Source organism: Scomber scombrus, chromosome 1 (genome assembly GCF_963691925.1).
Source record: "Scomber scombrus chromosome 1, fScoSco1.1, whole genome shotgun sequence".
Taxonomy (NCBI): Eukaryota; Metazoa; Chordata; class Actinopteri; order Scombriformes; family Scombridae; genus Scomber; species Scomber scombrus.
This window is the reverse complement of record NC_084970.1, coordinates 30,083,358-30,155,446: the sequence shown is the minus strand read 5'-3', so window position 1 is coordinate 30,155,446 and position 72,089 is coordinate 30,083,358. Positions and strand designations below refer to the sequence as shown.

The 72,089-nt window shown below is 38.2% G+C and overlaps 2 protein-coding genes across 2 annotated transcripts in view; one reads left to right on the top strand and one right to left on the bottom strand.

The window, feature by feature from the left end:
• Nucleotides 1-14,392, bottom strand: part of cfap70 (cilia and flagella associated protein 70) — a 16,661-nt gene extending 2,269 nt beyond the window's left edge. Inside the window, exons 1-22 of the mRNA XM_062433346.1 lie at nucleotides 14,321-14,392; nucleotides 13,331-13,517; nucleotides 12,096-12,191; nucleotides 11,873-11,958; nucleotides 9,183-9,374; nucleotides 8,594-8,776; nucleotides 8,194-8,288; nucleotides 7,628-7,700; nucleotides 7,170-7,307; nucleotides 6,652-6,810; nucleotides 6,297-6,386; nucleotides 5,996-6,087; nucleotides 5,653-5,713; nucleotides 5,345-5,527; nucleotides 5,109-5,240; nucleotides 4,831-4,962; nucleotides 4,465-4,598; nucleotides 3,098-3,213; nucleotides 2,571-2,768; nucleotides 732-871; nucleotides 267-419; nucleotides 1-4 (exon numbers count right to left, since the gene is read on the bottom strand). The exon at nucleotides 1-4 is cut by the window's left edge and continues 158 nt beyond it. Of these exons, the coding sequence (XP_062289330.1) occupies nucleotides 1-4; nucleotides 267-419; nucleotides 732-871; nucleotides 2,571-2,768; nucleotides 3,098-3,213; nucleotides 4,465-4,598; nucleotides 4,831-4,962; nucleotides 5,109-5,240; nucleotides 5,345-5,527; nucleotides 5,653-5,713; nucleotides 5,996-6,087; nucleotides 6,297-6,386; nucleotides 6,652-6,810; nucleotides 7,170-7,307; nucleotides 7,628-7,700; nucleotides 8,194-8,288; nucleotides 8,594-8,776; nucleotides 9,183-9,374; nucleotides 11,873-11,958; nucleotides 12,096-12,191; nucleotides 13,331-13,517; nucleotides 14,321-14,392 (2,716 nt within the window). The remainder of the gene's footprint in view (nucleotides 5-266; nucleotides 420-731; nucleotides 872-2,570; nucleotides 2,769-3,097; nucleotides 3,214-4,464; nucleotides 4,599-4,830; nucleotides 4,963-5,108; nucleotides 5,241-5,344; nucleotides 5,528-5,652; nucleotides 5,714-5,995; nucleotides 6,088-6,296; nucleotides 6,387-6,651; nucleotides 6,811-7,169; nucleotides 7,308-7,627; nucleotides 7,701-8,193; nucleotides 8,289-8,593; nucleotides 8,777-9,182; nucleotides 9,375-11,872; nucleotides 11,959-12,095; nucleotides 12,192-13,330; nucleotides 13,518-14,320) is intronic.
• Nucleotides 14,393-20,212: 5,820 nt separating this feature from the next.
• Nucleotides 20,213-71,170, top strand: ddb1 (damage-specific DNA binding protein 1). The gene is made up of 27 exons (XM_062422113.1): nucleotides 20,213-20,371; nucleotides 22,458-22,606; nucleotides 23,219-23,335; nucleotides 24,887-25,108; nucleotides 25,609-25,723; nucleotides 27,972-28,069; nucleotides 32,542-32,700; nucleotides 35,500-35,583; nucleotides 36,046-36,162; nucleotides 40,028-40,130; nucleotides 41,589-41,664; nucleotides 41,753-41,861; nucleotides 44,262-44,440; nucleotides 46,944-47,107; nucleotides 48,623-48,730; nucleotides 52,089-52,296; nucleotides 52,536-52,631; nucleotides 53,029-53,140; nucleotides 54,522-54,645; nucleotides 56,325-56,489; nucleotides 57,015-57,109; nucleotides 60,283-60,453; nucleotides 62,267-62,376; nucleotides 63,085-63,254; nucleotides 66,030-66,132; nucleotides 67,653-67,776; nucleotides 70,402-71,170. The coding sequence occupies exons 1-27, from the start codon at nucleotides 20,311-20,313 to the stop codon at nucleotides 70,483-70,485; spliced, it is 3,423 nt and encodes a 1,140-aa protein (XP_062278097.1). The 5' UTR covers nucleotides 20,213-20,310; the 3' UTR covers nucleotides 70,486-71,170.
• Nucleotides 71,171-72,089: the final 919 nt, after the last annotated feature.

Below are 72,089 nucleotides of genomic sequence, written 5' to 3'. Positions count from 1 at the left end.
CATCCTGCTCACAGGGTTGGAAACACTTCAGGTCAGGCTTCAGATCAGATGGAGGTTTCATCAGGTTAATTTGTGCTCATTTTGCTACTGCTGTGTGGTCGCATCACATAACAGTAACAATGGTAAAAACAGCCAAATTAAAAAGATTGTTCAATTATTTCCCTTATTACCCTATCCATACAAGAGAATGATTCAACCCTTCAGGACAGTGTTAATGAGATAAACCTGTGCCTCAGTCCTTACTCATGTTGTCAGGATGTGCTTACCTGGTCTCTGTACAATAGTGCCTCCTTGAGGCTGGCGATGGCACTGCAATAATCAGCTCTGAGCAATTGCAAACGGGCCAGATGAAGGAGGTAGGAGAAACTGCGACCACCGTCTGAACACAGCAGTTCCTGGGACAGAGCGTGTTCTGCCATCTGAAAACAGGAAAACAGTGTTAGCTCTGTTACCATAAAGCACACATTATTTTATTTTATCCTGTCCTAATTTAGTTTTAGAGATCAAAGATTTCCAGAATGCATGTATTTTCTACAGCCATCTTTTTTTTCAGATGTTGGAGCATCAACAATGGTTATAGATCACTTTTGCTCCTTAACTCACTTGGAGCCAAAAAATTACACTCCAGCAGTACTGTAGAATTTAGTTTGTTTTAATTCATACTGTATTTGACCATGACTCTGGCTGGCTGGTCTGCTTGGTAAACCACCGGCCACAATGTATGTTTTTACCTGCACGGCATTGTTTTGCAGCAGGAACTGGACCGTCTCCGTGTAGATTGTTGAGAATGTAGCTGGAGCTGATCTGGAACTGACATGTTTTGCTGGAGGCTCTCTGTGCACCACTGAGTCCTGGTCTCCACACTCTGAGTCTGGGAGAATGTGACAGTAATAGTGATAGGTTACACTGGCAACTCACAGGAATTATAGTCAATGCCACAGCCCTTCAGCTTGAAAGGAACTGAGAGCTTCAATGAGTGCAAGAAAGACAGGAGAGATAAGACAAGTCTTATTTTCAGGTGCTTCTTTCCAACCGTATGCTGTATATTTTAACAATGTTCAGATTGGTCAAATTATCATTTGAATTCAGGTGAGAATAACATAATTATTTCTTTGTAAATCAACATTTGTATTATTTTTTTTTTTTAACATTTTAGGTTTTCTCTTCTAAAAGAAAACACAAGAAAAAAGGAAATTAAACAATGATTACAATCCACAAATGCACATTTTCTGTTTATGAAAATGTATAGCAAATATTACAAGCAGAAACCTCACTCAGTTTCAACATTGCAGATCCCTAACAACAAAGGGAAACTGGGGCCAGAAACACTACAGAGACAAAAATAACTACAGTTGCCATGAGGGTCAAAACACAAACACATTTCACAGTAGGTTTTGCTCTGAGTGTTCAATCAGTTCTCAAATAGAATAATTTCTCATAATTTCTTTAGTCTCATCACTCATTGGCACTGACCAATGGTAAATCTAATGGTTTTATGTGATTTATAATTGTGACAAAGACCAAACCATTAAGCTCATTTACACTGACATATTTCTAACTGTGGATGTAATTTGTTGTTGAGCCAACATAAAATCCTTATCAAGGGTTTCTTTGTGTTTAGTGTTATGTTTTGTTATAGTTACATCACATTAAATTATTTTTTTTGCTTAAATCAAATCAGTCAAGTATTGTTACCATACTCACCATGCTTCATCAAGATTCAAAGGAGGTGGCAACCAAACACTTCCTGGTTTTATGCTCATCAGTGATGCAAAGTATGGGCGGTGGGGGGAGAGCGATATGGTTCTGACTAAACTGATGATGCAACAGATTGTAGGACCTATTTAACGGAGCTGTTGTTGGTCATTTGGGAGAGGTATTCATGTCTGTGTACATATGTTCACATGAATATACTGCAAGTTTTGTGGGTGAAGTTTTCCTCAGGTAAGCAAAGTTTATTTTAGTTTGTTTTTCTTTTCATCTTGTGGGGATGACATGTATTTTTGGTTGCACCATGTAGATAAATAATCTTATTTTAGTCTGAGTCTGCCTCCTACCACCTTACTTTACACTTCCACACAGTAATACTTTAAGATTCATATCATCCATTGTCATCACAAGGTGATTTTTAATGAATTCAACTCTTCAGGAGAAGACATATGTGTCCTTTACCCATCAAGATGTGAGACATTCAGATGGGACGGATTTTGAATTGAATCAAACGTGATTTGGTTAAGGTTTTAGATTTGCAAAGAAAGCATGATGGCATGGTGGCAACTCAAAAACAAGAATGAAACCCATTACAGCTTTTCTTTATCGTTTACACACTAGAAATGGGCATATTAACTAAACATCCCAAACCATGACACCATCTTCCAGAAGAACACTAGCACCACTGGCACAGATGTAACGCCAAAGTCTCTTCTAACATTTCTGCTTTTCTCTCCAAGAATAAGATTTATATCTGGTTTCCCTCCATGTGACCACAGAAAACTAACACATCATTACATTCAGATGAAGAGACAGCATACTTTTCTTTTCTGGGTGCTTTTCCTCTCACTGTGTCTCACCTTGCTTATTGTCACTAGAATTACATGCAGCTGCAGCAGTCTCCTCTTGCTCATGCTGGTCTTTCTTCTTCTTCTCAGTTTTCTTCTCCTCCCCCTTCTGTGTTTGTCTCCTTGCTACCTCTGCCTTCAGCTGATTTTTGGCCTCCATGAAAGCCCTCTCAGCCAGGGTGGGTTTGTTCTGGGTCTCCTGAACAAAACCTGAAAAGCAGATGCAGAAATGGGAAATGAGACTTTACATTTTCCAGTATGCATTATAAAATACTGCCTTTGATTTCCTTTTTTTAATTTTGAAAGCCTCTGAAACAACTTAATACTAATAACTCTGTGCTGAAACCAAACAAATTAATTTAGATTAATCAGCTCAAGACTTGTTTATTCACATACCTGAGGCAAGGAAATTCTGGGACATATTACTCTTTTTGAATTAAGAACAAACGAAGCACCTTGAGTGGCTGTAACCTCACAGGAGCCCTTAGTGTCAGCAGTAGTTTTCAGTCAGTAAGGGTTACAGGTTAAACAGCTCTCACCCAGCAGTGTCCAGGCCACCACGCTGGGCGGCTCTATGCTGGTGGCTCGCTCCAGGAAGACCTCAGCCTCCTCGAAACGTTCAAACATCACTGCTAGGACCCCACACATCATCAGGCTGGAGAAACAGGAAAACACAAATACACAGGTCTTGACTCCCAGATCACAATTTTTGCCTGTCTGTGTAAACGTAACATTGCATCTTCTTCAAATGACAAGTCAGGGTGGGCTGCCTCTGCTTCTACCTGTTCCTTTGGTATTGAGGATGAATTAATACTTTCACACATTACACACAAATTACAACTGATTTGATAGTTATAGACTATAAGGAATGATGAGTGCAGTTGAAGATCAGCAAAGTCAGACAGTTTAAAAAAGTTTGACTATTAAGGTTGCTGTTGCTGTGAAGAGAACAATGTCTTTTGTCTGTCTGTTTTGTGGATACCTGCACTGTAACTGATCACCTGATCTCTCCGGGGTCCACCAGCGAGCCGCTTGGAGCTGGCTCTGTAGCTGTGGAAAAGGAAGTAATTAGGAGCCAAGTCGATGTCTCTAACAAAAGGCTGCCAGAGTTTCCAGTGCAAGAGAGTTACAGAGCGAGCGAGGCTGAAGCTCCACTGCTCCTGGGAAAAATTCATATTAGTGTTGGTGGCTGAGAATCCTGTCTGTCCACTGTCTCAAGTTTCTGCCGGTTCACCCCGTCCTGGGACACGCTTTCATTGTGACTACATATTTTATGTACTTTGTTGTTGTTTTTTTTGTATTTTAAAAGTGAAAATTTCAGCATGGTCTAGTTGTTCCTCACTTTGTGATGTCTATATAGCATTCTTAATCAAAAGCCGGGCTAAAGAGGCAGGTATTAAGTTTAGGATTACAGATTTTAGCATTTTTAGACAGACTGTTTCAGGGGCTCAGTGCAAAAACGAAAGGCTTCCTTACTAAAGTTTTCAGTCCTGCGCTTTGGAACAATTAAAAGACTAATGCCAGGGGACTTGAGTGGCCCTACTATAAAGTCTAAGCATCTGAGATATAAAGGCTGGTACAAGACCATGAAGTTCTTTAAAAACAAGTAAAATAATATTAAAATCAATGTGGAACCTGACAAGCAACTGATGTAAGGACTTTGAAACATATTCTGGTCCTTATCAGCACTGGGGCGCAGAGTTCTGAATCAGCTGTAGCTGATTTATAACTTCTTTTTGGGTAGAACAGATAGGAGAGCATTACAATTTTCCAGTATAGGAGCATGAAATCATCATGATGTGCAGATATACACGGGATTTAGTAATCAATTGCTGCTCTTCTTTTGGAAATCAATAACTTTGATGTTCCTTAATATGTTATGTACTGTGTCTGGATCCTTTCTGACCTGGGCTGGTGGGCCTGCTGGATGGACACAGCATCATGGAAACACTCTTTAGCTTTCATGTAGTCTCCAGTCATCATGTAAAGGCTTCCCCACTCAAACTTGTGGGAAGGTTCACATGGATGCCTCACCACCAGCTGCAGGACAACAAATACAAACTGTATTGTCATTAAGTGCACAGAGATTGATAACCAATCACATGTCTGTGATTGGTTATCAATCCTTTGTTTTCTTTATACAAAAGACAAACTATTCACTAATGAGTATAGTTATAACTAACTAAAAAGAAAAATTAAAAGCTTTTAAGTAATTAATATTCTTCCTTTCTTTTGAATGAAGCGCCTAAGTATTAGAAAGGTGTTATTGTACCTCCTGGTAGTACTGAGCAGCCTGCTGATAATCCCCAGTAAGCTGAGCCTCTTTAGCAAAATGTCTGAGCTGAGAAGTACTCAAATGGATCTCATCTGGGGAGTCGTCATCATCAACGTCATCTGAATAAATCTGATGAGGAACAGAGGAGACAAAGGACACTTCAACATGCTGGCAGAAGGAGCTGAGGATTTAACTGCTGACCCTGTGATTAATGGACAACCCACCCTCCTGAACCTAAGCCGCCCCACTGTGTGTGAATATGTGTGTGTTCCCACCTTATTCATAGCTAAGTGCATCTCATCCACCAGGTAGACGTAGAGTTTGCTGACAAAAGCCTGCAGATCCTGAGGCTCAGTGAATGGCTCTGTCTGCTGCATCTTGTCACGCACAATCCTCACCACTGCATGCTACACAACAGAAACAAACACACGTTCATCTGGTGAAATACTCACTGAACAGTCACCACTGCAGGAATACAACCTTTATGGCAACTAGTTTCAGGGTTCCTGACCTTCATCTGTTCCTTGAAGGCAAAATATCTCCCAGAGACATTAAGTGCTCCCATCAGCTGAGCCTTCATTTGCTCCTGGCTGCAGTCATCAGGTGACTTGCATTTTGCTCCAAACAATTCCTCATACTGGTCTGAAATATGGGCCACCACGTTGCCTACCTGCTTGTGGAAGCCCTGCACTGCCTGCAAGAACACACACCAGCCGAGAGATTTCAGCATGTAACACTGATGTATGGTTCATTTTGAGTGTCTGTATGTAAATACTGTACATGTGTATGTATGTAGATATAATTATGTCTGCGTTTTACTCTTTCTGCTTTACTAGGACCCGCTGGAAGTGGAGGTCTGGGAGGGATCATGGATTTTACCCTGCAGGAAATGGGGACAGATATCAGCACATTCTCAGTCATATTGACTCAAGGCAAAAACCCTGGCTTTCTGGTCTATAGCCAAGGGAGGTGAATCTGACACTATTAAAACTGGATAATTTGAAGTTAATACCTAATTGACTTCATAAGTGATTTATTTTTTCATAACTCACAGGTTCTGATAGCTCATGGCCACAATCCAGCATGACACAGTAACTAAAAGACCCTGGTCAAAGTTTGAAAGTGACCACAGGACACTCAGAAAATTTGTAAATCACATTACCATCTGGCCAGCTCCTCTGGAGATGTTTTGGGCACTAACGGTTTCTCCAAGGCAATTTCAATAATAATGTAAGTCCTGGCCTCCACGTACATCTGCCATAAAAAAGGGGAATTATGAGTCTCAGGGTTTTTCAAAATATAGTTTATCAAGAAGCACATAAGGTGGATATATCTGCTACAATATTGAGGATGCTTAGTAGTCATATCCTGCAGCACAGATTTGCACTAAACCATAACTGCACAGCTTAAAATACAATGTGTTTATGACTGACATAAATACTTTACAGGGTCTCGATGCTTACATTTCCCTCTATATTGACGTGTTGTTCAGTTTCTGTCACACTGTCGGCCACACTGTCAGCTGGAGCCGTCCTGCTCTGATTGCCAGGTTGCTGACACAATGGAAACAGGTAACGTTAGAGTCCAAGATTCCCAAACACAACACGTACATCTAACTTAAGGACTTCCAAGGTCACAATTTGGTGAATTTAAATATCTAAAAACGAAGAAGCTGCCTTTACTACTTTTGAAATCTTGGTGAAATAATGTATATTCATATTAAGTAAAACAAAAACAAACACTCCTCTCTGCTCTACTTGGAAAGCTCAAAAGCTTTCCAGGACTTGTTTTATGTCTGTCCATCAGGACCTTACTGACCTTTTTGGCTGGCTCCTTGGGATCCTTGGCTCCCTTGGTTCCATCCATGGCCTTCCCTGCCCTCCCTTTGCAAGAGCCTGCAGCCGAGCCTGCTCGAGCTTTGATCTGGCTGGCAGCAGCCTTGGCCTGCTCCTTCAACACACTGATGCTTCGCTTTGCCTTTGAGTACGAGATCAATAACACAGACACTTTTATAGAGACAGTACACACACACCATAAGACCAGAATTAGACTGTTTGGTAGACTATCTTAAGTCTTAATTTATGTATCACACAACACAGTGCAGTGTAGTAAACATCTTAAGACTCTGTATTGGTCACACAGATATGACCTCATTAGACTTTTAGACAGCCAATAAGCACATTTTCAAAACGTATTCCTTTAAAATCAATTTGTTGCTAGGTTATTCCTGGCAGACCTTAAAATACTTGATCAATTAAGACCCAGAGCATTAATGAATGAACAACAACAACAAAAAAACAGAATGACAAAGGTTTTAATATGTGTATTTGTTTGACCTTGTTCAGCAACTCAGTTTCGGAGAAGGGCTGAATGCTGTACGCTCCTCGGATGCGGGTAACTCCAGGATACAGCAACATCCCCACGTCCACAAACACCACACCATGGAAGGGGATCTGTGGGTCCTCCTCAGGTGGCTGCACACACACAAATACACCCATGTCATTTTGGTTGACAAATATTGACTTTCAATAAACATTAATAGTGTCTGCCACTGACTGGATGAACTTGCTTGATCTTTGCTTTCAAACCACAAAATGTGGTACGTGTTATGAAAATGTTTAATTTGAACTATCCACTGGAGACTCCACTGAAGCATCACATTAGCTTCAGCTAAAATAAAAGTGTAATTTCGCCTAAAATGACTGTGGATGTTCTCCTGTTTCCGACTTGAAAATAATTCTGAACATATCCTGTGATAACAAAGGCGTCTCACCAGCTTGGTTGTTTCTGCTGCCTTTCCCAGGGGAGCCAATGACCTCATGATCTCCACCGGCCACAGTCTGCTCTCAGTGATCCTCTGACGCAGCCTGAAATCACAACATCGACTCACACAGTTTCATACGTGTATCTACCGACACAATGATGCAATTCACTCACACGCACTTTGGTGTTTTTCTTGTATCTTAATTTTTTTCCTCTTTTTATTTTTTTCTTTGCCATAACTGATTATGATTATGCAAAGCCACTATTTGTGGTTCTCTTGACAGGGCTTTGAAGTTTTATTTCAAGCACTGAACCTGTTATACAGATCACAGAGTCCCAAGTTAATTGCGTTGCCCTGAGGTAAAACCGGTAATACGATAAAAATGACTTGTCCATGACTTCCTGGTTTCCATTCCAGTTGTCAAGTACTCTCCGCTGAATCCTGAAATGTGGTTAATCCTGAATTTCCTCAAAGCTCAGGTTTAACCCTTATGGACTGATCCTGACTTTCCCTGTCTAGAAAAAAGTTAAAATTCAAAGTTAATAGGTAGCATCATTGTCAGATATGAGAAGGAGTGAGCTGTGTGTGAAGCCGACCTGACAGTTCCTCCTTCATCCAGAAAACAGCGCATCTCTGTGTCCCAGCTCACCCGACTCCTCATGATCTCTGCTTCACAACGAAACTCGCGGTCCTGCAGGAACATTGAAACCTTCAGCTGTGTAACTGTCCATGTAACTGAACTGGCTTTTATGCTGAGTTACTTTTTTGTCTTCTGCATTATTAATTCTACTGCTGAGGCCAATTTACTTTAAATTTGTAATGCACTTAAAACTTCTCATCTCATCAGTCACTGACTAATCTTGTGTCTAAAATTGCTTTATGCATTGGTAAATGAAAGTGGCCACACCTATCACATCCTTCATCTCAATGCAATTCCATACATTAATAGTTTGTGACAGCAACATGTCATATTGCAAAATCTGCAAATTCGGGTACCTCTAATTCAGTTAGCTCGCCATTCTCCTGCTCAGTCGTCTCTGCCTGGATAAAGGCTCCAGGCAAGAAGTGGTTCCCTGGGAGGAGCAGAGCTTGATGGGGCCTCTTCTTCTGTCGACCACTGTCTTCCCTATGTCCCCCTGCCTTGAGCTGCCCCTCACAGAACACCAGCATCTGATCTTTCTGAGAGTCAGAAGAACACTGTTAAGCTCCTTTCAGCCTGAAGCACTGACCCTAGAAAGATTTTAAGTTGTTCTGAATGAGGCAGAATGGAGTATATGCTAGTACCATTATGGAGCATGAGAAATTTAGGACATGAAAGGTTGAAATGTCCCTACAATCTGCATTATAGGAAGATTGTACATGCTGTGTTACTACTAAACTTACATTAGATCCGGGTTGAATGTCTGAAACAAAATGTAACATACTTCCTGTTTAATAACCTAGAGTGCATCAATGGGAACTCTGAATTTCACTTGTATTTTTTCTTGGACAGCTAAAATGGTTCAAATTATGTATGGATACAACTGGTTGCGTCCAGTAAAATTACTGAGAGAAGACACATCAAAAGTACAGCGTAACACTCAACCTGTGCAGTAAGAGGGACCTCCAGGGCAGCAGTGTACATGTATGGAGTGGGAGCGGGGCCAGACATCTGAGTCCATGACTCAGGGAGGGAGTAGGCTGTCTCCACAGTTACCCTCAGCAGGTTAGAGGCTGAGAGTTCAGACTCAGACAGCAATGGATTCGACACACTGACAAACACGTCCAGTGCCGGCTTCTATAAAGGGGTAAAGTATTCAGGTTTCTTTATAATCTGTTTGGTGATGTCTGCTGTATTATTATTCAGATAAAAATATTGGAGTTTTCTCACCGGAGGTACTGGATGCTTCTCCAAAACCTGTGCGGGGAAAATACTGAGTTATTTGGACATATGCTCTGAAAGTTGTTTTTTTATCAGCAGTGTAACAGTTCAGTTTCACATTTGACAGTGTTGAAACGGCTCACAGAAATCTATAAAATGGTGTTTCATTTAAAAAATAATTAGCTGTCTTGGCTTTTCTTTGTATCAGCTACTCGTATCACAAATCACTGCCAGACATAATTTCATAAAGAGTATAGCTTTCCTTTTACCAGTAGCCTTGTTGTGATTCAGAAGCCTTCAGGAAAATAAAAACTTACTACTTCTGGAAAACACAGGGTGAAAATTTTGTCTTGAAATAATGCTTTTCCTATACCTTTAACTTAGCCCATTTAGGACATTTTCTTTGCCAAATTGGATTATTCAAGTTCCATTTTATTATATGTCCACAAGGAATTATAGTCTGAAATATGTTTGATTATAATAATTCTTGTCTTGTGCTGCCATTTTCATTAAAGCGACACAACATCATGCGTATTTCCATACTCTGAGTTGGCATTGGCTAACTGGCACAACCCTTATCAGGAATGCTACACCTACACTCAAAATACAAAAAACACAATGACATTTAAATGTGAACACCTAGCTGTTATTAGTCACCTGTCCTGGTTTACTATCTTCAAACTAGAGGTCAATAAGTAAAAAAAAACAACAACAATGTTTCAAAACCCCATAAAACAACTAAACTAAAACTAAAACTCTATCATGGCCTTGTGTAATAAAGATTTAGGATGTTAACAGCTGAATAAAGTGTATTTTAGGGCTGTGACATTTCTTTTTCTCAACACAGTGACATAACAGTGCATCCCAGTGGTTAGACAGTTAACATGCACATTTTATTGATCTGGGTGATTAACATAGATTGAAACTGAGTGAAAGTAAGTGGTAAATTGTTTAAAAACACCCCAATGTTTTAGTTTTTTTACAATTATTTTCACAATGTGTAGCCATCATATGCCAAATGCTCAGACTGTTTGAATACATTCACTGTAGTCAGCTGTGAGCAACTGTGTCATTGAGCTTGGCGACATGTCGGATGTTTGATATTCACCGAAACTGGAACAATCCCAGCCCTGTGAGTTCAGATGTGATTACCTTGCTCCTCCACTTTAAAATGGCTTGGCTGGCCACCTGCTTCTGTCTGGCCCTAGCTGCTGTCTCCATACTCAGGCTGCTCTGTGACTGTAGAACATTCACTGATAGAGGAGGCTTGAGGTAACACGTCTCATTCACTAACTTTATCAACTTTACTAAGGGTGGTGGTACACAATGGATGAAATCATATATCATATTATGTTGCTATGGAAATATATTGCATATTGTGAGATTCTAATAATGCTACTCCATAAGGTATGAAAGAGAAAAAAGTCTAACAAGTGACAAATCTCTACCATCTTATACATATTGTCATATTGACCAATCTCAAATTAAACCACATTTCACCTCTTATAGCAGCAAAAAACTTTCTACATTATTCTTCAGCTAGGGATAGATAGATAAATAGATAGATAGATAGATAGATAGATAAATAGATAGATAGATAGATAGATAGATAGATAGATAGATAGATAGATAGATAGATAGATAGATAGATAGATAGATAGATAGATAGATAGATAGATAGATAGTTAGATAGATAGATAGTTAGATAGATAGATAGATAGAGATGGACGGACAGGGATGATGAGATGATTGAGAGATGATGGATGGATGGATAGATGGATAGATGGATAGATAAGTCTCTGTTCTGAGACAATTTTCTGGCCATTTATTCATCGCCTGCTTAAAATTTCTCTCTGCTTTGATGAGAACTGATGAAACTTGTAGTTTATTCCATTCAATTGCAGCCATGTATAAAAAGGTGTTTTACCCATTGAACTCTTCAATCTAAAAAAAATAAAATCTGTCGAGCTGCTCTTGTTACATGATTGTGATTCTCTCTGAAGTGACTGATTCGTATGAAAGGAGCAATCAGTCCTTGATATGTTGCTTGATATTATGCTGTGAATAGGTTTTTATTTCTGAATTTGAAAATTTTACAGTAGTTTTCCTTTTTTGATAGTAGAGGGTAAAGAGTGACAGAATATATAGGGATAGAGAAAAGGAAGAACTGTGAGGCAAAGGTCAATGGCACAAATGGGTATAGTTAAAATGCTTTTCGGTCAGAATACATACATACCAACGGCAAAATTAAAAGTCGGAGAAAGAAAATAAAATTCATTCGACACAGTACAGGTTTTACGAACAAGGTAAGAATTATATGACAGCTGGAAAAATCTAGTGCCAGCTCAAGCATGTACAAGGATCTTTAATCAATATCTATATAGCAGTGATATTATAGTCATTAGTCAACCAACCCTACTGCTGGAGTCCTGGGAGGACCCCTTAGCTGGGGAGTTGTTCACTAGACTCAGAGGGACTGTGGATGAGAAGCTGCACTGACCTAAAGATGAAAGACAAAAATGTCATTCACATAGTGGCTCATTTTTGTTATTACTATACTCCTGGTGTTAACCATCTGGTAAATCTGAATTGTTGGATGGAAAAAATGTTTAATTTCTAACAGGCACAGCTGTGTACCTTGCAGCAGTGGCAGTAGGTCGACCACAGCTTGGCCCATCAATGCGTTCCTCGCCTCCACTTTCTTCTCGTCAGGCAGGAACTCCGTCACCGTCACTGACCACAACAAAAACCACACAGTGACAGTGCTGTGAAAACTGAGGGATGGATTAATGATGACAGTTTTATTTAAGATGTAGTGTGCTAGGATGGATATGACTTTACATTTAGTACATTTAGAAATAATACATCTGCAATTTAACCCTTACATACTTTTCGGGTCACATTTGACCCGTTTTGACATTCGAAAGCTGTAAAATCACCCCAAATGTCATTTTATTTTATCCTGAAATTTCATGACTTCTCCTTAAGTGGCCCAAGATGCACAAAAATGAAAATATTTTAATATGTTTTACTTTTGTATAGGTGCTACAAAATTGTGTCAAAATACTTTGTTAAGTTAATAGGAAATGCTATTGTGTGATAGTAGGTGTTTCTTCAAAAACGAGTGGTGTAAAACGTAAAATATTCACTCTCTGAAACATTAATCAAGGTTTAATCACCCATCAGTCATATCAACTATTGACGCTTTCTAATCAGATCTGTGGTTCAAAATTTGAAATATGAACAGTATGTTAGGGTTAACAGTGAAACCAACCAAGAGTAATACAACTCTTCAATAAAGATTCTGGGTTAATTTTGTTTTGATTTCTGCAGTGTTGTAGTTTTAAGTGAGTAATTATGTTAATAAATAATTTAAGAAGGCAGGACCAGAGCCAATAAAAGTGATTCCAGTTATTCCTTGAATCCAGAAACCTGAATCAAAGTATGTGTGCTGTTGTCCATAGATGTATCATTATGGTATTAGAAAAAAGAGAAAAGTGAAGCTAAATGTTCAGAAACCTCTGTGTCAGACTGGTTAGCTAAGCCAGGGTATCTGCACATTTTTAATAACAAAGTTAATGACTTTTAAGACCTTTTTAATACCTCTTTAAAATACCATTGCTGAGACATGTAATAATGCAAAATCAGGATTTTACTGTTGTAATGGGTTGAAATGGAGCTCAATTTGAAGTGATTTATATAGGACTGCTACTAATGATTAGTTTCATTCCTACAATTCCAGATATTTTAAGACATGTTTAGACCTTAAATATCAAAAAATAAATTTAAGACATTTTAAGGATCCCGGGGACCCTGTAAACTGTCAATTCTGTCAGATATCAGAAGACAAAACATTTTCCCACTCTGCTTACTTATGAGTGGTTTGTGGGCGATATCACTGAGTGCCTGAGTATCATGGGGGCACTGGAAGTTGCAGGTGAAGTCGTAGTTGACGCTCCGCGCCACAGGATCAGCGTGCGTCTTGTCTGACTCTCCCAGCACCATCCCGTCCATCTCCACATGAACAAAACTCTGGAAGCTGTCTGACTTTTTTCCTTGCTGAAAGAAAATAAAACAGAATATATAACATTATTAGATGTTTGGATGCTGTCATCTACACACCTTCTTACCCTCATCTAGTCTTACAGCATTACAAGTCACAATGCACATACACAAAAAAAACCTTTTAACAGTTAAAGGACGGGTTCACATGTTTTTAAAGTCTGTCTTAAAACAACAGTCTGGTCCCCAAATGAAAAATGTAATAGGTTTTTGTTGCTGTAATCTTTCCACGTTTTCAGGAGACTAAATATAGAGTGCTCCTTAGTTTATCTGAAGCTAATATGAAGCTTCAGCCGTCCAAATGAGTCAAATCAAGTAGATAACTTTCAATGTTACAGTCTTTTTAGTGCCAAAGTGCCTTTTTTTTTTAAAACTATACTTCCACCACAGCTCAACAGGGAAACACAAAGAGGGAATTTGATGCTAAAAATACTGTAAATATGGCAGATATCCACTTGATATGACTTAACTCAGACTGCTGAAGCCTCATATAAGCTTCAGATAAACTTTTAAATGCACTTTTTTTTCATACAAAATGAGTTTGTGGACACAGTGGGTTTTTGGCTCCCATCTCTTACACTGAAAGCACATGAAAAGAGGATCTTTTAATGGTCAGCATGAACTAGGAGGAATGATTACAGCGAAGAAAACATCATTCAGTGTTCATGACTGTTGTTTAAAGACAGACTTGAAAAACTATTAACCTGTCTTTTAAACTAAATTAGCGATTAGTGCAAATGTGGCTTAAGCCATTAAACATAGCGTCACTTTTGTTATTTAACCTTTACTAACTAGCTTACCAGGTTATTTCCACGAATGACAGTTATTGTAATGGTCATGTTGTTTTCTTCTGTGTTTTCAGGGCTCTCCATTTTGTAGTCAAATCGTGGGCTCACAGTTAAATAGTCGTTTTAATCGCTTATCTGTGTTGTTGATTGCTTCTTTGTACTCACAGTCCCGTTTCCATGGCAGCGGTGCGGTGTGGTGCATTCAAGGGAAATCTGAAATGTGTATATTCTGGGCTAAAAGAACGTCAAGCTTTTCAGACACAGCAATCAATACAAGAACACCAGATTTTCAGGAATAAAGCAAAATTACATCAGCAAATAACATTATACATTATTTATGCTTTTATTGTTGCCATTGCATTGTCTTTCTGAAGTTTTTTTTCAGAAAGAGTTTACCTTTTGTCGTTTTTCATTCACTTTAAGATAACATAAGAATATAAGATAAGATGTATCTTTATTGATCCACTTTAGGGAGAAATTCAAATTGACACAGCAGTACAGTGGGAAAAAACATAGCAGTGTAAGAGTGAAAGCGATAAATAAAATAAAATATGACATACAGTAAACAATCGCTATGGAAATAAATTTCCAATATGTGCAATATGCAGAAGTGCCTGAGATTATATACGTGTGCAATGTTCCAGGGATTTACATAGTAAGAAAAGCAAAAGCATCAGTCTCTTTTAGTGGGAGTGGGAGGTACTGGGAGCTGTGGTGTTGCTGAGTCCGATGGCTGATGGTATGAAAGACAGGACATCAACTTCTTTTCCTCAGCTTCAGCTTCAGGTATGACATCGACAGCAAGTTGTGTCAGGTTGACAGCTTCTTTTTCCTCTCCCACTCTAAACACAAAAGATGAGAAACCTACAATTCACTGAGACTGATGTGGTCATGAGAATAAAGCAGAGGGAAACGATAATTTTGGAGGAAATTGTCTATACATTTATCTGTAATGTAATTCTGATATTATAATCCATAAATGACAACAGTCATTTAATCACAATTCATGAGCGATCACATTTTCACAGGAGAGCAGACAGATGCCACAGTGCACGTAACACAACTTCTTGACTTTGTGCTAAACTGTAAATTTGTCAAAGAGCTTCAGTACAAAGTCCAGAGGTTGTGATCTGTAACACAACAAGCTAATGATAATAATGCTGTAAACAGAACAGCCTTACTGCACATGCTCAGTGACATGGCCCTCAACAGGCCCTCCTGAGAGCAGTGGAGAGAGCGATGACAGCACACTGCAGCAGAGGCTAATGTGAGCTGCTTCTCTCCTCTGTCTCAGAGGGGGGCAGAGCAGAAGACAGACAGCGGTGGAGAGTTTTCACAACTTAACTCAGTAATTTAAATGCAGTAATGGTCTGCTTGATTCCAACATGAATTTAACAATTAATTGATATTTGGAAAATTGACTCGCGGGCCACCCATGTCTGCTCTGTGTGTTTGTTGTGAGTCTACCAGCATGCTAGAATGAAAATAATGTTTGTTGCAGCCCTAAAAGTTGTCACTGATTTGTCTTTGAACATGAGATTTACTTTGCCAGACGATATTTCTTCCAGATGCAGTAAACCATCAGGGTGATGAGGAAGATAAGGATGGGGATGAAGATCAGCCATCGTTCCCTCATATCTAACAGATTCAGAAAAAACAACAGACGGAAATGAAAAAGGAAATTCAAACATGAGCTGCAGCCACAACTGTAAATATTAAAGTGTGATTCATCATCATCATAAGTGTAACTGAGAGTTGTTTTGGGTTTTTTAGCTCCAAAAACCACACTGCTCGCTGGTGTGGCTGAAGGAAATCAAACTGCTCACCTGGGCTGCTTAATTGAGATTCAGTAGCACTTTGAACCATGGCTGAAAGGAGAAAAAAAAGTGAGTATTGTTAAGAAGTCTCACTCTGTCAAAGCAATCCTTCACTGGTGACAAACAGACATCTAAAAGACACTTACAGTCACCAAGAAGCCTTGGACAATCTGCAGTAAAAATAAAACAGACATTATTTTTAGTAATCACATAAAGTAATCATATTTCTTTCTCTTAAAGTGTTTTACATAAGTTATTTTATGTCTTCCTTGTCTTGTCCTGTTGTTTATATTTAACATTATATCTTTATTATCTTTGTTTTATTGTGATTATAATCCTTGGCCTTTATTTTATGCCTTTTGCTGCATTTTATTTCATAAATTGTGCTACAGAAATAAAGTGTATTATTAAGAAAAGTTTCACAGGCTTTCTGAATGTCTTAAAAGTTTAAGAAACACTGAATTGACTTTGTTTTTTTTTTTTGTTTTTTTTGGGGGGGGGGGGGGTATGTATGTGTTTACTATGATTGGGTTTTATTTTTATTTCTCAAATTCCATGTTTTTTTATCAATTGTTTCTGTTAAATGTTTGCTTTATGTAAAGCACATTGAGTTGCCACTGTGTATGAAATGCGCTATATAAATAAAACTGCCTTGCCTTGCCTTGCCTATTATTGTAGGTTTTCCTTCATTGGTACAGCTATGAAAACCAGGGGTGGAAAGTAAGTACGTTTACTAAAGTACTGTAGAATTTTCATGTCCTGTCAGCTTTTTTAATATCTGCTGCTCATATGTTGGCTTCTTTTTAAAGTTTGAGCTGACCTCTGATCCTTAGGAGTGTGTGAACGTACGAGTTTTGGAAATAAAAAAGGTGATGCTTCAGGGCTTACCGCTCTTTAAGATTTCTAGTGGTTGATTTGAAGCCTCCATCACCAGCTTCACAGGCTGCGGCAGGTCGGAGCACACAGCATATACCCACTGCTGCAGACACACCACACAGCTGGAGGGTGATGGTGGAGAGGTGGAGGAGCAGTCAGGAGGTGTACCATGTCCCATCCAGTAGTGACCTATGTCAGTATTGTCATCATACAACTTAATGTAATTTATGGTGGTTGGGAGAAAGGCACGAAGACAACTCAAGGACATCTGCAGAGAGAGAGAGAGAGAGAGAGAGAGAGAGAGAGAGAGAGAGAGAGAGAGAGAGAGAGAGAGAGAGAGAGAGAGAGAGGGAGAGAGAGAGCGAGAGATGGCCGCTTATTACAACTTTGAGGTGCTTGTACTTTACTGTAGTATTTCCATGTGATGCTACTTAATACCTCCATTCTACTACATTTCAGATGGGAAAATTGTACTTTTTACTCCACTACATTTATTTGACACCTAATAGTAGTTAAAACTAGCTCCACCTCCAGCAGCTACAACAGTAACATGATGCTCTAACACTGATGCTTCAGTGTTAATAATCTAATGATGTCATATATAATAATATGTCAGTAATCAATAATCAGTCAGAGGGATCAAACCACTACTTTTACTGTAATACTTTAACTACATCACTCATAATACATATGTACTTCTACTGTAATATTTTAACTAAATCAAGCTATTAATCGTTATACTTTTACTGTAATACTTTAACTAAATCACTCATAATACTTATGTACTTTTACTGTAATATTTTAACTAAATCAAGCTCATAATAGTTATACTTTTATTGTACTTTAACTACACCATGCTCATAATACTTGTGTACATTTAAACTGTAATACTGTAATAGATGCTCTACTTATGCAGGAGTATTTTTCCATGCCTGTATTTTTCCTATTACAGTAGAGGATCTGAGTATTTCTTCCGCCACGGATAACTGAAATGATGCTGAAAAACGGGGTCTTAAAACTAAAACATGAATTATAATAGTCCGGATGTAACTGTACTCATAAATACCTCATAATAGTACTGAGATTAATAAGATCTACTGTTTTATAATCGTTGACTGGTGTCCACTGCACCTTCCTGTATGCTCCTGGTAACACGAGGTGAGAGTAACACATGCTATTTAAACTATACCTGGGGCTGAAATTAATCTAATTAACCGACAAGAAATGAACTTTTAATGCATGTTTCAATGTAACAGCTTTAGCCGATTGGACTATAACAGATTTGTTGTTTTTTTTTTTTTTTTACAAACATACACTGCAGCTGAGTTCATCATCATTTTTTTGAAGAAGTTAGCTAAAAATAAACCGAAGTAGCAGGTGTTTCAGTTCATACATCGATTTTAAACTAAAAACATAATTTTTTGTTCCATCCATCCATTTTCTGCCGCTTATCATGGTCGCGGTGGAATTGGGATGTGAGCAAAGAAGCCAAGACATCCTTCTCCCCAGCTGCGCTCATCAGGCCTCCCCAGGCCCAATTAATGTCAGCTCCAGCCAGGCCTTCCTAGGCTCAGGATCCCGTCTGCCCCGTATAACTGAACTCTTGACTGCTGATCTCTAAGGATAAGCCCAGACACACTCCGGAGGAAACTCATTTTGGCTGCTTGTATCGACGATCGCATTCCTTTACGGTCACTAATCAAAGCTTGTGAGCATATAGGTGAGGGTTAGGACCTGGACTGACCGGTAAATGGCCTCGCCTTCCTTCAGGCTCAGCTCTTTCTTCACCTGCCAATCTCACGCAAAAGTAGCGACGCATTATGATCGCTTATGATTAAAAGTCTTCAGATATTATTCCGCAAGAAGAAGGCACTCACCTTGGGGAAGAAAACAAGGAAGAAGTAACTCAAGAAAACAAGGAAGAAGAGGCTGTTGGTCTCACAAAACAAGACATCTGAAGACATCAGCTTGGTCTGTAGGAATTAATAAAGGACATGTATCACTACTTTAAGGACGAAATAACTAATCGCATCATTGTATAAAATATTACACAGATTCATCAATATAAAAACAAAAAAATAATCTTTAGCTGGATACCTATTTTTTTTAGTCAATGTTCAACAGTAAAAGATCAGTTACACATGATAAGAAATGCCATTTGGTCTTCATTACAACAGACAAATATACACATTTTAGCTCTTCATGCTAGATCAAAGTAAGAAATAGAAGTCTGCCTTGCTGATCTCATTCATTATTCACCAAATGCACAGCAGCAATTCTCTACCTGCTGTATATTGTTGGGATCAGAGGTAATGTTGGCTTGTGCAGTAGTGCTATTAAAGCAGCAGGGGTCACTGCTCTCAAAGGAAACTTTAAAAAATCTATATGCCATCTTATATTATTCCCTCGCTGTCCATGAATTTTGTGTATAAAACAAGCTGTAGGAAGTTTGTTGATGTTGAGATATTGTATCAATTTTTAAACAATTTCTGTTACTAAAAAGCACAACATTATCATTCTTTATAGAAGCCACTGTGAATCCCAGCTGATATAATGTGAGTTATTGTATTACAATGAATGTATTCTAGTTTTTATACTGTCTATAAGTAAGTATAGTACAGTATAGTAAGTATGCAGGTGTAACCCTATGTCTGATATTCTTCCTCTGTTCTTCATATGTGATATATGTTATTCCAATTTGGATATTAGGATTGGGATTCTCTTAGTGTTACTATCTAGTCATGACAAAAAGACAGTTTTACTAAGGTGAAGATTTTTTTGTCTGCAAGTTTTACTTAGAAAACAATAAAAAATAAACAAACTGTGCAGACATGTGCTCAAAATAAGAGGAAATGTGAATGTCAATACTATTACCGCCAAAAGTGGTTCTAAAATTGAAGATGACTTAATAACGTTTATTGCTCAGCACTTGTTCGGAGGTCCTCCCCGACACAGGGGCGCTATAACTCCATATCTCAGCGCAATCCTCCATGCCACATTTCTTTCCCTAGGATGGCAAAGTCAAAACCCGCCCCTTCTCTTCCTCTGATTGGCTGACCTTGATCTCTTCTTCACGGCTCTGACCAATCCCACTCCAGCGTATGGCGAGAGCATGACTTCACCGTCCTAGGAAAAAAACAAAAACAACCAACCACCAACATCTCCACGATGACCCACATTGAGGAGCTCAACTGACGAACCACTTCCGGGACAGTTCTTGTTATCAATGATTTTTTTCCACTTGTGTGAGACTTAAAAAAAACCCACACTATATTCTTGGTGTTTGTGTTTTTGTTCTCGTCAAAAAAAATGTCGTACAACTACGTGGTAACAGCCCAAAAGCCTACGGCAGTCAACGCCTGCATCACAGGTAAACACCTTAGTGGCGGTGATGGAGCCGCTGCATGCTAGCTGAGATCCCGCGCTGCAAGCCAAGATCTCCGGTGTTTCGGTCTAACTGGTGACCGTGTTAACTGGTGACTCTCACGTAGAAATGACTTTATAGTTTAATCACTTTTCATCTGTGTTTTAATATCTAAAGTGTCTTCCCATTTATGTAAGTTCAGAAGACTGATTCACCCTCTCGTAATGTATCCTAAAATGTGAGAAAGTCACCAGTTAACACGGTCACCAGTTAGACCGTAACACCGGACGGGCCTGTAATAGCAGCTAGCTTTTGTTATGCTAAGCCAAATGTTTACTTAGTAGATAACGTTAAAGGTATAGTTATATATTTGAAGCTGATGGCGCGGACGTCTTTTACTTGGTTTAATCATGTCTGTTTTAACTGCATTTAACTTAAACTACACCTTTTTTCTTTAAAAAAAGATTTAACGTTTGATGATGTTTATTGACTGCAGAGCTGAATGCGTCTGTCCTAACTTAGCTCACAAATCATATAATCATATCACATCACAGCCAGTCCAAACTGTGTGAATCATGGAGATAGAGTGACTTTGGAAATATGCGATTTTCTACCTCTTTGTAAACTGTTACGAAAGCTGGTGTCGTCGATAATATCTGTGAAGGGGCCACAAAATATTACATGACACATGACAAGTTGAAGCTGATACTGACACCAAAACTTCCACTATGATTTTTGCACATGTTTTACATTAATATAACTTAAAGAGATGCGATCATAATTTTTGAAGTATGTCTTAAATGCCCGAATGAACATTGACACAGGTTTTTCTTACTGTAAGCATCCCTCCTGTTCATATTGGATATTTGAAGATCCCTTCATAATGCACTTACAGTGTAAGTGGTGGAGGACAAAATCCATTGTCCTACTGTGTAAAATGTATTTAATTGTTTATCTGAAGCTAATATTAAGCTTCAGCCGTCTAAATGAGTCAAATCAAGTAGATATATTTCAAATTTACTGTCTTTTTAGTGGCAAAGTTCCTCTTTTTGTTACAATACTTCCACTACAGCTCAACAGGGAAACACAGAGACTGTTAATGTGGCTCCAGATAATCTTTTAAATGCATTCTTGCATAAAATTGCTGTGTGGACACACTGGATTTTGGCACATTCGAATGGGATCTTTTAACAGGTAGTATGAACAAGAGGAATGACTACAGCGACAAAAACCTGTTTCAGTGTTCATTTTGGCATGTGATTTTGTTTTAAGAGGGACTTGAAAAATTGTGAAACTGTGCTATAGTCTAGAGTTTGATGTCATGTGTCAGATGCACATGTTTCTGTCTAAACTTCCCTGTTCACTTTCATTTTCAATAATTTAACTTGTAATTGTGATACTATGATTGCCAGAGATATCATGGGTTGCTTTGTCTCTATTCATTCTCATATCAGTATGAAAATGCTTCTGTCAGCTTTCCTTCAACTTTAAAACATATGATAATGGCATAAATTTATATCTCAAATGTGTACAGACAGATATTACACAGACATAACAAAATCTGCAATCTTCATCATTTGCTGAATAACTGTTGAAATATCAAAGAAATGTGTACATGTGTCATCAAATTTGACTTTTTGTTTGACCAACAGTCAAACTACAGCTTCAAGGATTAATGTGATATTCAATTATTCTGGTGTCTTTAGTCCTCTGTCACAGTAAACTCAATAGCTGATAAAATGGGACATTTGAGGTTTCATGTTGGACCTTTCTGAAACAAAGATTAATGTACTTCATCATTTTCTAAAATTTTACAGACCAACAAACTATGCAGTTAATTTAGAAAATAATCAGAAGATTAATCCATGATGAAAATAATCATTTGTTGCAGCCCTACTAGTGACTGTTTATTACTATTTATAACCAGTAAAAGTTTGATCTTTTTACTTGATGATAAATGCCTCTCTGTAAATGATTCAGCACTTTGGCAAATAGATGATATTTCACCACCTTTCTCAATCATCTTTCCTACTGCTGCTCTCATCTAAATAACAGTGTAACTAACATATTGTAAATGTCGATGTGTCTACAGGCCACTTCACCTCTGCAGAGGACCTGAATTTGCTCATAGCTAAAAACACACGGTTGGAGATCTATGTTGTCACAGCAGAGGGGCTCAGGCCCGTCAAGGAAGTGGGCATGTATGGCAAGATCGCGGTCATGGAGCTCTTCAGGCCCAAGGTAGGTGTTGTGTGTATGTTTACAGTTGGTAACGGTGTGTAGGTTTTTCAAAGTGGGCTTTCTTTATGTTGGGCTGAAGTAGATTAGTTTCTTAGTGAATATCTTATAATGGACGTTATGTGTTATGTGGGACAGAATACACATCTCTTAATACTTACACAAACTAAAAAAGGGGGGGAAATGAGATAACCACTAACTGGTTTACACTTTAGAAGCAGGATGCTGCAGAGGAGCTCCCTGGAGCCCTGAGCTTTGTTAAATGTGTGCAGCACAGACTGAAACTTAATCTTGATAAAATAACACTAAAAGTAAATGGTGTGTGGGGAGCTAAAGTTATCACCAGAGCTTTTAAAAAACTGCCCTTAAATGCAACTTCAAACATCCATCAGAGTGATCACTACTACACCACTAACAGCCCGTAGTGATTGTTATAAATGAAAAGAAAGACAATCAATAATCCCAGAAGAATAGTTAACTTTCAACTGACTAGTGGATTCAGAGAGGTCATGTCTCCGTGTAGTTTGTAGTTTTAGAGCCAGTTTAATGAAACTAAAAAGGCCTCCGCATGTTTGTTCTGTGTTGACTTTACTTTCTTGTTTTTCTCTTATTTAGGGCGAAAGCAAGGACCTGCTGTTCATCCTCACATCCAAATATAACGCCTGCATCCTAGAATACAAACAGAACGGGGAGAGCATCGACATCATCACGCGCGCCCACGGCAATGTCCAGGTGGGTGAGACAACAATACAAACATGATGTATATTATATGTTGGTAAACGGAATATTTAAACAAAACAAAACAAATCTCCCGTACACTGTCAGTACTTCTTTCTGTCAGGTCTTCATCACCTTCATCGAACCCTTCACGTGTTTGAAATGCCTCATGATTGTAGCTTGACAGAATTGAAGATACTGAATAAATTTACCATAACTGCTGATAGTGTGAAGGAGCAGATTTTTTGTTTCTCTGCTTGTTTTGAACCGTTGCTGTATCAGCTAGGCATCTGTCTGTGAACAGTAAGGGTTGGTTAGGGTTTTTGGATGAATAATCATCAGTAATGTAGATATACTAATTTAAATGGGTTAAACAGCAAATAACACAAATAATAGATGAGTTTGAAGAGTCTGGTAAGTTCAGAAAATTACACCAGTTTACTGTAATGCAGCTTTTAAAACCAGAAAAACACTTGTGGCGTATCACAATATTACGATATCTAGTCTCATATCACATTATTGATATAATATCGATATATTGCCCAGACCTAGTGCACAGGTATACTAAGACCACTTTTTCTGCCAATTTTGATTCCTTTTTTATGGTTCATATGAAGAACAAGATGTATTTTGATCATCTTTTATCAATCTGGGTCAAATATGTTTGCTATAGTAAACCTTCTTTAATAGAGTTGTGAAGTGAGAGGGGCCTTTTTTTGTATTCACAGTTCAAATATTTCTTTAAACGATCTCTTCATTAACACTTAACACATGACCATCAGTTCAATTATTTCAACTTAATTCCTACAATTCCCATGAGCCTTCATGCCATTAGCTGCTGAATTCAGCGTGTTTCAGTGTTTCAGTCAAACACTCAACAAAAATGTGTATCAGCTGCACAAACATTTTTTTAAAAAGTTTTTAGTTTGTGTTTTCTTGTATGAAATATAACATTAGGTCAAATTAGACCCTGAGTATGTAAGGGTTAAAACCATCTTTAGCTTCTGTCCGCCATTAGAGGCGCATGTGACTAAACTTTAAGCTTGGTGATTGGCTGAAAATGCTTGCTGAAATGCACCCTGGGAGTCCTAGTTAACTTCCACCCCTAAATCTTTATGTGCAAAATCTTGCAGTCTTGTACATTCAACTTTTTTCCTAAATAACCGGATATTCTGATGCAGTTATATAAATTTCGTACCGATGATTTAACTGAGAGAGTTTCATTTTAAGCCATAGAAGGGCTCAAACTGAGTAACCTAACATTATCAAAGTGAAAATTAAAGTTCAGTTAGCCTGTCTAAACACTGTTTCACTGCTTTTTTTATGAGAAATGTTAATATAATATAATCAGACTAGGCAAGTGTACTTAAATCTAAACTTTTAGCACCCTTATTTTCTTTAATAGGGATTATATAAGCAACATTTGGGAGTTCTGATCTTATATTTTAAAGTATAAAAGCTGCAGATGGTTTTATAGCTACATTTTATTGAGCAGCAGTCTGACAACACACCAAATGTGATTTTTGTCTGCAATGTACCACAAACCTTCTGAAACCTCTTTTTCAGGATCGTATTGGGCGTCCATCAGAGACAGGTATTATTGGAATTGTAGACCCAGAATGCCGTATGATTGGCCTCCGGCTGTATGACGGGTTGTTCAAAGTGATCCCATTGGACCGAGACAACCGCGAGCTGAAGGCCTTCAACATTCGACTGGAGGAGCTGCAGGTCATCGATGTTCACTTTTTGTACGGTTGCCAGGCGCCGACTGTCTGCTTCATCTACCAGGTACTGTTGGAGGAGGGGTGCAGGGATGTGGGAGTGCTGATAAACAGAAATGTACATTACTGGATTTTGAAATATTGAAAATACATTTAAAGCCATATCTATTGAGTTGTATTCTAGATTCAAGATTCAAGAAGTTTATTGTCATATGCATAGTAAAAACACGGAGGTTCAGACAATGCAATGAAATTCTTACTTTGTTGCTCTCCTTACATACAACAATAACACATACACATTTAACAAACACATGATAAAAAGATGCAGACAGAGTTTTCAGTTTAATGTTTGGCTAAAATGTTAATTTATTAATGAAATAATGATCAGAAGATGTATTTAGGATGAAAAGAATTGTTAGCTGAACCTCAAATACAAATATTCCTGAAATGCTGTGTAGTAGTTTGATTTGTCTTATATTTATACACCCTTATTGTTGTATTATCTGAACTCACGAAATGTTTTTAAGTCTGATCTGGTGTCTTGTTGTGTCCTATCGTTTACTGCAGGACCCCCAAGGACGCCATGTGAAGACTTACGAGGTTTCTCTGAGGGAGAAGGAATTCAACAAAGGCCCTTGGAAGCAGGAGAATGTGGAGGCTGAGGCCTCTATGGTCATCCCAGGTAATTCAGTGCTCTGCAGTCAGTCATCTGCAAGGTGTTCATAAAACTCAGCCCAAGCTATTTTAAGTCAATCAAACATTATCGAAAGTGTCTGGCTCTCTCCAGCACCAAACAGGACGCAGCAAACCGGGGAGTTACTATGGTAACGGATGAAAAATTCCTCAAATACCATCACACCACACACACAATAGATGTTCAGTTTGTATCTGATCCATTAACAAGTATTTATTTTAGTTATTAATCTTAATTTTTGAAATGAAAGTCTTCTCCCACTAAAATAGTGCAGCTAATCAACAGAGCCTAGTAGACGAGTTGAGGTGGAAGAAACCCAAAATGTTAAGTTTGAAAAGAAATACAGCTTAATGAATTATATAGATGCTGATCTGACAAGAAGACTGTCGACATTTGACGCTTTTTAGCTTGTCTTCCTGAAGGTATGTGTTTTTGCAGACATGTAAAGAATTGTTAATATGTCATATTTCATAAAGGGAGTTTAACTTAATATTTTCCCTGCAGAGCAGAGGGAGGTTCAATTTAATTCAAAATGCTAATATATATTTTAACATTTTGTCACCACCACAGAAACACTAGGTAATTGCTCAAGTATGATAAGGTTGTCTAATGTTGACCTTCTTAGTTATTGGTTTAATTATTGGGCTTAATAATGTGTGTTTGTATTGATGAGTGACGGTGGCTGATCAGCCTAATTATTATAATTACCTCTAACGGCAGTATGCAGTAAACGGTTGCCCTCTGTGGCTTTTTAACTGCTTTCCCTAATTAAACATGATGTGCTTGATGGTCCCAATGAAACTTGAAAGCTCAGCATTCTTGTTGCCCTTTAGCTCCCCTCTTTATAAGTCACATTAACATTTATTCACCCAGAAAAAGCTAATATTTCTCTGTATAATATGACCTCCACTTCCTGTCAACTACTGTGTGTCTGCAGTGTATTTACTGGCTTTTCATACATGATTTGGGGCCAATTGGATGAGTTAAACCTGCGACTTTCTGCCTTTGTTCAGACTGCAGCTGTTTCTACTCTATTTCATGCAGTTTGTGGATTTTCACAACAGAAATCCTCCAACATCCAGCAGCTGAAAGAGCTGGTTCCAGATAGTTAATGTGTGACAGTGGTTTAAACTGTGTAGCTGTTTTAATTTTAAAAATACTTACTTTCCCACGCATCCTGGAAAAGTACAGGTACATGGTCACAAGTTTTGAAATGTGATTGTCTATTTTTTTGTTTGTTATTAATTGCAAGTAAAAGAAAGAATACATAATACCAGAAATACACATAATACATGCAGAACACAAAGATTAGGAAAAGAGAACAATAACTAACGAAAGAGGAACATGCCAGAGGAGCCAATGAAACACATAAGGGCTTGTAGGTTTTTTCAAAACAAACCACTAAACAAGCAAGGTGCAAAAATCCTGCAAGATCCGCAGTCTTTGCAAAATTATGACACATTGTCTTGAGATATGAGAGGGTGTCGGACTTAAGTCTTCCTGAAGTCATCTAGTGTCTGGTAGGCAAAACCCGATGCAACATTAGGCTGGGAAGTTCCCCTCCCTGGTTCACATCACCCCCACAGCAAACCTCGTACTCCTGAGGAAACACAGTAATTACAGCTTATATTACATGTCACTAAAACGATTAGTCAGTTAATCATTTTGCCAATCAGCAGAAAATAAAGCATGACAAATCGTATTTTCATCATCTGATTTTTACCTGTTGTAATATGTATTTTATCAGATTCTCCGCCCTGTAAAAAAAAAAAAAAATAATAATTTCTGGGTTTTCTTTCAAGTCAAACCTGATACTAATGAGTCCCATCCTGTAGCCAGTTGCTCAGGCTGTACATCCTCTGCTTGGAAATATTCCAATAAGTCAGCAGCTTGTGTGACAGAAATTAAGCATGGCAGATGTTCAGTTTATAAAAAATATTATAATCCACAACACAGCACATCCAAACAGAATACAACATTTATTAGTGTTTTTGATGCTCAGCTCTCCTCTCAGACCCTGTGTCCGGATCCTGTTTAATTCAACAAACACATTAGCTCCGTGGTGCAGAGAATACTGAAAGAAAGCAATTTAATTGATAACTTGAAATATGTCTATTACTGATAATGAAAATATTTGTTGAATCAAAGCTGTTTTAAAATGAAATGTACAAATAGTCTCTCTGTTTAATTGTATGTGTTTATTATTGACTGTGTTTCCTGTGTGCTTGTATTTAAGTCCCAGAGCCATTTGGTGGAGCTATAATCATAGGACAAGAGTCCATCACCTACCACAACGGGGACAAATATCTGGCCATTGCACCACCCACTATCAAGGTAATAACATACGATAATAGACAATAAAAGTGCTTTTTCCCATATTCTCCTTTCAAACTTTCATTTCATCATAAATTCTGGTATTTTAACAGAGCCATCATCCCAGCAGTATGTCTCAGTGCAGAACTGATTTACTTGTCTAGTAAAACAGCAAGAATAATGTTATTTTCACGATATGATAATGGTGTTACGGGAGCGTTTTTATTTTCCTGTCATCATTTGGAAGTAAAACACGATGGCTCTTCAGCTCATTTCATGTAAAACTAACATATAAATGTTTTGCTGAATTTGTGAAACGCCGGTGAACAAGTTTGGGTTAATGTGTCGTGAAATATGTTGAAGGCAGTTTTTTTGACTGTGCTGTGCTGATGACTTTAGCTCCCCATACACCATTGCTTTTAGTGTTATTTTATCAAGATTAACTTGCAGTCTGTACTGCTTCGCTCACATTTAACAAAGCTCAGGGCCCCAAGGAGCTCTTCAGCTGCCAGTATCCTGTTTCTATAATTAGAGAATGTTCTCTCACTCTGCTGATGCTCTTTGGTACCGTGGCCTCATAAATTTGGCAGAGAACTTGTCAGATTGTTCAGATATAGCAACGTCTTCATTAGTGATCTGCCCAAAATAACGCCTTTTGTGGGAATACTAACATAATGCAAAAGCAGCTCATAGTTAGATGTAGATAACAATTTAGGAGTGAGACATTTCTAACTGTAATGCCAGATTTCTCACATTTGAGTTGTTTTTTAGCTAATTTGTGCATTTGGGGACAGTTTTGCATTAAAGCTACTGGGTATTCAAACGTGAATGCATTTGTGTTTGTGGCCCTGCCATCAGGCAATTTAAATAAAAACTGTTGAGGGCTTACTCCCCCCGAGTTAGTTTTATCGCCTTTATTTTCCTGTTCAACACTCGTGAAAATATTTGTCTCAGATGGGGAAAGTTTATAATTAATCTTCTTTTACTTTTGTGTAGACGGCTGCAAGAGGATTGGCTTACTTGTCCTGGTGTTTGGAGTTAGAGCACAATGAAAGTTTTATATAGTTACAGCCACAATAACTAACAAAAATTGGATGGCTCAACCCTGTGGCCAGCAACAGAGGGTTGAGAATGCTGTACCCGAGAACAAGTTTGCCAAAACTGATTTTTTATTTACAAATATTGCTAAATTTGACCAAAACTCTCGGAGTCAGGAGGTCTGGCCAAAAAGAACAAAAGACAATGAAAGCTTTGTGCCAGCCCAGCAGCAGGCTGTAGGACCCAGAACTCTCCCCCGCCCAAACTATAATAAAATGCACAACCTAATCTAATGCAACAAAGCTACGAAAACTGAACTACCAGGCTCATGTCCTCAAAAGGAACAAAAGGAAACAAAACAACACAATGATAGATGAAGTCTCTCAGTTGGTTAGGGCTGCTTGCCAGGAGGAAGAGAGAGAGAGAGAGCTCCCTCTCCTCTAACCTCCCATATAGAGGGTAAGCTGTCCCGCCCACCAATCAGCTGCCTCATCAGGAACACCTGAAAGTAAAAAAAGGGAGAAAACAAAAAGGGAGGTGGAGCGCATAACAATAGCTTCATTAAACGGGTGTCAGAAAGAAGTGCTGTATATTGCAGCGCAGTAGGTAAACTCCACTGGTGCAAACAACACATAAACATCATGCAACTTAACATCCACACATTTTCATTTACTTTTTTGTTAAATTTTTTTCTTCACTATAAAGTACTGACACACTATTATTAGTCATACAGACAACAATGCAACACTCCCAGGTTGTCTTTTCTCAGTTATTACTCTTTTTCCACAAAGAGATGATACCTAATTTGCACCTAAATGTAAAATTAAAATTCAGCTGAAACATTGTCAGCAGTGTCAAGAAAATACAGAAGGATATCCTTTTTGATGTTTAACAGCATTTTTGGCAGCTAATTAATGAATTTCCACTGTTGAGCACAGATGTGGGGGGGGGGGATACGGAAGTCTGTTAAATGTTCTTCTGCTCATCTTATACATTTTCATACTGGTCTGTAGTGGACCAGCAGACTGACTGGTTTCAAATCTAACAAACGTATTACCTGTCCACAGTGGGTGCTAAGGGTTTGGGAAGCTTTTAAAAAATAAGAGTGAAAACCACAGTTTGACAAAAGATGTAAGCAATAGCACAGGCGGGAGGATTGTGAAAATGAGTTTTGTAAAGGTTCGATCAAGTGAGAAATTGACTCAGCTTGCACAGTAGACAACGACAATAACAAAACCTTCTGTTAAAAGGGGAAATAGAGCAGGCTCAGTCACACTACATGATTTTTATGCCAGTTCCAATCAAGACTACTATTCTTCTAACCAGCTGGCAGGCTTATCCTGAAGTCATAGTGGAGAAAGGAGACTGTGGCTCTTCCTGAAATTCCCGACCAAATCTCTAAAGATAATGCGTTGTCGTCATAGTGATTGAGAAAGTCCAACCAGTACCTAGTACGTTAGCCAGCTATCTTTGGGCTTAATGCAGGTTTTAATCAGTATCACGAAGCTGGCTCACTTTTTTTTCTTTTTTTTAACCAATATTTTATTAAGTTTTAAGTTTCAAACCAGACACAGAACAGTGAAACATACATGACAGCAATGTTAAGTATAAGCAGATCAGATATACATATATACAGAATGACAAAAGAGAAGAGAAAAAAAACCCAAAAGTATTACAACATTATATTGGACCTGACATGGATAGTTCTTGGAAAGTTCACAGTTTAGAAATTACACAAGGAACAGGGAGTATGCAGCCAAATAAATGAAACAAAATCAGTACCTGGGAAAGGCTGGCTCACTTTTAATTGAGATAAATCACGGCAACTTTCCTACAGGATCCTGACGTGGACAAAAGTCCTGATTTTACGATAAAGTAATAAGTAAAAGGAGCAATATATATATTTATAGTGAAGTGTCTAAATTAACCAGCGCACACTGAATTGCTATAGTGTGATTTTATAAGGAGCCAACTACTCGTTTCGCCTCAAAAAACCTGAAAAAGCTACAGGCACAACACGTTGTTCACTCCTAATAAAGTCACAGTAAAGTCAGTACAGTGTGCGGTGGTTCATTTAGACTTTTCACTTAAGATGTTCCTGTGACCGATCAGCCCCCGATCGACAATACTGGCTGAGCATGAGGAGTTCTCTTTACTGATGTATTTATAGGTAGAAACATTTTATTGTTCCAGGCTTTCTATTTCCACTTAAAACAGAGCTTCTAAGAAACAGATCGTTTACTTATCGTTTTAACACTAAACACATAGTGATGACTTTAGTTTGTATTTTATCCCGTAGTGACAGATAACAGTGTGGATGATTCACACTCTGATTCGATCACTGAAGCTCAGAATAACATGAGACAACTGTGTGATGATAACTGGAGATAAAAATGAAAGCTTGTCTTGTATTAGAAAAATAATCTACACACTGTTAATTGGTCATATGGCTGGTGTTTGGCTCAGTGAAGCAGCTCACCCAGAGAGAGCCAGACTAAGTTGAACTTGCTTTGTAGTACGGGCCACAGGGATGAAACCTGAGAGTGACCCTGATAACATCCACAGGTGGTTTAGATCAAGGTGTATGTATAAGACAAGCTATGTTTTACATCACCCACTCCTGTAGATGGATTGCATCAGAGTTTCCTAACTTTACTGTGCGGTTTTATTTGAGAAACATATCTAATATAATATGATGTAATATAATATGACATAATACATTTTTCAAACTACAAAAGTCAAAAAACCTCAAAAGTAGTGGCTAGTCAGTATCAGCCAATAGTTGCTTATCACAGATGAGGATATATCATTGTATAGGTCAGTTAATTCATCATGAGAAACTGCTCATCTTGTCCCAATTCTTTAATTACTAAATTAAAGGAATACTTATTTGCAATGTGCCCTTGTATAAACATTAAGCCTGTTTCTTCAAATTCAGCTATTAAAATTGGTATCAATCTCAAAAGTCTATTATCGATTTGGCTCTAATTGTTGCACTGAACAAAATTCTTCTATAATTAATACCCTCATGTTTCATGTGTGGTTTCAGATTGTGGTCTTTTTAAATGTGGAGCAGGTCAGTGTTTCCAAACAGCATGTGATTCCCTCCTTCACGTGTGAAGCTTCATTATCGTCCATTTGTCACTCAGCTAACTGACGGCACGGCATGTTAAATCTGTGCTCCTCTTGTTGGGATAAAAGACTCGGCAGTTTGAGTCAGATTCAAGCTGTACTTTGGGGGAAACTCGATCGTGTATGTTTTCTTAACGAAGAGAACAAAACAGACCTCCTGAAGACAAGTGTATTTGGCTCTGTTGGACGTTGTCATATAGATAATTCATGAAGTGAGAACAAAGATTTTTGGGGTAGTGATGTAATTTAAGAAGTTATTTTTTTTGGCTGTACCTCCAGTCTATTATATGACATATTTGTGTGTGGTCCACTCTTAATTACAGCAAAGCACCATCGTCTGTCACAACCGTGTGGACCCCAACGGCTCACGCTACCTGCTGGGAGACATGGAGGGACGTCTGTTCATGCTGCTGCTGGAGAAGGAGGAGTTGATGGACGGCACCGTGGCGCTCAAAGACCTGCATGTGGAGCTGCTCGGAGAGGTCCTTCATTAATCTTATTCTCTCTTTCTTTTTTATCTCTGTCTGCCTCTTCACTCTGTTTATCCACCTACTGTTTCTCTGGCATTTCTCCCATTGTCTTCCCTTCTCTCTCTCTACCTGGCTCGTTCACCCTGCCTGTTAGTTGTTGATTTTCCTCCAGCTGCCTTTTCCTCTCTGTGCCCCTTTGTTGCAATTGACTTTTTAATGGTTTACAGCTTTGACAGGGGCTAATGGATCAGGCCACACTTGTGAAGGAGATGAGAAAAATTATCCCACATCTTTGTTGCTTGCTTGCCAGGGTGTCACTTATCCCTTTGAAGTTGATTTATACAATGACTGTATGTCAATACCGTGCTCAAAGCTTAATCTCACGTTAAAGGCAGACAGCTTTTGGCTTGTGGCGCCTTCCTCTAATGACTTGCCAAGGAATTTAGAAAGGTAAAATGCTTTCTAGCCAGTCCACTGAGTGTTGCTGGAGCTGGATACAATCGAGGAAAATAGGACTGCTGAGCTGGAGACAGATTGCTTTGCAAATCGTTGTAAACTTTATAGTTTAGGACCAGTCTGCTCAGTCAACAGGCAGCAGCAGCAGCTCTGCATTAAAATGTCAGACAAAAAACAAAACAAAACAGTCTTTATGGTGCATCAATAATACCTTTGAGAGTGTCAGGTCATGTTCTCACTAATGCATTTGGAAACATTGTTTATATCAAACAGAGCTCTGCCTGTATTTAATTAAATTTGTTATTAACTATCTTCTTCTACCCCCTCTTTCATTTGGCAAACAACAAAATTGCGCATTAATGCAATCATCTGCCATCATCGTCATGACTTAATTTGTGTTTCAGTATAGCTGAACCGACTGTTCTGTTGTGCATGAGTGGGGCCCCAAATAATTGTTATTTTTTTATGGGTTTAGTATGTAGAAGGTCATAAATAATAAGTATCTTCCATCTGAAATCACCAGAGGGCTCCCAGTGATGTCTCATAATTGCTAAGTTTGTGTGTCCAACAGTAACAACAGACATAAAAGTATTCAGTTTACAATTGCAAACAAATACTACACTAAATAATTTAAAAGTTGTGTTTTAAAAAGAGAAATTTAATACATAATTTTGAACACTAACAAAAATAAAATATATAATCCATCTGTCCAAATCCACCCACTCACTCCAACCCCACGGGTATTAAGCCTCAACAAAAACATGGACAAAAAGTACCCAAAGAAATAAATAAGTAATTAACTTGATAAATGTAAAGGGAAAACTTCACTCCTCAGCATCAGGCAGGCAGAGCTTTTTAGAGCCGTCTTAGCAGAGTATATTAAATTCTTGGGCTGATACAGTTCAGTACCTCCAACCTCTAAATGTAGGGCGTTTCTATTTAATAATAATAGGTGCCGGGCCAGTAAAATAATGAAAGCCAAGACTATTTGCAATGGGCCAGAGTTGTTATTGTAGGAAAATTCCAAAATCCTGACAATAATTGCCTTGTCAGTGTTTCAGATATTTTAGTCCAGTCCTCCGATAATTGGGGACAGGACCAGAGGATCTGTAACAGACTGCATCTATCTCAGGAATCTTCGTGATTAGGAAACATTTTTTCTTTTCTTTTTGGACGCTAAATAGAAGCAGACAGAAGAGTGTACCCAGTTAAACATGTGGTGGTTTTACACAGATGATGAATCATTTTAAAGCATTATGCACACATGTAAAATCATGGCTTAGCTTAATTTTAGGTGTTCACTATGATAATGAACAGGCTGCTGTATGTAGATCTCAATCAAATCAGTGTTTTATGATTGTTAGTGATTAGTTATAATGGATATTTTTATTTTATTAATACATTAACAATATGGTACTACTCAAAACATACAGTTGTAAAACTGTATCAGATACTTTTTATTATTGTGTGTTGATAGTCAAGGCATTGAATCACTAAGTCGTCAGGCTAGAGCGGAGGGCTGGACGGGCAGTCAGGTCACTGTGACCTGGCTTTGAATGCAAGGGAACATCACATCAAGGGTGAAAAAACAATGAGGTGCAGAGCTAGATGATACACATGTCTGTGTTATTATTTCAAGCAAACACTGGCTATTTATTTTTTGATATGCGTGTGCTGATATTACAATTACAAAGCAGCAACGACTACTGAGGGATATCTTTATGTTTATATGCGCATGTGAACCGAGACTACTGCTTCAAAGCTGACATTGGCAATTAAGTCTATACACGTATGTACTGATATCAGGGTTACAAAGCAAGCATTAACTACTGAGGACACCTGCAGTTTTGAAGAAGTCGTTAATAACTGGATTAGAAAAGCGTGACTGTCCAAGACTAAAGACAATGGTGAAAATGTGTGGATGTCCAAGAAGTAGGCGTAACAGCATGAATGTAGCTTTGCAGAAAGATGTGTTATTTGGATATAGAAGACAGTGCCTGCCCCATGGACCAGACTCAGTTTACTTGTATTACTGCCTAACACAGAGGATATCTATAATTGCATCAAACCCTGCCTGATTCAGTGTGTTTTTGACTGCTGAAATACCTTTATTCTCTTATCTTATCTCATATTTAAGTGTTGTGGAGACTCTGAATTCATCTGGCCCATGTGAAGGAGTTTTTCTCACCACATGACTCACCAAAGTGATTAATTACAGAGATTTTAGGCAAAGATTGCTTCATAACTTAATGCATCCAAAGCAGGCAGAAAAAAAGAAGCCTTTTCAATGATCTGTCTGTGTGAATGTTTAGGAGACCTAAGAGATTGAGATATTGTGTTTCTTTCCACTGACAGACATCCATCGCTGAGTGTTTGACCTACCTGGATAATGGTGTGGTGTTTGTGGGCTCCAGGCTGGGCGACTCCCAGTTAGTGAAGGTAAGCAGCAAGACACTTAACAGTTTCCACAAGATGAACATCAAAATTCACCTTAAATCTGCTTTGTTGATCAAATGATATAGGAAAATTCTCTCAGGTTATAGCAAATCTTAACAAAAAAGGCATCTAAAAAAAATGGGCTTGAGGCCATTTTACACCTCTTGAAAGTAAAATGTCAGTTTGTACCTCTAATATGTGTGTGTGTTTTATGCAAATGCTCCATAAACCTGGGGTGTAAGTGAAAAAAAGGCTGTGCTGAATTCATGAAATAATTTGATAATGTGTGATATAAGGATGGCAGCATTTTCCCCCTCTGGTGGGAAATCTCAAATAAACATTTAATCTTCATAATCTTAATGAGAAGTCCATAAAAAAGTGACAAATGACGCGTGTTAACTCCCGTCCAGCCGTGCACTCCCATCCTCCTTCTTTGATCTATAAGGTTTGTTTGTGTCTCCGCAGCTCAACGTGGACAGTAACGACCAGGGCTCATATGTGGCAGTGATGGAGACCTTCACCAATCTGGGGCCCATTGTGGACATGTGTGTGGTCGACCTGGAGAGACAAGGCCAAGGCCAGGTAAAAAAACAAACAAACAACAAAAAACTGAACCTATTTATTTTGTGACAGGTGAAAGATTAATGATCTTTTTATTTTCTGACAAAAAGCAAAACGGGGAATAAGCAGCACATGTTATATTACACTTGCAAATCATTGAGATAAAATAAAAGGTTTCTTCGGGCAATCGCCAGAGGATTTAGACAAGACATAGTGATTACTGAAAACCCTCTTAACTGTCACGGGACGCACTTTATAGCTTATTGTGAGTCTGCGTCTCTGTTTTCCTCTTCATCATCCTCTTTTTTTTTTTTTTTTTTTTTTACATCCTTCAGGGAGTCTGGGCTTATACCACCAGCCGGCTTTCTTGAGTCGTGTTAACACTGTTTTTGTCAGCAGAATTAAACATGCAACATACTACAGCACAAAAGCGCCATTGGCCAGAATATCCGAGTACAATATATTCAAGAGATTCTTGCTGACATAAAATACTTAACTTCCTGTGCCTTTTTATAGGCACTCTGGGTGTTCTTCTTTTGTCTTGTCTATATTTTTAGTTGCCAGTGGCCCCCTGTACACCTTACATTAACATGCGCCTGGTATCCCAGTTGCGTCTAGATATGATTTAGCTGGATGTGCAGTTTAACACTTGATGTTAAAATGCATCTCTGGTACACACATTTAAATTAGCTTCCTTGTTCCTTTTTGCAAAAACTCAGATTTCTGTGCATGTCATTTCCTCTAATAGTATTTACACGCTTTAAAACTCACAGTGAAAACTTCGTCTCCCCTGTCTGCAAGCATCCGAACAATCCATCATCTTTAGCACTCCGGTGATAAAGTTTGGTTATCTTTAGCGGTTTTCAAACAGCTTCTGCTCTGAATATAATCTCATAACCTACAGTGCATGTTGATGTCAAGTTTAAAAAGCAACTAAAAGATGCAGTTTGTTTCCTTCCCAGTAGTAAGGAATTGATTTCTTTGTTTTAAAATACATATTAAATTGGAAACAGCTGCTAAATGTCAAATGTTTGTTTTTGGCAGTTTTTTTTTTACTTCAGAGGGGACATATGCTTTCTATTTTCTGTTGTTTTCATACTAATATGATATTGGATATCTACATTAAACATGTTCAAACATTCAAAACTTGAGGTGTGTAGAAATCCTCCCTGAAAGAGAAAAGCCCAGACTTCAGCCTGCTTTGAATGTTTCATTTGTTACCTCTACTTCATCCCAGTGATGACATCAGATCATTCGTACATGCCCACAAACGTCTGTCTGTTGGTAGCCTTTGTTGCCAAGGTTGTTCCACGAGTTGTTCATGTTGTTCACTCGCATATTTTGGATCAGACTCGGGTGCTGATGTATTCGAGTAGTTTCCATTTCAAGAAAAAAAGTGAAATTGTATTACTATTGTTTGTATATGTAGCTGCAAGAGCAGCTGGAAGCCACTTTTCTGTAATCTTACGAATCAGAAGAGAGCGGGCTCATTAGGAGGGGGTCTTAACGAGACAGGAGCGAAAACAGGCTGCTTCCAACAGAGGCCGAACTGAGGGGCTGCATAATTGACCAGTATAAGATAAATAAGGAGTTTATTTAGTTTTTAACCGTAAATCATGTAAACATATTCCAGTAGAGCCCCAGAATAAAAATATAGACTTGGTAATGTACATGATATGTCCCCTTTTTTAAAAATGCAGCAATATAGTTTGACAAGAACAAATAAACATTTAATTTAAACATTTGTTCTCCTTTGTGTTGATGTTAGAGAAGCACAGAGAGATGAAACACTGAAGTAAGGAGAGATACAGTACAGAAGGTTTTGTTGGCAGGCTTTGACACCAGGCCTCAGGGTACTTGATGTGGTTCCAATGGCATCGGTCCACCAGAGCACTGAGCCACTCTCTAGACACAGACTAGCACACAATCAGCCACCAAGTGTATTCGTCCACATATTCTAGCTCGTTTTAGTCCGCTGAGGCCCAAAACTAAATCCAATCACAATTATTTTAATTTGCCATTTGCTGTAAATCCACAGAGTATTTGACCTGGTTAATTGGTGCAGACACATTCAAAGACAGTTCTGACAGTGGGGGATTGATGCACAAGAGTAAAATATAACTGGACTTGGCCCAGATTCAGTACAGAAGAAGCATCCAGAATGACAGAACGCTTAGGATAAAAGCACTAGTAATATATATATATATTATATTCACACGTTTGCAAATTCAAACCACTTTGGGGTTTATGCATAATAAAACTTGCTAAAATGACAAATACATGAGTACATCCTATGTGTAAATTGCAGGAGTCAGTTAGTCCCGTGAGTGTGTGAGGACATTTGAAAGCATGCTCAGGGGAGTTAGGTGGGCTGCCAGGTTCGGGATGGTTATTTCCACTAGGATGAGACTGTTGGGTAGCAAATGGTATGGGCTGATATTATGTAGGCCCTTGTATTAATCCTGTTAGTGTACCATGACTGGATGAATATGTAACATTCTGGTGCTCTCCAGTCAGACTGTACAGACAGCAGTGTTATTTGCCTTCAGGGTTTGGCTCTCCACACTGTTGTCATGTTTGTTCTCGAAATCTCAGAGGAGCTCTATTATAAACTGATAGTGATTCACAAATCGTCTGCCACAGCATTTTACACTACTGCTATGACACTGGCTAGTACTACCACCACTTTGTCCATAACTTGTATTTAAATGACATTTAGAACTACTACAACTAGGTACAATGAGAACTGTGAGCATTAATGTGACTACCAGTACTTCTACTATTATTACTGCTATCACCACTTAACCTGGCTACAATAATTACAATTATTTATGATGATAAAAATAACTAGAGCCAAAATGTATTAGTTGATTGACAGAAAATTAATTGACAACTATGCTGAGAATAAATGTGTTATTTTTCAAGGAAAAGTCTTTAATTTTCCCCTTTTCCAGCTTCTTAAATTTGAAGTTTTTTAGGTCTTTTTGTCTGGCATATTTGACAGGAAAATTAACATATTTTGTTCTTAGACTGTTATTCATACAAAACAAGTAATTTAAGGATGTCAACTCAGTCTTTACACATTTGTAAGACTTTTTGAAAATAATTTAAAAGATGAATTGAGGTAATGTTCAGCAGATTAATTGATTATAAAAACAAAAATGCTGTAATATAAAAGTGCTTTTACAACAATAAGTTTAAAGGATAAGTCTTGTATATTGTGAATTGTTTTTTAATGTCTATCTTTTCTATTTCTGTTAGTTATGATAAAACTATTCATCAAAGAGAAATGAAGACACTGCTGCAACATTCAGCCAGATTATCTAAATGCCTTCATATGGAAGTAAATCAGAGTGAGCCTGCCCAAAATAGTAATAATCCCTTATTGCCAACAGAAGTACGTTGCATTGAACTGGGATGTTGGAAGAGAAAACCAAGTTGAGCAGTGAAATTATTACCCAAACTGTCAAATATAACCATCCTTTACAGAGCAAGTAGATTAGGATAACTTGGGGTTTATATAAAACCTGACTGATCATGTTCCTCGAACTTCTTTTTAGCAATATTTTTACTGTGTTTTCAGATGTGAGCAACAGGTTCTCAGTAATTCTTAATTAGTGAATACAATGGGATTATTACTCATTTGAATGATGGGTAAAATTAAAACTAAGACCCAGGTTGTATTAAAGCAGAATTATCCTTAAAGTAAATGTAGGTGTCGAGAAAAAGTAGAAAAGAAATGTATTACAAGATGTGACTAAAATGTGAAAAGATAGAATTAGATAAACCACACAACAGCTTAACCCTTATAAGAGGGTTAGGGAAAGAAATGATCCCTTGTATCTCAGTTGATCTTTCTCTTATGTTTCCCCTTTGCTGCATTCAGCTCGTGACATGCTCAGGTGCATTCAAGGAGGGCTCGCTCCGGATCATCCGCAATGGCATTGGGATTCATGAGCATGCCAGCATTGATCTGCCGGGAATTAAAGGTTTGTATGTATGTGTGTGTATCTGTCTCTTTCACCATTTCCCTCTCAAGTCTTAACTTTTATTGAGATCGTAATCCTCTACTGACTTGACAGCAGAGCCACTTGATCTGCACATCTGTATGCCTTTCCCGGCCAAGACACCAGCTGTTGCCCATCCATGCTCAACATGTGAGCGCAAGCAGATGGCTTAGATGTCATAGGTCTTGGCTCGGTGCTTTTTGAAAAGCGCAGGACAACTGCCAAGGCTACGTTGGGAAACATTTGTTTTCATATAGTGAAGCAACACTGCCATGCCTTGCAATAGTAAACTGTCAAGCAGAAGAATCTCATCAGTTTTTAAAGGCAGCAGACACCTCTTAATCCAAGAAAATTGGGTTCCTTTCCCAAGACTGTTCTTTGATGCTTAAATGAGACACGCAGGCCAGCTAAGGTCTGCTTGTGCTTGTTAGGCTTCAGCTGTTTATTGACTATCTCTGCCCTAAAAGTCTTAGCTGCTGGCTCCTGCCCCTGGCCTCTTGATGTGAGCCAATTACTCGCTTATCCAATCAATGGCTCTCTGAGAGACATCTACAACCTGTGCTAGGGCTGCTTGATTGTGGCAAAAATCATAATCACGATTATTTTAGGTGAATATTGAGATTATTTAACATGATTACTAATTGACTTGTGTAACAGAAACGCTTCAATTTTATTAAATGTGTCCGTCCACACGTCTCTTTACACTCCGAGACAGACAGCTGTTTAAAATACACTTTTAAAATATCCTGCTGTATGCATATTTTGAACTAACGGTATCTACAATAATTTATCAGCTCCCAGTCTGTTTGTGAGCTTCCTACTCACTACTGACAGATCCAACTCTCTCTCAGTGGGTGCTGAAATAAAACCATTGAATCAATAAATACAACCACTGTTGATTTCTTCCCATGGTGCCAAAATAAAAAATATTTGGCTCAGTACACTTGTCCTGTCTGTCAGCCTGGTGAAGGCAGTTTGTCTAGCCGCTGTTTTCTCAGCGGCCCAAGAGCTGCTCCTGACAGATGGCTGCTTCTGTGGATATAGACGCTGAACACAGGACTGAGTCAACGTAAATCGAACAGTTAGTTAGTTAGTTCCTATGTGGATTCCCAGAGTGAGTTTCGGTGTTTAGGGAGGGTCAAAAGTGCACCGCCGTAAATGAAAGTGGTGTGCTGGATTTATAACACAAGACAAAATGAAAGCATTATTGCGATGATCTCATTTTCATAATCGCTGGAAGCGAAAATCGTAATTGAAAATAAAATTCGATTAATTGCCCTGCTCTAAACCTGAACGTCTTCCAGCATGTTAACATTTGACTTTTTGGATACTTCTTAGACATTGTATTTCTCCTTATTATTGTTGTATTGTTGTTCTTGTTATTGTAATTGTCATCCTACTGATGAGAAAAAAAAGTAACTCTTCTTCTCTTTTTTTAAGGTTTGTGGCCGCTCCGCTCTGAGGCAGGTAGAGACACCGATGACATGCTGGTGCTGTCTTTTGTGGGTCAAACACGGTGAGTGTTTGCAGAGCAGCAAGCCAGATAAGTGTAGAGTCAATTCAGAATGCCACATCTTATCTTAAGAGTGTTTTTTGTCCCCTAGAGTGTTGATGCTGAGTGGAGAGGAAGTTGAGGAGACTGAACTTCCAGGCTTTGTTGACAACCAGCAGACGTTTTACTGTGGCAACGTCGCACACCAACAGCTCATTCAAGTTTGTATACACACAGATTTACACACAACACGCTTTTGTTAGGGTCACATCGGCACTCCTTTTGATTATTTGAGCCTTTTATCCTAGAATTAGCTGAAGCAGGAATATAATCTAATTTCACAAATTCAGAATTAATTATAGAAATTAATTATTCAGTTTTGGCCTTTCTCCATTTAATAAGATATACTTTGCTGGAGCTGAATCATACATGATTGAAAGGGGAAGTCCTGAATATGAAGAGTGCAAAATGACTTCATGTATTTTACACTTGGTTGAGATGAATATTGCACTTAATTTAAATTCAACTTTTAGTTTGCCTTTTTTTAAATGAGGATGAAACCTGCTGGGAATTCTGCCAATTACTGGATCCACAGCCATACATTTTAATGTTTTAAGCACAACATCACTGCTGTTTTAAGGCTGGCACACTTTACTAACTCTTACCTCTTGAGTTGGTGTGTACGCACTCAATACATTTTTGCACATCAGAATAGTGTAACTTGACCCTTGCTTTTTAAGGTAGTGCCACTTCAAATAATAAAAGTTAATGTTTCTACTTGCACTTGCATTGAAACCATTATGTGAAGAACTTGCTCATTTCCAACTGTGGCTCACAGTCTAAACTGTCTACCACAACAAAGACGCTGCGTGTGATACTGACCGAGAAACCCTAAAATTAATGGGCTGAAAACACCAATTTTCAGAGACATTGTCTCATTTATACTATTTGAAAATCATTTTGCTCTTATCACATAATTCTCTGCCCAAACAGCAGGGGCTTCAAGCAATATTTTTGATATTAACAATACATCAAATGATTCCAAGTAACTTGGAAAGGTTTCTCAGAGTGTTAAACCCACAAAGAATTATTGCATACCTCTGCAACTCTTTGCTGTTTTTAGTCTTGTTTTAGCTCATTATTTTGTTTCTTTGTACCACACTCTGTCTGTGGTTGGGCTTTGCTGCTCTAATTAACCCCCAAATAAAGAACTGAAGGCAGCAGTTTCTGGAAAAAAACAAACTCAAACAAGCCGACTTTGCACTACCTGCCCAGCACGAAATGCCAAAAAATGTAAGAGTGGTTGGTGAAGGGCGCCAAGCGAGTCCCAGATATTCTTATCAGGGGGAAAAATAATAAATATTACACTTAAAATTCATCAAACAGCAACATGGCAATGGGAGGCTCATTGGATTGTGTTTAGGTTGTGGTTTGATGCTTGCTGTTTGGTAGTTGTAGATAATGTACACACAGAAATACACAACTGCTCACAATTTATCACCCGTAGATGTCATAAGTAGCTTTACGCGGCTTCAAGTACTGCCTTTTTGATCAAATACATTTTTAAGTTGTTTGAGCCTCAGCTGATCCCCAACTAAAACTGAGGTGATGAAATGATTTCACACAGACAAGAGATGAATTTTAAACTGTCAGTGGGTAGTGATTGGCACTATGCTGCAAAACAACTCTATTAACTATTAACTATACATTTCGTCCTCATTTCACTTCTTTTAAGGACTCCATTATGGATCCTGTCTTGAATATGTGCTTTAGGTTCACATCTCATTGCACCACTAATAGTAACATCTTCAAACCTGCAAACATCTTTTTATGACTGCAGTTTGTACCTGCAGCAGTATCTTAATGAGGCCCTTTCCACCTCTGTTCTTTCCTCAACTCCCTGTCCTGCCTAGTTACAATTTTAATATAAATATTGAGTTTTGTCTTAACCTGGGTTTTTTTATCAGGTATTCACAAACCTCTTTGGTTCGTGTGATACAAATGCAATAAAATTAACATAAAAAGAAAATTTAATACATCTTGAAAATACAAAACTGTTGTTTTTAACTTTTCATAAAAGGGATTCTTTGATTAAAAATTGTTCGACATCTATAATCCATACAACTTTCTCTAATTATAATGCTGTATTTTCATTAAAATATGGTTATATTGCTTAGGTTCTTGTGAGCAAAATTTTGTTTTAAGCTAGTCATTTAGTCTTGTCACCACATTTTCCACCTTTATCCTTTCATTACTGTATAAGCCCTGTCAGGATTACTTAAAATGTCCTGACTGTTTTTAAACAGTATCTCTTAGGACTGAAGAATCTCTTCCATGTTCAGACATGCACTATATTGTACGTTAAATACAGTTTGTGGAGTGACTTATAAGGAAGTAAGTAATTAACATTCTCTATGCTATCAAAACCACAGTCTCATCACATTTTGATTCACACAAATGCAAATCCAATCATTTCTAATTTCTCAGTCAATCCCGGCACAAAAACAAATATAAACAATTAGTTTTGTTCCGAAATGTCTCCACATCATTTCTGTCATTTCCCAGAGGCACAGTGCTGTTGGACAATAATCTTTAACAGCAGAAACTGTTTATTCCTCCAGATCACATCAGGCTCTGTGCGTCTGGTGCTCCAGGAAAGCAAGGCATTAGTGAGCGAATGGAAAGAGCCACAGGGCAGGAACATCAGCGTGGCTGCCTGCAACCACACCCAGGTGGTGCTCGCCGTGGGACGAGCCCTCTATTACCTCCAGATCCTGGCTGGAGAGCTCAAACAGATCAGGTAGGATGTATTGACACTCACGCACATAAGCACACACACGATTGTCAATTTATAGATATTTATCAAGTAATATTACAACGCTGATGAACGTTGAGGGTACTTATCCACCAATTACATCCGCCACTACAAATGCAGTTGATCATCACACTGTGAGCGTATATATTGTGCAGTCACCAGAGCTTTGTTTCTACACTGCATTATATCTGCTGTGAGTCTCCATTACTGAATGCAGCATTACTGGAGACCACAAAGAGAGGAATGTTGACACAATTAGAGGACACAAAACATCAACCATGTGCCTTGTTTGTCTGTGGATTAGATGGATCAAATTGGGTCAGCTTGAAAGTTATTTCAGAAAACCTAGAGTAAACATGTCTGACCTCTTCCTCCGGTTTTATTTTCTAAAAAAACGTAACTGTGACCCCTAAAAGTCTCCTTTGAGCGTTAAACCGTCATTGTTATTTGTAGCCAGTGAGCTTAAAAAAACAACAACTTAAGTGAAATAACAAAGTCAGCCACAAAGACCACAGGTCATATCTGGTCAGGAAATAGAAAAAGATAGGTTACAAAACATTGTGTTAATGTCTGTAATACTTGGATGGTTACATAATAGTGCGACTGATAAATATGTGAGATAAATTGAATAATTAACACCAGGGAAGAAGCTTACATGTGAGATACACAATACCCAACAGAACTGTGGTATTAAGGCTTAATTAATCAAACATTAATTTGTTATATTCCCTGCAGTACCCCAACTTTGGGTCTGACTCACAGTTTTGTTTTATTATTACCCTGCATTGTCTTTGTTGGATATTTATTTTTTTCTCTACATTTATGCAGTAAACTCAGAGATGAGGGCTTTGCGTCACATATTTTAAGTCCAAAGTGACCATTAAACTTGAAATGCCGTAGAGTCTTACATTTCTTATGTGGCTGCTGTGGTTTATTTGCCCTTGAGGCTTTCTTTGTGGCACTATTGCAATATAACTGATTAGAGTCACTACTTTTTACAGTAGTTGAAAAAAGTCAAGGGTGTAGAAAATATATATAAATATTTTTTTTATAGAGAAAGATGCACTGCTTTGAAAATGGCCACCAGGGCTGCTTGAAGCTCTAAGTGTTTGTTTACAGCCTCGAGTGTCCATGAATAATGAAAAAATGAAGGAGACAGAGTGAGCAGCTCACCGGAGCTGTGAAAATAATGTTTGGCCTACATCTATAAGCAGTTGGTCTGCTTTGTGACTCTCAAAGTTCTGTAAATAATCAGATAATAGTTTGATTCAAGGTGTTTATATGGCTGAAATTCTCTTGTGTGGTTCAATTCAATGGAAGTACTTCACAAACTATGCTGTGGTTATCTTGATATTATGTTTGTATTATTGAGTAGCCCTGTTCTGTTACAACAATGCAAGAAGTCATTTATCTTTTAATTTACAATTTTAATTCAAAAATTCTTATTTAATTATATGTATGATACAATACGAGGTCATATCGATGAGTGAATGAATAAGGAATGAGGATGAAGTCAAGAATATCTGTTTTTGTCTAATCCACTGATTTAAACAGCAATAGAGATATTAAAGAAATACACTGCAAAATTAAACCTGTTTAAAATATACATTTATATATTATCATAATTCAATTCTCAAATATGATATGCCGAGACGTAATCAGATGTTTACATTCAGGATTAAACTTTATTATTTATTTATTTTTATCTAATAATAATTTCATTTGAAAGTGCAGACATGACTAGTAAAGGTCTGCAGCTAAAATATCAAACAGTAGTTATTGCATTTATGCTGATTGCACCTTAACCAGCACGCTCCAATTGGAATCATTATTAATTTTTGGAAATCCCAAACAAGCGTAATTTATACACAAAGTAAACTTTATGTTTATTTGACAAGCAGCTTGATTAATGTTCTGCTTTTTGCTGAAACACTGAATGCATTTGATTAGTGTACTTGTGAAGTGACTCATTTTGAAATGTCAACTTTTTGCTGATTTTTTTTTTTTAACTGCTTTTCAATTTATCATTGTAACAAGTTAAGACTTGTCAGAATATACAAAATATGATTGAATTGATCCAAATTTCAAAGAGTACGAAGTTTTCTAAAATTCAAAGTCACAAAGGAGCTTAAACAAGGAAGAGCAGTGATCTGATTGGTTGTTAATGATAATTCAGTCATGGCCTATTGATTCTCGAGGAGAAAAGAAAATCCTGTTGCTTGCACACACATTGAGTTGAGATCTCAACACAGTCTTATCGAAAATGAACATTCGTCTGGCAACTTGGGGCTGTGTGAACTCGTGGATCAACTCACCAGGAGACTTTGCATCTCACATAAGCTGATGCTCTGTGTCACTAACACATTAATGCCATTAGTCATTTAGTTCCGCACTGTTGTCAGATCTTATCATACTCAATCAGTTCTCATTCACACAATGTACAGGGCAGCTTGCTACTGTCTTCTAATGTCCTTTTCACTGTCCTTAGTACCACGGAGATGGAGCATGAGGTGGCCTGCCTGGACATCACACCTCTGGGGGAAGGCGGTGGTGAGTCACCGCTATGCGCCGTGGGACTCTGGACCGACATCTCAGCCCGTGTGCTCAAATTGCCCTGCTTCACAGCTCTGCACAAGGAAATGCTGGGTGGAGGTGAGAGAAAGGGGAAGCAGGATGCGCTGACAGGGAACAAGGAAAGCTGTTACCGGCTTGTTGAGACAGATAGGTAGACTGAGATAATGACAAGTCAAGTGAAGTTTATTTCTACATCCTGATGGCACATAAAATGTCTCGATGGGCTTTTCAGATCCACAAAAGCAATAATTCCTAACCAAACCCATTCTCTCTGGAAGCCAAGGAAAAAAAACTCCCCTAAAATTAAGGTAAAATTGTAATTCACATTGATCAATTAAAGTTGCAAATGCATAGAAATAGCCTACTAGATGAGTAAAAAACCTATTCCACCTTCCCATGACCCTCTTCTCGAATGGCTGAGGGCTACAACCTGGGACAAAGGCAATTACTAAAAATCAAAAGATTCTTTTAACAGTTAGTAGACATACAAAAATACAAATATGGGATGATAATTCAATAATGAGATCAGTCTTATAATGTAGTAATTCATTATTAGGATGTGTAGTGGATCCCTAACAGTAAAATAGCAGCTAAAATATATTCTATCAGCAATTTTATTAATAAATGTAAACGACATTTCCCATGAGGTACCATCGCTTTTCAAGTGTGCTTGAATATAAATTTTGCTGCCAACACAAATGCACTTAGTGCATCATTTAAGCATTTGAGACGTATTTAAGAATGTTAAAATATGCAAGAGAAGACGTGACTACTTTTTTTGGTTAAACTAATGAAAAAGTCAGCAGTCAGTGGAGACAAAGTTTCATAACATTAGGAACTGGCACAGACGGGACTCTTAAGAATATCTCCACACTCTTTCCCAGTGTCATACATTAATTTGCATTATTTCACAACTGTGATTTCTTGCTCACTCCCCTAAAGGGGACAGTGTGACTGCAGACTTAAACCTTTTTTAGGAATTACTAGCAGGAAACTTTTTTAAAGGTAATAAAGAAATAAAGGTAAAAGATAACCCTAACCCTTGTTGTTATCTTTAGCCCCGTCAATGGAAACATTTTAATAATGCACAGTTGGTGTGTTTTGTTAACATTAATTGTATTTGTAACTCAGTTTTCACATATTTATTGTGAAATGTAATGCAAACACAGCCCTGTATTTGTGTTTTAAAATGTTGCCTCTTGAGAGTTATAAATGAGGAAATAATGCTTCTATATTTCCATGTAAATATGCAACCGTTCCAATAACCAAGTTTTGCAGATGTTTCTGTGCTGTTGCTTTGTGGAGAGTGGTCCAACAATCACTTAATCAGAGCTTCTGTCCGTTGACGTGATCGGCCTGCAGTCAGAAAAAACTGATGTTTGGGAAATGGAAAAGACAGAAGGCTTTATATTCACCCTGCTGCATTTAAATGAAGTCATTTTTTTCAAAAAGTTACCAGCCGGTCTGGATGATAGCCCGTATTGATTTTTCTGACAGAGACATTTTGCCGACATTTATCACTTTTGGTGTTCATCTGTCAGCTTGTGACTCCACAGAGTGGAGGAAAAATAAATCACTTTGCTGTGTCCTCAGAGATCATCCCTCGCTCAATCCTAATGACCACATTTGAAGGCAGCTACTACCTGCTGTGCGCTCTGGGAGACGGAGCGCTCTTCTACTTTGGTCTGGACCTGCAGACAGGTAGGTCCTTCCCACCACCATCAATACACCTGTTAGACGAGACATTCACAAACTGCTCAAACTAAGAGCGGCCTTTAGACAGGCTCATGGGCAACTGTCTGAGAACGTTTTCATTTTTAAAATATTATTTCGTGGAGAATTGCATAACTGCCAGCCCTATAATTGGATGCAATGATGTAGAAACTGTGCAGCCTAAAGGAACTCATGTTATGAGTTTGATTGAAGGCTGGCTGTTTGTCTTCAGAAAAAGATGCAATGATGTAATCAAATGCTGTGATTTCACACACACGTCCATCAAGGGAACATGCCAAGTTTTGACTGACCTAATTGTAAAAGTTTGATTAAGACACCTCCTTTACTTGCTATTTCATGTATTAAAATAAATACTCTTAAAGTCCCAATGAAACATCAGTTAGAGCATCTTTAGCTTCTGTACTGAGATGTATCTACCAGTGACACTGAGTATTTGAATTTTTGCTCGCTGATATCCAAACACACATCTCTTCTTGTCTCTCTCCACATTGCTATGTTGGCTCCTACGACCCACAAATGGTGAAGTGCGGTTTTATATGACTGGAGTGGCTAATGACTCGACCAAGGTCACATCTGATTGGATGAACTTTTGTAAACATCCCTGAGTGGCATCAGATGAGTCATCAGACATTTGAAACCGTTTCACAGGGAGAGAAAAGACAACGAGTCAGGGATTGATTTTTGAATGTAATTTTCATTTCACCGGGACTTTTAAAAGTTTAAAACTTGCCAGTATACGTAGGCACTGGAGCAGAAAAGCATCTCTTTTGTTTTTTTTCTGTTAGATGATTTAACTAACTGATTAGCAGATTTTCTAAACAATTTAGACATCAAAGAAACAGAAAATTAAATACAGAACCAACAAGTGTGCTTACATGCATATTAATACCCTGGTTATGATCAAGGGTTTTGGTGAAATCTGTTTTTTGTTTGCAGCTTTTTGTTTTCCTTTTTTCACTTTGTGTCTCCAGACCTGATTATTTAAGTGTCATCTTTTACAAACAGTCGGGCTTTTTCATACCGGATTTCTTTTCCATGAAAGTCTCTGTCATTTCCCATCAGTGCGACTTACTCCAAATCAAGTCATAAATAGGCGCCGTTTTTACACCAGCATAAAGATTTAAAGCACCTGTACTTCGGCTTCACCTTATATAACAAGCGATAAAATGGAAGTTACATTCAGCACACATTGTTAAAATGCAGCTGTGTCCAGTAGGGCTTCAATTATTGATTATTTTCAGTGTTGATTCATCTGTCATGTATTTCTTTATCTTCTTTGTCTCTAAAAGTTCAGAAAATGGTGAAAAAGTGTTTCTCACATTTTTGTTAGAATATTTTTGTGCTTGACAAACAACTAAAGCGGTTTATCGATTATCCAAACAGTTGCTGATTAATTATTTGTTGATTGACTAATGAATGAATGAATAGACTATTTGTCTCATCCTGGTGGCAGTTTAGGAAACCCTCACACAAACAAACAGCAGACACTGATCAGAGACACGGATAGCGTTGTAATCGTGTACACAAGGGTATGAATATAATCAGGTTACTTTGTGTTCCTTGTAAACATCGTGTCCTGAATGAAATCAAAACAGGATCAGACTCACAACAAGACTATTAACATGCATACAAATGTACTCATCTGTTTTTTCTTTTGTTTTGATCAGCTCATAGTTTGTACGGTGATCAAAAGGGACAAAAATATGTGAAATGTATCAACAATAAAAATCTGTTGCCAGCGTTATGATAATTAATTTTATACATGGACTACAAATATTTTATATGTTTATGCTTTACAAGGTCAATGCACACATTACTGTAAAAGTGCTGGTGTTAGCTGAAATGGTAATTTCCAACTCTTGTCCCTTGTGTGCGAAATATCGATGAAACAACAATATTAAAAGATAAACTGGAGGCTTGTGCTGGAAAACACTAATACTTAACAACACTTACTGCTGGTTTTTACTTGTATCAGAAGGTCATTCTGCACAAAAGTACTAACTTTACTGTTTATAGGCATTTGGGCTCCACTTTTTAACTCACAGGTTAAACAGTCCAAGTTATAACTCTACAGCAGCCCATTTTGTTTCCTTTTCTTGGCTTATTTATTATTTATTATTTATAACAACGAAAATAGTGTGAGTCTAACTTGAGGTCGAAGACTGCATTGATCAGCTATGTCCTGCAGATGTTTCCTACATGTTTGTGGAAGAAGATTAGGCTCAGTTCCACCTCTTCCTTCTATCGCAGCTGATCGTTATCATTTACCATAATAAATCCAAACATAATTGCTCAAAATATGAAGTTGACATACATTAATGAATGAAAAGAAAACATTTACATAATATACAACTAACACAAAAAATTGCGCCGACAACGTATCGTATGTCTGACATTTTTCCCTACTGGCCCACTTGGACAGTAGATCAGAGTTTTACTGGCTTTTTGTATATCTTTACTGGCACGGCAGCCAAAAATAAAAATAGCTCTGTTTTTCCTTTATAATCCTGGTGATTTATGCATTGTATAGATGTCCGTACAACGGAGAAGTTCTTTCTAGATTTGACTGTTTTCCTTTAGTTATGGATATGTAATGTTGATATATTTCAAAAATATGCAAAATATAGAATTAGGCACATATTGGATCAGTAAATGAATGGTGTATACATGTAGTTTTTTTTTCACTATTTTGTGTAAGTTCAGAGAGTAGGGAATACATAAAGAGAAGAGAACAGAATTAATGATAACATTTCAGTGAGAAATATGCTCGTTAACACAGGACAATAAGAGGAAGAACATGATTAAGATTGTCTTTGTGTGTGTGTGTTCACTCCAAGCTACTTTTGTCTGCGTCCACGAGCCTCCTGTCCACTACAGACATGGAGCTGAACTGTAATTAATGAATGAAAAGTAGATAGGAAGAGGAGGACAATGAAACATGAACTAACAGCGTCGTCATCTGTGTGTTTGAGGGTTATTTAACTTGTGCTTTAGAACGTAACCACTGTGAAACCATCAGAAAATAATGTTTTATTTATTTCACTCACAGCTTTGTTTTCGCAATGGCTGCTCCCTCTCCTCACTTCTTTCTCTTGTCTTTTTAAAAATGAGTCAGGAAGCCATCAGCAAAGCCTAACTTCGCTTTTAATGTTATCAGGCAAAGAGAAATGTCCTCCGCTCATCCTGAACTGTATACCCACGACTGCATAAACCTTTACTGGCCCCAGGCCATCAGGCCAGCGGCTGTGTCAGGCCATGTCTGTACACTCACCTCTCAAACTAGAGATAAACTTGTGTTTTTAAATCTTATTTCCTTTACCCGCAGGCGCCCTAAGCGAGCGTAAGAAGGTCACGCTGGGCACCCAGCCCACTGTGCTGAGGACCTTTAGATCTCTGTCCACCTCCAACGTCTTCGCCTGCTCCGACCGACCCACTGTCATTTATTCCTCCAACCACAAGCTCGTCTTCTCCAACGTCAACCTCAAGGAGGTCAACTATATGTGCCCACTCAATTCTGAGGGTTATCCTGACAGGTCAGCAGCACTTTCACTACTTTAGCATTTGATCAGTGTTGTTGTTTCATGTTTTCTTCTTTTTTAAGAGCTGAAGAACATGAAAGCTTCACTACTTTTTGTTTTGATCCTCAAGCAGACTCAGTTGTTTCAGATGTTGATTATTGAAATAATGCATCTAAACTTTATAGTGAGTGGGTGTGTTCTTCTTTTTTCACTCTCAATCCTGAATCTTGTTGTTGTTGTTTTTTGTCTCCCAGTCTGGCGCTTGCAAACAACAGCACTCTGACCATCGGTACCATTGACGAAATTCAGAAACTCCACATTCGCACTGTTCCCCTTTACGAGTCTCCCAGGTCAGTCCTATTGTCAAATAATGAATGCAAATTAAAGCTTAAGTGAAAATTTCAGACCCATCATCAAATATGCTGCATCTTTTTTTGCAGTGATTTTTCCTGTTTGTTCTGATTCTATTTTAGCTTCTTAGTCTTACTGTTTTTGTCGTACATGTGCTGAATGATTTTATATTCCCTCTTTTTGTACTCCCGACATTTAAGTGACAGCCGTGACTTATTGTTGTTGAATAAGTTATTAAAAGGTTGTTTCATAGAGTTGGAAAACATCAGCAGTCTCCGGGCAACTTGTTTTGTTCAGCTTAGCACTGTTTGCTCTTTTCATGTTTGTGTCCTCCCCTGGCTTTTTTCCTCCCTCTCCTCCTCTCATATCTATCTCTCTCTGTTAACACCCCACCAGGCGGATCTGCTACCAAGAGATTTCCCAGTGTTTCGGCGTCCTGTCAAGCAGGGTGGAGATTCAGGATGTGAGCGGCACCACCTCTGCCGTACGCCCCAGTGCAAGCACTCAGGTACTGAAGCTCCGTGTTGTGTTCGGATAATGAATACCCAAGGGCTTGTTTTGGGGGGAGGGGGTTGCTGCAGACATACTGACCAAACACAATATTACCTGAGACTGGGATATCCGTTATATAGTCAACGTTGTTTATACTGTAGCCGTCAGATAAATATCAGTTTTCCATAAAGTTTATTTCATTGACACAATGTCAGTCCAGTTGTCCTTTGTTGGAGGGCTTTCTTGTCAGCACTCATTTTAAAAATATATTTATCCTGTGCAATACATTTTTGCCCAATTATTATGTAACATAATAATCAACTTCTATTCCAAACATTTTCATAAATTCTTTAACATCTCTTGTAGCGCTGCAACTAAAGATTATTTTCATTATTATACATTATATACAATAGTGAAAATGTTGTTTAATTTCTTAGAAATCATTGTGATGCCTTTTACTGTCATGTATGACACATAAAATCTTAAAATCATCACATTTAAAAAGCTGCAACCAACAATTTTATTAAATAGTTGCTTATTATTATTATATTATATAATATAATGTTATTTCTGTCAATCGATTATTTAATTAATTGACACACTTTTACTACTTAGTACTGTTTTCTTCTAACACATCTCTCACCAGGACCTTTATTGATAGTCTTGGTCTGGCTTTGTCACATTTAATTACTGTCATCATCAGTTATCTTCAGGCTCAATTTTCTCTCCGACCATTTAGTTTTATAGTCAAAGCACCATAATATTAGCTTAAATTATAATTTTTTGTAACTCTTTTGTTGACTTTTTTTGCTTGATAACTGACCTGTCTTCCTTCTATAATAGGGTTTTGACAGGTATGTAGAAAGCTAAATGAAAAGACATTTCTTTTTAATTGTTTTACTTACTCAAGCTAAATTTAGCTGTTGTAAGAGTTCAAATGAAGTTCAGATTACCATTAAACATAGCTGTCTTTTGTTTGAATTGCTGTCAAGGAACACTGACAATGAGATTTCAGCTGCCAAGAAAAGAATAATAGTGTTTTAAAAGAGATTCTCACTTGGACAGCTAATCAAAAACTCGTTTCAGGCAGATTTACTGTGACAGCATGTGTTGTGTCCACTCGGTTTGGCTCCGCAACTTCCCCGAGGGGACAAGTTTGTACTTTTATTTTGAGTTTGTATTTATTTTTGCTACGCACAACTTTGCGGAGACACAACGGAGCCAGAGCCTTTCACACGTAATGTAAAAGATGTTTACTTGGTTTTAAATGCTGCACATCTGATGCCACAGATGGTGTCGAGCTCGCACAGAAATAGAGATTTTAATTCTCTGTACACCCTTTATTAGACCTGTCTTTGTCTTCCTTTCTTGAAATATATATCTACATCTACTTCCAGGCTCTCTCCAGCAGCGTGAGCTCCAGCAAGCTCTTCCCCAGCAGCACGTCTCCCCACGAGACATCCTTCGGCGAAGAGGTGGAGGTTCACAGTCTGCTGGTTGTGGATCAGCACACCTTTGAAGGTGAGACAGGCGGATGTACATTTCCATTTGATCTCACCGAGCTGGTGCTTTCATAGGGCGCCTCTGATGGTAAAATAATGGGCTCTTGGAGAATTACCACCAGTTAAATCAGGTCAGGAAAGAAAACTTTACACAGCCTGAAACTCCTTCATCAAACTATTGAATGCTCATAAACACAAAGTTTTTATTTATCTGACCCAACCTGCCATTTGAACTCACATGTGATGTCTTAATTTTATATGTATTTTTTAACTACTTAACACAGTAATTATATGGAGTCATGAATGATTGAATATGTTGGGCTTCATGTAGATCATTTCATTCTGTTTTGCAATGCACAATCCTCAGTGCATATCTTTCCTCCAGGAAGATCCAGGAGTTACCACACCCGCATAAATTAGAGTATCTTATATGTTAATAATATGTAAATAAGGGGACTGGTGCAGCACATCCACAGCTAAATCCAATTTATCAGTGTGCGATCAGATCATTTAGATGTTGTTAGATCACACAGGGACACATTCTCATGCAGCATGCAGTGTTGTAGCATCTAGTATGTGTACTATGAAAATGTACCCCCAAGGAAATGTGAGGCACATATTCATAGTGTGATCAGTTACTCAATTTGTGCTACAGCACTTGAATCTGCAGTCATTTCAAAGGTTTTGCTAAAGATGGCCCCTGCTGTTTTAAGTCACATGCTCCTTATGTTGCATTTTTCAGCTGCTGCATTATTGAAATTGTTGATATTAGTCAAATAGGTAGTAGTGCGTGCATGGTTTCTGCATGCTTCTGGCAAGTGATCTGCTGCTGCTGGGTACCTTTTCCACTTAATTTGAGCAGTTAAGTCCATCTACGGCGCTTACGTCAAGCCCGATTGCTCAGGCTTTTTCTGGGCAATGAGGGATTATTAATGACATTTCTGGTGGGCTCACTTTGATTTCTAGCCACGTTATGGAAGGCAATGTTGTCGGTCTACCACTTAATACCTTGACAGCTACTGGATGGATAGCCATGTAATTTGGCGCAGACATCCCTGAATTTTCTCCAGTGCTATCATGACAGTTTGGATTTGACTAAGATAGACTTGACAACTATTGGATAGATTACCAGGACATTTGGTACAGAAATGCATGTAATCATTTTGGTGATGCCCTGGATTTTCCTCTGACACCATCATCAGATCCGATTTTGAGTTTGTCGAATACTTTAACTAAATCCTGCCTCAGCTGAACTTTGTGTTTAGTAGCAAATATTAGCATGCTATCACGCTAAACCGAGACGGTGAACGTTTGACCTGCTCAACATCAGCGTGTTAACATTCTCATTGTGAGTATGTTAGCATTTAGCTCAATGTATCACTGTGACAATGGCTATAGACTCTAAATCCTGTTAGCACAAAATAAACTGATTTAGATAATCTGGCTTAACGGTTTGCTCATTTGTCACCTGTGTGAGAATCTAATCCTTCGTATTTCTTGGCCCACCTGACTGTGTCATAGCAATGTTCCCGGAAAATAAGACCCAAGTTCTAATGAACCTGAATCATCTTCTTAAACTGAATACCAAAGGGACAGTCATGACAAATGAACAAATAAATGTAAAATCCTGTTAACAGAAAGACGTATTGTGCTGCTCCCACACTAATTTTCCAATTTGTGCTTTTGTGTCTCTACCAGTTCTCCATGCCCATCAGTTCCTCCCCAGCGAGTACGCCCTCAGCATGGTGTCGTGTCGTCTGGGAAAAGACCCGTCGGTGTACTTTATCGTAGGTACTGCCATGGTGTACCCAGAAGAGGCTGAGCCCAAGCAGGGACGCATTATTGTCTTCCACTACACTGACGGTCAGTACTCAGGCTTTCTTCAACTTTCCCTCTCCTCTGCAAACAAAGAAAGTAACCTGAAAGAAACACTATCAGCCTCACCCTCTCTCATCCAGCTCTTTATCCTTCACCCTGTTTCATTTTCTCCTCCCTCCGCCCTGTCCTATTTCCTCCCTCACGGACACTTTGTCCCTACCATGCTCTTGTTTCCCACCTCACTTAATCATTTTCTTATCTCTCTATATCTGACTTTCCTTCTCTCACCACCACTGATTCCTTCTCATTCCCTTTCATACTTTCAAGGTGCTTTGCTAGCCTTTCATACATCCACCTGTGCCTGTTGTATTCCAAGCTTGTATTGACTCTGAATGCCTCATCTATTCATTTTCTAAGCTTTATTCCTCATCTCTCTCGCAGTTATTGAGCTGTATGCTATCCTCTGCATCACAAAGATCTTGTATGTGCTAGTGCAGTTTGACATTGAGCACATGACACTGTGAATTCTAACTGAATAGAGACTGACAGACATTGTGCTCTCTCCTACAGGCAAGCTGCAAACTGTAGCTGAGAAGGAGGTTAAAGGAGCTGTCTACTCGATGGTGGAGTTCAATGGAAAACTGCTGGCCAGCATCAATAGCACTGTAAGTGGTGTTTTATAGTTTTGGTGGGTTTTTTTGGACACGTTCATCACTGAACTGCAGCTATGTTCATGTACAAATTGTTCAAAGGGAGAAAATAGGTGTACTTCTAAGCACACTTGGAACTAAGTACGTTTTTCAGATGACGTTTTTACCTCAGACCTGCTCTCAAAATGTTTAAGAGTTGGTTAGTACAATTAAAATTGTTATGGATGCACCCTAATGTTTATTTTGATTATTGATTAATCTAGCTATTAATTTCTGTCTGTAAAATGTCAAAAAATAGAGAGAAAATGCCCGTTATTATTCTTAGTTTCAAAATGTGTCATTCTAATGTCATGTTTGGCAAAGAAAAGCATCAAATGACCACATGTGATGAGCTGAAACCAATTAATATTTGGCATTTTTGCAAAAAATAAATTATAATTTAAAGATTATTAAAATAGCTGTTGAATTACACATTTTTGTGGCTCTAAAAATAATTTCTCTCAGCCTTTGAGAACTTGATTAATAATCAGGAGGTGCTCACTCAGTTCCTTGTTTAGACCCAACACGAAGCCAAACAGCATGTTCTCTCAGAGATGATGTGAAAATATGTTAAAGCCACCCGTATTCACGAGGGGGTGTGACGTTGAAAATGTATAAATAAAGACTGTGTGAGAGAGAGAGAGAAAGAGAGAGCACATAATGAAACTTAACAGAAACTAAAACTTGTTACTTCCTTGTGGTTACTTAATTAAAAAACACAGACAGACTCTTGGCAACACTCCGATAATGACCCAACACAGATTTCATGTTTTACTGAATGCTGAAATGTCTGCTACCTGCTTACTGATTACCTACTTTAATTACAATCAATATGTTGTTGTTGTTGGAGAGGGTGGGGAGGGGGCTGCCATGACAGGAGTGATGAAAGAAAGTGCAGCACAGACTGTGCCAAGGTCAAGGTTTATTTTTTAATAGCCTATGAAATTATGTGATTATTATGCAGCTTTTTACAGAATCCTATTGTTTCCTTGCAGCCTTGTAAGGCTTACAGTCTGGTGGTTGGGTAGCTCTGATTTTGACAATATTTTATCACAAAATAACTAAACTACACCTGGAATCTGACTAAGCATTTGAGCCACCAGCAGACTGAAGTATTGAGTCACAATCAGACCCTTTGACACAGTATGAATTAGTTACTATTAATCAATGTCAGACGATGTGACTTTCAATAGAATCCAGACAAGATTATTTTTTTATTTTCTGTTCAGTCCAAAAGATATTCATTATTTTCTGTTCAACACTTCACCTTTTGGACTTTTTTTCCCCTTTCCTTTTCACCAGGGAGTCGACCTTTGGAGTTGTGTGTTTTGACCTCTTTTTGTCTTTCAATATTTAAGAGGCATTTAATCTTCTCAGGGTGAAAAGTGCCTCCTCAGTCATTTTAAAGTCCAATTTCTAAATAGAGTTATCCCATATGGATTGCTGTATGAAATCACTGACATACAGTGTGAAAGAAACAGCCTGCAACCCCCCCTCTTCAATGCCCCGTAATGCAACACTCATCCACGCTCAGCTATAGATAGATTAAAAGGATTAAAAGCTTTAAAAGGCAGCCTCGTGTTAAGATATCGAGAATCAAAAAGTCATGGGTTGCAGATTTCTGAAACTCATCGCACTGAAGGCCTCATTTCCTACGAAAACCCACATGAGTTCTTTAACATTATCTGCATTGTAAATATATTTTCAAAGGAATAATTTCACGCTGAATCACTTTGGTACTGTTTCAAATATGGCATTTGGTGAGTTAAGCTTCCATTGCAAATATTTAATTCTTAAACTCTGGTAATTGTTTTTGGTGTCAGCTCTTCTTAATCATAGAGCAAATGTTTCCTCACACTTATGTATTAATGTTATCTGTTAAATCCATCATAGAGGTAATCTCAGAACTTGTGAAAAAGAGGTAGCGTTGTGCTTGAGAAACTGTCTTTATCATATCAAAAAAAACACAGGTGCTACTAAGAAAAAGGTCATCACATTGAAGGAAAAACGAACACTATGATTAAGTTAAAAAGCCTTTTATTCAAAAAGCAAGGTTTTGAATTAATGGGTGCTTTCATTAACTGGTGTGATCTTCAACGTAACGTTTCCGCCAACTGTTTCATCAACCCAACACATCAGCTTATAGGAATTTTAGCCTGTTCCGCCTTATAGTCTCAATTCATAGTTGTTGGTGGGTTTCCTTGGACGAACTGCCAGCTTCAGGTCCTCCTACAGCATTTCTATAGGATTAAATGTGTGTTACTTCATGACCCACTTTCTGTTGAGCTTCAGTTTATGGAGAGATACATTAATATTCTCCTGTAGGATATGCCGGTACATCTCAGAACTCATAGCTCTACCAGTGATTGCAAGCCGTCCTGGTCCAGATGCAGGAAAGCAGGCCCTAAAATCCATGATACAGCCACCAGCCTGTTTCACTGAGGCAGGGCCTAGACTAAGACCTGATTGTAATCCTATTGACTGAAACATCCAACTCTTATTTTCTCCTTCAAATGAGCTGAAAATCCTCACGGTTCACACACTTTTGTCACACACTGGATCATTTTCCTAAATCAATAAATGTTTGACTGATGGTTCTTTATTTAGTTTTAGGACTAGTCCACGTTTTAGGTCTTATTTATGCAAAAACAGAGCAAATTTTTAAGGGTTCACAAATTTTGAAGTACCACTGAACTTCAAAACACATTTGTACACACCATTATTGCAGCGTTCCCGACGTTTGAACTGAAATCTAGTACCTCCCAGATTCTTGGTGTCCCAGTATCTTTGCAGTGATGTTTTTGCTCCACTCTGATATTCATTAAATAGCTGTTAGATTTGGGGACACACCTCTAAGCTTCTGTCACTCACTCAATCCATTTTTTTTAAACTATTGAAATGTGCAGACTCTGTGAACCGGTGAGTGTAATTAGCCGTTAAATGCTCATGTAACACGGCAGCCGATAACTCAGACTGTTAATCAGCACGTCAACCTCACGCTCACCCAGGCACATCACATCTTAAGTGATCGCAACGTGGAACTGAAATGTCAGCCAGTTCATTTAATACCACTGGAGCTAATTGCGGATCCTCTACCTTGACAGCTTGTTTGTTAACAAATGATTACTCGCTTTGATTGTTTGTTTAAGGTCCGTTTGTATGAGTGGACGGCCGAGAAGGAGCTCAGGACTGAGTGTAACCACTACAACAACATCATGGCCCTTTACCTGAAGACCAAAGGAGATTTCATCCTGGTGGGAGACCTCATGAGATCTGTCCTGCTGCTGGCCTACAAACCCATGGAGGGCAACTTTGAAGAGGTGAGATGTGAAGAAGGAGAGGATGTAAAGAAAAAAACACAGTACAAGAGCTCTAAAGGGAAAACAAGTGGATGTTTTATCCAAAAAAAAAAAAAGGGGTTTGGGAAAAGACAAATCAGTGTTTTCACTTCAAGCTAAACCATTTGGTTTTACAAACCGCTTTTTTAAAAATTTTTACCAGTTCTGATTTGATCACACATGAAACAAACGTTCGGACTGTGGCCGTTTGTCCACACCGGCTTGCTTTAACTTGTATTTGTTTCATAAAGCAGCGTAGCAGACATATACCTCCCAGCCTTTCGATGAGCAGAGTGCTAAAATTGATTAGAGATAGAATGATGAAGGGATCTGACAACGAGTCACGCACACCATCGAGCGCGCACCGTGACGCTGGGCTCAGTGTAATAAGTGAGATGCCAGAGGACTAGAATTCATTTAGAGCGAGAACATGAAGCATAGAATTGCCTCAAAATTTGAGATTGACAGTAGCAATTTATCACTGTTGAAATCATTCTTTTGATATTATGCTTTTTTGTGATTTTCTGTTATTTTAATACTGATATGATGTTGGTATGTATGTTAAACATGGTCAAAGTTCAAAAAGTGGAGGTGAACATATGTTAAAATGTTTCCTAAAAGTCAAACGTCAGGGCTTCATCCTGGCAATTCAGCAGCCTCTGTTGCTAAGGTCATTGCTAAGGTTATTACATGTGTTGTTCCCGTTGTCCACTCGCATATTTCAGATCACATTCAGGCTCGAACATGTATGGATGTATTTGAGAAGTTTCCATTTCAAGTAAAGGTCGATAAAAAGAAGTGAAATCCTGCTACTACTGTTTGTTTATTTAGCCTTCAGAGCTGACCAATCAGAACAGTGGGCTCATCAGGAGCGTGGTCTCAACAAGTCAGGAGCTAAAACAGCCTGTTTCAGAACTGGGGGGGGTGCATAAAGATCCAGTATAAAATACCTAAAGAGTTTTTTTAACTGTAAATCATGTAAAAATATTCCTGTATAGCCCCTGAATATAAATATAGACCTGTGAATGTGCCCGATATGTTCCCTTTGAGGTCTGTTCGGGCTTCGCAGCTTCTCATTCAGCAGGAGAAACCCAAAAGTTTAGTTGAATGTCATCATTTATTTAAAATAATTCATTATGTATATGATATGAAATATCCAAAAGTTTAACAGAATACATCAACATGTTAGAGAAGTACTTTTCTTTTTTTCTTTTCTCAGAGTAAGATGAGAAGATACCATCTTTATTGTTGGTATCGATACTCTCATCTAACATTTGACAAAAGAGCAGATAAGCATATTTGGTAAATGTCGAACTATTCCTCTAACTGGCAGATTGTGATTGCTATCAGGTCCATGACCTGCTTCTCTTAAAATGATTAGAGGCTGTTAGCAAGATCATTAGAGCCCACACTGTCTTCTCAAATATCATAATAATACAGATTGATGTTTCTTTCCGTACAATATTTTCTTTGGCTGTGTGTAAATCGCAGCCTCCGATCACAGCACCTGTGGCGATGCAACAGCTGTTTGACGGTTTTCAGCATGTGTGAGAGAGAGAGCGCAAGGGCATTGAGAAAGTCTGCTGCCCTTGTACTTGTTCTGACACATATTGACTGTTTGTTTTTTTTTGGATGTCTGCACTTGTTTGGAGTCAGCACTTCTTTGCTCAGAGATAATGCCGTGTTTACTCAGAGACAAGAACCCACCCCGGTTTTGGACCCTCTCATGTGTGTTGTTTACTGCTCGATCAAACATCTCTTGTGTGTTTTTTGTTTTGTTTTGTTTTTTTGTCAGATTGCACGTGATTTCAATCCTAATTGGATGAGTGCTGTGGAAATACTGGATGATGACAACTTCTTGGGGGCGGAGAATGCTTTCAACTTGTTTGTTTGCCAGAAGGACAGGTGAGAAGCTGCACTTTTCTTCTACTTGTGCAAAGTATGAATACAGTTTTAAAACTTCTTGCAGTGAAGGTTTTTTTGCACATGAATTTTGTATATTCCACTAATCTTTATGTTCCCCCAGAGCTGCTCTACAGCAGAACTGACAAAATGTTTCTCCAATATATATCCATTGAAATCAACTTTACTTCAGTAAGAGGCTGCTCTTCCTGCACAGAGTCCCCTGATACTTTAGAGAAATATCAGTGATGTGAGCACAGTGCAATAACATTGTCCGTGCATCTTTTTTATTAGAAATTATGAGTCACCAAACACTTTGTTACAGAGCTTTTAGCCGCTCTGCTGTATTTCTGTCTCTGTATTCATTTTACTATTTGTGTTGATTTCAAGGAAAGATGTGCTCTGAAAGTGAGCATGTTTCATTTGTGCCACTGCTTGTTATCAACCTAATACATCAGCTTGGTCCACTCAGTGCTTTTGACCTTTATTTTTGTATCACATCTCTCTTCGTTGCTATATCCACTGTTCCTCACCCTCTCATCCATTACATCTCTATCATTCTCTGACCTTTTCCAATGCTTCTGAAATCTCTGCCCCTCTTTTTTTCCCCTTTTGCTTAATCGATCGCTCTTGCACCAAATAATTTATTATCTTTCTTTTGACGTCCTTTTCTCTTTGGCTTTATGCCTTCATTTGCTCTGCGGTCTGCAGTGCGGCCACCACAGACGAGGAGCGGCAGCACCTGCAGGAGGTGGGGGTCTTCCACCTCGGGGAGTTTGTCAATGTCTTCTGCCACGGTTCACTGGTGCTGCAGAACCTGGGCGAGAGCTCCACGCCCACCCAGGGCTCCGTGCTCTTCGGCACTGTTAACGGCATGATTGGTAAGCACATGGACAAATGCACACTCGCACAAGCATTTACACACAAAAATAGATGTTGCTGTTGGCGAAATCATACCCATAAATGGTTTATAGTTACATAAACTACAAAAACATTGCAGTTCTGAAAGTTTAAGGCTACATGTGGAAGCATATTTTCCCATTTGCCCCTGCTCGTATTCACTCATACAGACCAGTTGTGAATTTATTTTTTGTGTTATCCGCTGCTGCGACTTCTGCCACAACCTTGATGCGATGAAGGTGAACAGAATTTGGTTTTAGTGGCTCACAGCACCGAAAATTACATTTTTATAAAAGCTTAACAGCAGCATGCCTTTTCAGAAGTGGTGCCCCTGTTGCTCACAACAGACGGGCGCAGACCTCACTGTGAACAGCTTCCGCTTTATTTTTTACCTTTTGGAAGAAAGTCATCACAACCACAGCAAGAATTGTTGAATGAATTCAACAATTCCTTAGCAACAGTTTTCACCCAAGCTGCAACAATTAATTAAAAGTCACTATTGTTTTTAAGCTACTATTAGCTTAATCACAAACTATTTTCATTTTCAAGTCATTCTTTAGTCTTCTTCATCTGTAAACTGATTATATTTGGATTGTGGACAAAGCAAGACGTATGAGGACGTCACCTTGGGCTGTGGGACACATTGACAGACATTGACCAAACAAGCAATCTCAATAAAATAGTCAACAGTTAAATCAATAATTAAAATAATGATTAGTTGCAGCCTTAGTTTTCACATTCATTTTCATTTGATAATCAATATAATAGTTCAGCAAATGCAGGAAAGTAAACATGTGCATTAGCATTAACTTTTAACTTACTAGCAGCATTAACGGATGTTTTAATATTGTTTACTGACAAACGAATAAATATTTAACCACCAGTTGCCAGTTTGAAGGCTGTTGGATTGTGCAGACAGGTCTCATTTCCAGTATTTCTAATAATCAGCAGACTGCAGTAAGGAGACCTCAGACCAATTAGGAAATTCACAAACGTCTGTCAAAACCATTATTCAGAACTAATGTTTCGCTTTCAGAGAGGCAGAAGAATGGCAGAGAAATTATAATTTTACACCTCATTACTCAGATTTAAACCGGTAACTTTCAGCCTGGCAGTAATGATGGTAGAGATGAAAAACAGGGAGCACACATCATTTGGACACGGCTGTAATTTACCCCATGCACCCCGACAGCACCGACACACAAGCACATCATTTCACCTCAACACCCTCTGTGATCCTGTTAAAAAGCCTCCGAGGAAAGTTTAACAGGAAATAAGCGTCGACATCGTAGATTGAAGGAAAAAACTCCTCCCGCAATAACCCGTAAACTGGCATGGGCCTGCCGCGCGTAATGAAGAAAAAATACCCCAGCTCGTCTTATCGCTCCTGATGGTGTGATATAGTGAGTGTTTCTGGGAAGAAGCTGCAGACCACATGATTATTCCACCCAAAACAACCAACTAGAGGGCAAACTGTAATAAAGTTGTTTTGGTTTGTTCTTGAAAAAACGGAAATTGTGTGCCAGAAAGATTGCACTGATATTGTGGGATGATGTCAAGAGAAAATGTCATCAAATGTCAAAAGGGTTTTGTGTAAACTCAAGGCTTTAAAAAAAAAAAAAAAAAGGTCTTGAATACTGGTACGTTTTTGTTCTTCACTTTTTTATATAAGTATGCAGTTGGTCTTATATTTTAATGTGACATTTAAAAAGTCTCTCAGTCTTTAATTCATCCCGATGAAACCTCTGATTGGATGTTAGCACTGTTATATGCATCTTAATACAAAAAATGGATTCACACACTACTTTGCAAAAAACTGTAGGTAGTTTTGATTGAACACTGAGTGAAAAAAAAAAAAAAGAATAGTCAATTGACAGATAATGAATTAAAACACTTTTGGTGGCCAATTAATTATTAACATCCTGACAACATTTGCTGGTTCAAGCTTCTCAAACGTGAGGATTTTCTATCTGCGTTTTATCTCTGGGGCTTTTAAACTGTTGGTCAGACAAAACAAGTTATTTTGAAGATTAATTTATTTGTGACAGGCAAATTTCTCCACTCTGGGTAGATTAAACGATTTAATCTGTGAATCGGCGGGGAAAACAATCAGCGGATCAGTCGATAGTGAAATGAATATTTAGTTTATACCGTCTACTGTCCTCCAAACCACTCCTGGAAGTTTGTGTTGATGCTTCAACACATTAACAGCTTCATATGCAGAGAAACACACCCTGCATTATAAATAACATAACTCCTTCACATGTATGCCTGTTCTTTGATGCATTTTCAATTTCAATGCATATCATTTCCCCCCCGAGTATCACAATAATGCACTCACTGTCATAGAACTTGCATGCAGGAAAGCCATCTACTCCCTCGAAGCCCTGTGACAGTGAGATTCAGCAGGAAGTCGCTCTCACAATAAAACAGTTTTGGAGTGCCCTTGAATTATTGAAGTATAGAGATCATGCAACTTTACTCACAACATACAGTAGGCTGTGCATACAAGCATGAAACGTACATCAGGAGCATATAGTCACAGTAATGGTCTTTTAACATATTTATTACACAGTGTTTTTCAGTTCTATTATGAATCCAGCTTTAAAAAACTTCCCATGAGGATGAAATGTATTTACCATCTGACTCCCCAGATTGCTGACAGCTACACTGAGCCCAAAAATCTGCCTGTGAATCATTCTTTAAAAAAGAGAAAAGTTGCATTACTGACATGGGTTTTTGTTTGTTCGTGTTAGGTCTGGTGACCTCCCTGTCCGAGGGCTGGTACAGCCTCCTCCTGGACCTGCAGACCCGCCTCAACAAGGTCATCAAGAGCGTTGGCAAGATTGAACACAACTTATATCCTTCTTATATTCATTCGCTCCCTCGCCATCTGTCACAATGACAGGGACGAGCTGTAATGACAGGTTTGGTTGTGTTGTAGGCGGCAAACCTCGAGAGTAAAGTGACAGATCAATAGTTGCTGAAATCAGCTTCACAGGGGTGTAATAGACCTCTATGTACAGACATCATGTATGTATATGGCTGCTCTGCCATATTATCTTGATATAACCTGTAATACAGACCAGCACTTCCATAGATGCTTATCATGCAAATGGAAAACAATGTTTTTATTGAAGCTTGTTGCTGATTCTGCATCATTTTAATGGCTATTTTGTGTAAAAACATACACACGTAAAAATGAAAATTTCATGAGTGTGAGGAGTGATTACACTGTCAGCACATATAAACTGGAGATGTTTTATATCATAAAACTCCTTGTTAACGTGACTGAAGAGCCTTAAAAAGTATTGAATTCAGATCTCTTACAAAAAGCCACAGTATTTAAAACGTCAAATTATATTTTAAGAGGTAAATTTAATATTTTTTCTTGCCTGCTGTAGACATCAACATTAGTCACAGCTTTTTTTTTTTTTTTTTTGAATGCTGCCACGAGATTTTATACATGTGTTAAGTATAGCTGAGACTGGTGCGACAGACAGTATCGTGCTGCAGGAAGCTCCGTCTTTTTATGTGGAGTTTCAGTCAGCGCCGTCAGGCTGGTAGACTTGTTGTCATAGCAGCTACAGTAGAGAGGAAGCTCATCAACTCATAATTAGCAAGTGTCAATTTTAAAACAAAACTGTAGTCAACTCAAATTACAAATTATTTTGTAATTGGCTAATCCATATATCAGTATTATGCCACCTGTTAATTGAATAATTACAACACTAGAAATGATTGTTGTACATACAGTAGCTGAGAAGAACTGACAAGAAAAAAATGAAAATAATCAAAATGTATTTACTTAATAAATTGTAGGCCTTTGTCTCTGTTGGTTTTCAGGTACTAATTGTTTTAGAAGAAGGAGAATCTTTATTTATTCAGCTGTTTTCAAAACCAGTGTCACAAAGTGCTTTATAAAGTGCAAATGCAAGCATACTGTAAGAAAAGCATGTGATAGCATACATTATTGAAAGAATAAGAGCAAAGACAAACCAATCAGTGCAAGGAAGCATCACTAAAATGCCTTTGAGGAAAAGTCGGTCTTAAGAAGAGATTTAAAACACTCAAATGTGATTTAAAAAAGTCTTGAATTGAGTGTGGTGAACACTGCAGAGACCCCGGTGAAATCCTGTATGTTCTGCTCAGTAATCTTGTTTAGCTGCAGCTTGGAGAGCAGTTCCAGGCCGAGCGGTCTCCGTACTTCTGGACTGACTCTCTGGTCCGCTGAATATTAATATTCCCAGTGTACCTTCACATCATACTGAATATGTGTTGACTTTGCCTGAGATAAAATATGTAATGCTATACCTAAAGTGCGATCCTCAGGCGAAGCAGCAGCAGTCTTATATTGATTTTCCTTGACTCCACCGCACCTGGAGGTCCTTCCACACAGAGAGAAAGACAGAGCAGGCCACGGGATTCATCGACGGGGATCTGATCGAGAGCTTCCTGGATCTCGGCCGAGCCAAGATGCAGGAGGTCGTCAGTACGCTACAGGTATGAGCTGATGAAATGCGTGATGAAATATGACTTTTTCTTGTCCTGGGAATCTTTCAAAAAAAATCTACACTATACTGGACGGCTACTGTATCTTATTGCCATATTTTCCCTAATTAACATAACTGTAAATAAAATATAAAAGTAATAACAAGTGGCTCTGTGAGTTCAACAGAAACATCTGGTAAAGAAGCAGACGACCACTGTTTATTTGTGTATGTTGAACTTTCAAAAATCCTTGAAGGCATTTTTTATTAGCTGCTCCTTTGTTCTGTGAGTGGAAACTGGGAATAACCTTCACGGTTGAACAGTGGCAAAGTTGCTTTTGGCAAATAAACAAAAAAACAAGCATATTCTGTTTAAAATATTTGGACGATTTCTTTGCCAGAAAACAACTTAAAAGAGGGGACGTCACTTAAAAAAAAATGAAATGTGTTGTTGTTTCTGTTGCTCACCTCCATCCTTCTGCATCAGAAAGTATACAACCTTAAAACAAGTGATTGTAGTTTTAATCTGTGATCTTGATGTTCACAGTTGTTCAATTCTGTCTTCAAACAACAGTCAGGTGCTCATGAACACCGAAAGAGGATTTCCTCGCTGTAATCATTCCTACTTTTCATACTAGCTATTAAAAGATCCTCTTCAAATGCACTTCCAATGTAGGTGATGGAGGCTTAAACCCACAGTGTGTCCACACAGTCATTTAGTGCAAAAATGCATTTAAAAGTTTAACTGAAGCTTAGATGGGTCTTCAGCAGTCTGAGTTAGTCATATAAAGCGGATATCTGCCACATTTACAGTCTTTTTAGCATCAAATTCCCTCTCTGTGTTTCCCAGTTGAGCTGCCGTGGAAGTGTAGTACAAAAAGAGGCACTTTGGTGCTTAAAATACTCAAATGTTTAATGATATCTACTTGACTTGACTCATTTGGATGACTGAAGCTTCATATTAGCTTCAGATAAAATGTTAAATACATCTTTGCACAGAAGGAGGACTGTGGATTTTGTTCCCCCATTAATAACGATTATGTCATGACATCATAAATGTAATCAATTGCACCTGTACTTTTCTTACTTTGACATATTAAATGTCTGCTGTGAAAAAGGTTTGAGTTCAACCATAAGCCAGAAAAGTAGAGCTGCAACTAATGGTTATTCTCAAAAATTGATTTTTTTCCCAAGGATTTTTATCTTTTCATCAATGTCTTTTGTCCAATAAAAAAAAAGAAAAGAAGTCAGAAACCCAAAGATTACATTTTCTTTAATGTTAAGACAAAGAAAAGCAGCCGAATCTGACATTTGAGAATCTGGAAGCATCAATATTTTACATTTTTGCTTGGAAAAAAAGTTGCTGATGAATTCAGTCAGTTGATCTTAAAACGGATTAATTCACTAATCGTTAAGTCGTCTTAAATTTAAACACTGAATAACTACTAAATAGTCATAGTGTACAACAGAAAAAGCCTAAGACAACTGATGATGATGAAGATGATGGTTTGATTTTTAGATTGGTGCATTAATTTAAAGAAGTACTGCACACTTCAACATGTTTGTGAGCTGTAAACTACATTAGATGACTCTTTGTAATGTATTTCATGGGTTGAAAATGGCTCAGCCTGTCATCTGCTCTATAATATCAGCCCTGAAGAGGCGGGATGAATGCTGAGGTAGAGTCAACCGTTTTGGGAGCCCTGTACACCATGAAATTTATATCAACTGTAGAACATTAAGGCCCACATCCTCCTTAAGCATGAGTCTGCACTCATTTTCAATTATATACTCATTGGGACAGATTTAGCTTCAGGAGGTAACAGCAGCAATGACCTGCTGGAGGGAATCTCTCCATCTGTGACAGTCAGCTTGAGTAAACACTGCTGGCAGCCCCAAAAACTGCAGAAATCCTTTCCTAACTCTCTTTAACTCTCCGACTGTCTGTTCCTGCAGTTATCAGCTGGTAAAATCTTGTTTTGAAATGTTAAATCGCAGTGTAACCAGAGTTTCACCGTTACTGAACCTGTCCGCTGCGGTCCGCTGCTGCTCCGCATTTGGACGCATTTCCTCCAGCAGCTCAGTGCTGCTGTCAGCCGCTGAGGTTAAAACTGTCTTGGTGTGAAAATAAACCAAGTTAAACAGAGACAGGTTTATTTAAAAATGACTTCTGGCTTGTTTAAATGTCGTCACACTGTTTGTCTTTATCTCATTACTTCCCATCACTTCCCTGCAGCCCTTTGCCCAATTTTTAACATTTTTCAAAATTATGCAGTGTGTGGACTTGGGCTCAGACCTGAGGGTAAAGTTACACTCTAATGTTGAGATAAAGAAGACAGTGATTTAAAGAAAAACACACACACATAAAATGTAGTCATTTTAAGATAGAAAATTTTACAATCAATCAGCTGTGCAGGGAAAATAAAAGATATCCAGGAGTTTATAAGATAACCTCACCTCAAAGCAGCAGACCCAAAAAAACATGAAGTGAAGCAATAAAATAAATATGATGGAGTAAAATGCTTTAGTGTCTCTTTCTCTTTACATTCACCTGTTTATTTGTCAATGTGACATAACTGGCAGCTGTGAGGCTCGTCTCAGTAGTGGAGGCTCACAGTTTGGTGTTGTTCAATTCCAGATTGATGACGGCAGCGGCATGAAGCGTGAAGCCACGGTGGACGAGGTCATTAAGATAGTGGAGGAGCTTACGAGGATCCACTAGCCCTGCTGAAAGAGAGGAGGGTCCTGGAGGGAGGAAGAGGGTCCTGGAGGGAGGAAGAGTGACCTGGAAGGGAACGGTTTGGGTTTTGCAGATTTGTAAATAATTATAAATAAACGGTGTGTGCATGTTCGTCCTTCAGACTTTAATGATTTGTCAACCGTTGAGACCTTGAAGTTGCTGCACTCCGAGTGAAGCACTCTTCATTTAGACAAGAGTCTCTAGGCGAAGTGCGTAGCATCCTGTTTGGACAATAAAAAGACCAAAGTAAAGACATTGGTCTGTGTGTGTGTGTGTGTGTGTGTGTGTGCGTGTGTGTGTGTGTGTGCGCGCGCACGTGCGCATGTGTGACTGCGTCCGTGTGGAATAATGTGTGACTATGAATAGGAAAAACACGAGATTTTCCTCACCAAAAACTTTCTTTGGATATTTGTGACAGCTTCAGGCAAGTTGAAGGTTAGCAAATCCTCCACATCCCCCCAGTTTAAATCTGAGTGATTTACACTTTTCAACATTATTATTGAAGTCTGGAGTAAACGCTGTATGAGAAACAAAATGAGGAAAATGATAGATTTATAGCTATTTTGTCTTTGTGATGTTTTCTTTGTTTATTCTAATAAACTTTGCTTTAGTACTGTTAACACTTGTCTGTTTGTCTTCTGTTCACATTTATTGTCCTTTGTCCTTACGTCCAGTTTTTCTGCTTTGAAAGTCTGTAATGAAACTGAAATCACTCAGTGATTTATTAAATGAATTTTATTACAGATAACTATTTTGATAATTGATTACTCAAAGTCAGTTTTTAAGCACCACAAGGACAAAAATAATAATTTGCTCAGTTTCTCAGTGTAATTAGAAATTACTACGTTACAATAAAAGGTTATTCTCATTTTTAAGTTTCTTGCTGTAATCATTCCTCCTGTCCATACCAACCATTAGAAGATCCCTTCATAATGCTCTTACAATGTAAGCGATGGGAAGCCAAAAATCCACAGTCGTCCTCCTGTGTTAAAATGGATTTAAAAGTTTATCTGAAGCTAATATGAAGCTTCATACATCCAAATTACTCCAAGTAGATATCTTACAACGTTACAGTCTTTTTAAGGCCAAAGTCCCGCTTTTTGTTAGGGGAGACTGGGGACAGTTGCAACACTTTTTACATTACTCTAAGTTACTCAGAGAATATTTGGACTAGGCCCACCAAACCTTTACATATTAAAATTTACACATGTCTGCTAATTACCCATACCATTTAAAGATGGTTACATATAACATATCAATCACAATATTGATTTGAATAAAAAAAATTCAGATGTTGCAACACGGATCAGGGACGGTTGCAACATATTTTAAACACATTAAATTTAACTAATTAATTATTATTTATTTAGTAATATTTATCATAGGCCTACCTTGTGTCAATGTGCAGATGGTACTGAAGCTATTAAAACTCAATATTTGAGTGTGAGACAAGAAGAATGGAATAATTTGCTTGGTCCTCTGAGAATATTTTTTTGCTGGTCCAGTACCCTGCAAACGGTATCTTATTTGATATCCCTCTTTTTTGTAGAACTTGAATAATGTGGTGTGGCATATGTCGAAGGCCT

Excerpts from the sequence above, each read along its gene's own strand:
- ddb1 (XM_062422113.1), top strand. The coding sequence starts at position 20,311 with ATGTCGTACAACTACGTGGTAACAGCCCAAAAGCCTACGGCAGTCAAC. Across the intron at positions 44,441-46,943 it reads GGAGAGCTCAAACAGATCAG|TACCACGGAGATGGAGCATG; the intron begins GTAGGATGTATT and ends CACTGTCCTTAG. Across the intron at positions 47,108-48,622 it reads CAAGGAAATGCTGGGTGGAG|AGATCATCCCTCGCTCAATC; the intron begins GTGAGAGAAAGG and ends CTGTGTCCTCAG.